The sequence below is a fragment of the Macrobrachium nipponense genome, chromosome 35, assembly GCF_015104395.2.
Source record: "Macrobrachium nipponense isolate FS-2020 chromosome 35, ASM1510439v2, whole genome shotgun sequence".
NCBI classification, from domain to species: domain Eukaryota; kingdom Metazoa; phylum Arthropoda; class Malacostraca; order Decapoda; family Palaemonidae; genus Macrobrachium; species Macrobrachium nipponense.
This window is the reverse complement of record NC_061096.1, coordinates 53888325-53954240: the sequence shown is the minus strand read 5'-3', so window position 1 is coordinate 53954240 and position 65916 is coordinate 53888325. Positions and strand designations below refer to the sequence as shown.

General features: G+C 37.7%; 2 protein-coding genes across 2 annotated transcripts in view; one reads left to right on the top strand and one right to left on the bottom strand.

Annotated features, from left to right (window-relative positions):
* Positions 1–10969: 10969 nt before the first annotated feature.
* Positions 10970–36903, bottom strand: LOC135208784 (probable imidazolonepropionase). The gene is made up of 10 exons (XM_064241306.1): positions 36809–36903; positions 34799–34956; positions 33071–33242; positions 16486–16621; positions 15235–15376; positions 13361–13442; positions 12973–13116; positions 12434–12652; positions 11994–12154; positions 10970–11231 (listed from the first exon to the last, which is right to left on the bottom strand). Exons 2-10 carry the CDS (start codon positions 34948–34950, stop codon positions 11141–11143), a joined length of 1299 nt encoding a protein of 432 aa, XP_064097376.1. The 5' UTR covers positions 34951–34956; positions 36809–36903; the 3' UTR covers positions 10970–11140.
* A 6331-nt stretch (positions 36904–43234) lies between these two features.
* Positions 43235–65916, top strand: part of LOC135208350 (uncharacterized) — a 34848-nt gene continuing 12166 nt past the window's right edge. Inside the window, exons 1-6 of the mRNA XM_064240453.1 lie at positions 43235–44319; positions 50241–51414; positions 54618–54814; positions 55391–55705; positions 56718–56834; positions 57401–57559. Coding sequence (XP_064096523.1) covers positions 43235–44319; positions 50241–51414; positions 54618–54814; positions 55391–55705; positions 56718–56834; positions 57401–57559 — 3047 coding nt within the window. The remainder of the gene's footprint in view (positions 44320–50240; positions 51415–54617; positions 54815–55390; positions 55706–56717; positions 56835–57400; positions 57560–65916) is intronic.

Sequence of the window (65916 nt, the reverse complement as noted above, 5' to 3'; positions counted from 1 at the left end):
TAAGTAATACCTACAGTGCACCACGTGAAGTTCACTGACGGCACTAACCTCCTACGGGGCGCTTTTGTTAACGAAAACTGTGAGTTATACATGTACAAGATCTCAAGAATGACAGTAGAAGGGAAATATGTTTAAGATGTGGTCATTGTGCATTTGGGGTTGTTAGGTTTATAGAAATAAGGAAGAATGTGTTAAGAATTCGCCAGACTATGAAGAGTTTCTGTAGCACACATTTTAAATGAATGGATCAATAAACGTAAATCTTATTCCTGACTGTATTCTGAGCGTTCATTTCTAATTTCAGACGCAACCATTAGTTCAACATCTGCCCTAATCTCTTAAAGTCACCTGTGAAAGCGCCACTTCAGATCTGCGCCAGGCAAAAAGGAATGGCTGACATTAACATACTGACACAGAAAAAAAATTAGACATATTTGGCGATCAACGGACCCAAACCCCTGTTGTTTGTGGGAATACTTGGCTGCCACTTTGGCATCGTACCGTACCCCGGTCTAAGTAGGTCACGTCATACCCTTCTTCTCACTTTGTTACTGAGGTAAATCCTGTGGGAACTGATATTTGTGAGATGATCGACTACATACCAGTCTTAAATTCTTAGTGCCAGACCACCCGAAGTCGTTACTTGAACTTGAGAGAGATGTTCTCAGTTTAGGGTCTCTGGTTTTCGCCAATAGAACATAATGAAAAGTTGGGCTTACTTCATTTTCTTTATCTGATTGCTTTGTCCCAATGATTTGCTAATAATGTCCTTAGCAGTTCTCTTCCTTTCAGTTTCTTTCTCTTTATCTTTGTTATCTCTTCTTTTTCCCCAATTCTGTATACTCTTTAGTATACTTAGCAACAGCAACCGATACTCCTTGTTGAGTAGGTTCTATGGTAAAGAGCTAGAATCATGCAAAAACTAAACAGAAATCTTGCATTTATATTTCTTCCTATTGATAATTGTATTCTACAATTCCAAAGTCCAGAGAAACCTTACATATTTCCATATAGGAATAATGTCAGTTTTTTCTTCTTTTCATTAAGTCGTCAAATTTTCATCTGACAGAAATAGACCACAAACACACACAAAAGATAAACATAACAGATACTAAATTATTGATACTTCATTAACTTGAATTTAGAAGCTGGTGCAGAAAACTTCCACGACATCATCTGTTTAGTGCATTCACACAAAAGGACCAATGACTGTTTTGAATCCTTCAACTTACACCGTCATTGGCTTTTATCTCATATACATTCTCAAACTTCTTGGAAGTAGGTTTTCTTATCCATTATCTCCTTCACAGCATTTGCTCAGCACTCTTTGCCTGTTTTTCTCTTTTCCTGCCTCCTAATACTTCTGAATTATTAACTTTTCGACTGCCTATCATCCTAGTTCTTTCCTTATTTCTAAACCGTCTCCTAACCTTTACAGCTATACTTTCATTTACGACTACCTTGTACCACTGTTATTATATATTAAGTTCTAATAATTTCAGTTTTATCATTCTCCTTTTATAAGTCTTCCTGATACTCCAAGTGTTACAATTCTTCAGTTCCACAACTTTCAGCTGCCCTAGACGCAATCACTCTTTGTTCGTTTTGCATGCACTGGCCTCTCAACTTTGTATAAGTGCCATAACATCCTCTCCTTAATACAAATCAGCCATCATAAATTTCACGTATTTGACACCCTATCCATACACATTCGGAACAACAGCACTTGACATTTTATTCATACCCTGTTATCTTGCAATATCATCGCAGGGTTTAGGGAGTGAAAAGCATGGTTAACATCGACTTCGAGAGAAGGCTTATCTGTCATTTAAGGGGCTTTTTTCCCCACCAGATGCCCTACAAAATCATTTACTGACCATCTCCTTAAGGTACTATATGTCTACAACTCAGACCGTTTGTACTTCTTAGACAGTATTATAGTGGTTGCCGTCAATAAATAAACTGGCCGGTGTATCTATCAGCAACTGGTCTAAAGAGAGGGAGAGAAGTTTATCTGCTATTTCAGGAGGTATTTCCTCCTCAAAGAATGTAGTATATCCCAGCACCTGGTGCTCTTCTGCTTTGGAATATGATGCAATAGAATCTCAACCTGCTGGCATTTCCGAGGGCTGCAACATCCGTGAAATACCACTTACTGCTACTTTGGTAGTAGTCATTGTTGATGTTTCTGATATTAAGCCGACTTTTTTTTTTAGCCAGTACGGGCTCTGCTCATAGAGCAGCCCATAAAGCAGTCGTCAACTGACCAGATTATATAAAGAATAGTCCTCCTCTAGGCAACTGACCAACTGATATATATATAATAGTCCTCTTTCTCTAAGTCAACTGAGTAAGTAGACTGTATATAGCATATATATCCTCCTTATCCGAGGTGCTTTATACTGCCGCCTTGAAAAGCCCAAACTCAAAAGTAAAATGAAAGCTTCAGAATTTGCATCCGCCAAAAAGCATCATAATAAAAATTGCCCCTCCGAGCCGTGTTCACACCTTCAGTGTGTGATGCATCCATCTCGCTGTCTCTCATATCCACACTTGCCAGACCCGCCCTCTCTCCCAAACACACACACCTGGTACAGTAATTTTTAGTCGAAACGTGTAACAGCAAGACATGCTTTACAGGTATAGGTTTAGACACTGTTCCTTTTTCGTTTCTTTACAGCCTCGTTAGGATCATGCTAAAACATCAAAATCCCTTTCATAAGAGAAAGAGATACAGAAACATAATACGCTCTTCATTAGCTTCAACATATACAGTGTAATTGTACACGTATAAGAAAATCACGTCTATTATCAGCAGTTTCCTCTTCCCGTGGTAAGTTCTGGAACATATATTAATGGTAAAGAGTGAGGAATTCTCTCTCTCTCTCTCTCTCTCTCTCTCTCTCTCTCTCTCTCTCTCTCTCTCTCTATTATATATATATATATATATATAATATATATATATATCTATATATCATATATAGTATGTATGTGTGTGTGTGTGTATGAATATAATAAAGAAAATAATTTTATATTTTGGGAGGAAATCTATGTAGGGGGAATACTGACAGAATCATTTACTTCAGCGAGAAGTTTCATAAGAATCTGTGATATCTTAAAAAAGAATGTTGGAAAATTCACAAAAACTATACTTCCTGCGTCATGAAGATAATTTTACGAAAGAAACTCATCGAAATGCTTAAAAGAGAGCATATCCTTCTCACTATAAACAAACACCACGGATCATTTTCCCAGCCACGATTATTGGCGCCTCACATAAAACAAAAGTATGAAGCAAAAATAGCTAACCAGAACGAACCAAAAGGGCATGATAATAAGAACAACACCGACTTTCATTTGGAGAATTGCTAGAAATATGCTAGCAGCGAAAACAAAGGTTTTCTGTAAGAAAAAAGGAAACGGGAAACCTCGTTTATATCTTTATCACAATCATGCAATCCTTACCATTACCGACAAGGAATACAAATATTGTTGGGAAAGAGAGAGAGAGAGAGAGAGAGAGAGAGAGAATAATTTTTCCAATCAATAAATAAAATGTCCTTTGGCATCGCTCCAGGCGCTTGTGGTTCTAGAGGTAACCGGGTATGTTGAGGTTCAGAGGTCTTGCAATGATGAAATTAGCCGTGTTGTTGTGGGTGTGCCCAGTAAAAGCCAGCTCCAGTATGTGTATGTGTGGGAGAGAGGGAGGAGATGAGGGGTTGGGGAGGGAGGAAGACGACCGCAAGAACCCGAGGCAGCGCTCTGTCCGGTTTGATTTTGTTTTATTGAGATTCGCTCTATGCAAACTGGTTCGCAGCGCCTCGTTGTTGCACTGACCGGGAGGCAGGGAAGGATGTGGTTGCTAGAGACAGTAGATCCCCTGAAGGAATCTTTAGATAACGGTCCTCGAATCTTGGTGATGGGCCATTGTTTCCCTTTCCCAAAGGACGCTCTGTTCTCGTTTGCCTTTGTGTGCTATTGCCCCAATATGGTCTAGGACTCTAGGTATACACCTAGACCGTGGCTCCAATATGGTCATCGCCGTTCATTAGACAATTTTATTAGATGTTGAAGAATTTCTTGGTACGGAAGCACAGATGGGTCATTGCTTTGTACTGTATATCAATAAGCATTCTTGGTTCAGGCGACAGTTAGATGAAAGCCTTCTTTTTAACCTACAGAAAGCTTTAACCGTTCTTTATCCTGTAACTCCGAGGTGTAACTGCACAGGGACCAAACGATACGATATATTAGCTGGAGGGTACTTCTGTATTCTTCAAATTAGTTAAGGCCAAAACTACTTTCTAAACTGAAGCTGGTTAAACGATTCAGTAAACACACGAAAGAGTTCACATGCGACTGACAGGAAAGGAATATTAAACAGATTGCTCGTCGAGTGACTTAATACCGTAGATAAAAAGTAGAGGTCTACTTTATTCGTAAGAAGGCCAATACCGAAAGTGTTTCTATCCCTTTGTCTTGTTAATAAACTTCCGGCAAGGGGTATTTGCGGCTTGGCATTTGGGAGTAAAGAATAGTTACTTGTGAATTAGTGACAAAGCTCTCTTGAACAGCCACGTGCTAAAATCTTGGCACTTAGCCTTCACGGTGGAAGGTGGGATGATTATAATTCTAAGTTCAACACCTGAATTTGCCAGGAATATGAACGACAGCGTCGAAATGAACTTATATCGCTCTTCATTGCTGAATAATATCTATATATATATATATATATATATAGATATATATATATATATATATATATATATATATAGGTAGCTGTCGTCTCTGCTCAAACCCTTACAGAATATGGGTTCGAATCTCAGCAGGAGCAGATCCACTTATCATTTACAATTGTATATTCTGCATGTGAACTGAACTGAATTTTATATTAAAGAGCATTTGTGGCTTAATAATACAGCATGTTAAACGTACACACACACACACACACACACACACACACACATATATAATATATATATATATACATATATATATATATATATATATATATATATATATATATATATATATATATATATATACCAAGTATGTTGCGGTATAATGCACGGTTACCGTCGGTGAAGAGAAGAGCATGCGTGCGGTTGGTAACCTTATTACAAAAATGTCCCAGAGAATTCACTTTGTAAGTAGATAAAGAACAACAAATATTTCAGGAAATTGGTCTAATTCTCTTCGCTCAGCCCTGCATTGATATTGGGACTCCTGGTTATGAAAGACTGTTACCTACTTGACCGTGGGAAGTTGGAACAGTGATATGTCACGTAAGCATACACACACATGAGTATGCATATCCGGTTCATATCATAATTAGCTAGTTATTAAGGTGTTATTAAAACTGGTTCACTTTGGATATTTGTAGTGAAGTCTTACGAACAATCCGAGACCGATGCTTTTTTCAGGGGCCTTTAAATATATTGCGAAGGGGACCTTGGCTTTATGTATAGATGTCAACATCATATGAGCATCTGCATACATGCGTTTGGCAGTTTGGATTTAAAATGAAACAGTAGCATTCTTCGTGTGATCTATAACTGTATTCCTTTTTGTCTCGTCAAAAGTATGGATGATTTACAAAGGTCTTGCAAGAGCAGTAGTACTTTACTATGGGAGGATACCCGTAATTAGTTGACCCAATGCAGATGCAGCGTCGAATGGACGATCCTTCTTATGCGATTAATATTCAGGTGGTGGTAAGCAAGACGATGCCGAGGGTCTATGTCCCGCTGGCTTGGCAACAGCCTGGTCTTCTCTGGATGGTCGTAGGGAGGATGAAGAATTTTGGCTTCACTGTAAGGAAAGGGTTCTGCTGTAGGATTGCTTCCTTGAATGAAAGTAGATTAACTTTCATCTTGTATGGGGGCAGCTATGGGCGTGGCGGTAACGTTTCCGAATGGCTCCTTCCTGAAAGGGACTTTATAGGCAATGATAGACTCGTGTGCCTCATCCTGATGTTATTTCTTTTGATAGAAAATCATTTCTCGATATAATGTGGTTCGGATCCCACAATAAGCTGTAGGTCCCGTTGCTAGGTAACCAATTGGTTCCTAGCCACGTAAAAATATCTACTCCTTCTGGCCAGCCGTAGGATAGCTGTTAATCAGCTCAGTGGTCTGGTAAAACTAAGGTATACTTAACTCATCCTGATGTATTGAGAGAGTGGGGATCTTCGAAATATTCTAAAAACAAATCCAGGCACAGAGAGTAAATTGGATGACTATTGGTAACAATTTAAGTACTACTTTTTACGTTTTCATTAAACGCAGTCTGTGTCTGTAAGTCAGTAGGTGATGTCGGGAGAAGTAAGCTACAAGACTTTTATCAGGCTTTGCTAGATAAAAGTTAGGCACACAGATAAAGAGAAATAGGTCATAGTACTCTTCCTTTGTGCCTGTACATTGACTGACGTGTATGCTTTTTTTTCATTATTGACTACAGAACGTTCCATTTATTCAAAGAGATGATAGACATAGTCATAAATAAAACCATTTGTGTAACATGTCCACCATTGTACTGACTGCCATTATTTTTTTTATAAGAATTTTTCATGCTTATTGAGTATTCATGGTTTTTTTTAGCTCTTTGGCTATAGCTGTTTTGTTCTGTTTCGAGATTTTTTACTGGTTTTATGTTCCAAGTTATGGAGTAATGACTAACAAGTGTATATAGGATTGCAATCTTATGAAACTGTTTGTACTTTGTGAGCAAAATCTTTCTCTTGGCTTATAGCCTGAGTTCGAACAAGACCTTTGCTTATTCTTGGTGATCATCCTCATTTTATTTTTTAGTTATTTTATTCAGACTGGTTGCTTTCCTCTCATTTTAAAATACAACCTGCTTTTAATTTGCTTTGAGAACTAATTTTTGCAATTCCTGCTTATTTGTGCTTTTCAGTTTACTTTCCTTTCAATTTTTGTCGCTTTAAGTTAGAAACTGCAAGTTTTGTTGATTAAAAAAATGAATTCCTTTGTGTGTTTTATCCTCTTAAGTCGTCCTCATTAGGATTATTGGCATAATTGTTGGCTAGCCAGTCTTGTCCAGTGCTCCTAGACAGGGAATTTCAGCTCTAGCTGCTGAATATTTGTTTGTTTGTGACTCCCTCACCTTTTCCCTTCATGCTGTCTTATTGTGAAACCTCGTAGTTCAGTGGTGTTTTCAGTGAAAGCTTCTTATGTAATTTTTACCTGGTCTGTTTGACTAAAATTCTATTCCCCCTCACCCCCAACCCCCCACCACCCTCTCTCTCTCTCTCTCTCTCTCTGCTTTGCATTCATCTACAACACATTACGCAATGCCTTTGAATGTGATCCTTCGCTGCAACCTTGCACGCCTATTAAGAAGTCGGATAGACTCCTCTCCATTTAAGCCACAAAATGATGCGAGCGCCTGGCCACACGTGTGTCTTATCCAGCAGACCTACTTATTCGTCCTTCTGGAAGGTCGCACCCCATACGTACTAACAAAATTCCAGCCAGCGACAGGTCTCGTATCGAGATGAGTCAACGGAAAGCATTGAGATTTAGTTGCCATAGGGAATCAAGGCAGAAGAACTATCTCCATCCATTTCTGAGTCATAATAATAAAGGAATAAATTCAGAAGATGAATCGTATTCGTATGGAACAAGCCTACAGGGGCCATTGACTTGAAATTCAAGATTCCAAAGGATATGGTATTCATTTGAAAGAAGTAGCAGAAGGCAAAAGGAAATACAGAAAGAAGAGATGAGTTGATGTGTCATATTTTCTTTTAAGTCTTGATTTTTATTATAAAAATACTTACGGACTCCGTATACCTCTTAAGTTTATACTATAGAAAGTACTTATTGATTTAATTTAATTTTTGGATTACGTATATTATTGAGAATACTTTTGGATTCACGTAAGCTACGCCTTAATTTATATCATGAAAAATTCTTATAAATTTGTATGTAGTACTTGCGCATACAGAGGCATAGAGGGACATCCATTTCATACGGCAGAGATAACGACACGCAGACAATGAATCGTACCCTCCTTCACTGGGACAAAGGACATCTCGCTGAAACATCCCTGGGACACGAACGTCCCCCGCCCTCACACATTGTGCAGAAAAACAGCTAAATATACCCGCGATTTGTTTTCACCACTGTCTTGCCTAATCTCAGGAGAACCAACAGATCACGGGGGAAAAAGAAAAGATATAAAAATGCATACCCAACAGAGTGGGTATGAAAAAAGCTATAACAGAAACGTGTGTGTGGGAACCCTTAAGTCTCAATTGATGACACATGATCAAGTTCGTACCCGGACGTGTGGAGTGTGTATGTTTTTAATCAAGATTTTCTCTTTGCAGATTGGACGTTAATAATATATATATATATATATATATATATATATATATATATATATATATATATACATATATATATATATATATATATATATATATATATATATATATATATATATATATTGGATTATTATTTTGCAACATATAACTCTATTTCTTGCCCAATCATACACACGCACACACACACAAATATATATATATATATATATATATATATAATATATATATATATATATATATATATATATATATCTGTGTGTGTGTATGATTGGTCAAGAAATAGAGTTATATGTTGCAAAATAATAATCAAATGTGAATGAAATTATATGTTGGAAAATTCATATGAAGTATGAAACCCTTGGCAGACCATTAATGCTAAAAATAAATGAATGCAATTCAAGAGTCAGTCAAGCAGTAATCTTAAACGTTACGTTAACCCTCATAATCAATATTCTTCCAAAAATACACTTCAAGAGTCAGTCAAGCAATAATCTTAACGTAACTTCAACCCTTATAATCAATATTCTTCTAAAAATTTCGCAGAATTAATTGACCCCTTCTCAACCTGACTGTGTTTCGTTAGTGCTCGATATAAAAAGCTTGACTTTTTCTGTGGCTGTATACTACAATAAACACTGATATTTCACTCTTGATCTTTCCTATGAATACAGTTTTCGGAAATAGTCTTTTGCACATCAGATACAGTATATAACAGTGTCATGAATTGGAGAATGTGTTTTATGACAGCACTGAATCAGAAATCAGTCTTAAGAAACGTTGCGCTTAAAATTCTACAGATGGTAAAACCTTTCGCCAAAAAAAAACACAAAAAAACTATCTTAAATATGTGAGAGGTGGAACCTTTCTAATTGTATGAAATATTTTTGCTAATTCCTTTTCGAGTCTCCTACTGATTTTCATTCTACATCGTGTTCCATATCTATCATGTGTCGCGTCATCCACAAATTCGATCGAAATTTTTCAAGACTAAAAGTAGACTCAACGTACCGTACTTTCTCTTTCGTACGGAATTAGTAGTATTTAGTACTGTCTAAATCAAGGTCTAGACCTTGGTCTAAATACTCAACATTCTGCACTCGAAACTTACTTTTCACTTTGACGTAAGAGAGACGAAAAAAACTAATAAGTACAATCGGTGTTGACCGCGAAAAGTAGGTCTAACTTCGACAAAGTGTCGCGAAAAGTCTAACTTGAGTTTAGGATGAATTATTGGCGGGTTTAGTGATCGCCTTCATCAAGGGAATGTGTGAAGATATTCTACTTTTTTTTGTTTTTCACTAAACATGGGATACACTATGCAACGGAAGTGAAAGGGAGAGATAGGGTTTCTTCTCTGCAGTCCTGCCCGTTTTGGGAAGCATCGGCATTTAATGGTGGTGGAAGGCGGGGAAGTGGTACTTAAGCCTCTGAAGATTTGCCATTATCATCATCATTATTATAACAGCGACAATAGATAGTTTCTTGCAAACATTCGGTATCAGTTCAATAAACTGTAATGGAAAAATTAATGGAAATGCGAGGAATAATGACTTTATCATAGTTTGCCATATCTATAAAGTTTTCTTTGTACGCAAATTGCTAAGTTAACATTGAAAATGGACAAGAGAGGGACACTTCAAGTGAAATGAGTAAGCTGAAGCAACGCATTGAAAATAAAAAAAAGAATAATAATAATAATAACAATAATAATAAAAATAAAATACTGGGAAAATTGTTACAAGGGTTGCTTAATAGTATGACCCCTATTAAAGTATGTTCGAAACCAACAATAATTTGTAATAGCAACGATGCTGTAAATCATAATGTCAACAGAAATGTTGGTAAAATTTACCACCAAAGCCTTAACATGATTCTAAAATAATCATTGACTAGTAAAAACAGTCTATAGATAAAAACAAATTATATATCTAAGGATAAAAAAAATCATGAAAAGTGACGATATTAAAAATAGGTAGTCAATGCGCCGATGTTTCTTCGGCACAATCGAGTTTTCTTTACAGCGTATGTAACTCTGCCATGAAACTTTCAGCCGCAAACCTATAAAACTTTCAGCCAAGGCTTGGTGGTGGCCTGTGTTGTTGGGACCTATAGCAGTGCCAGGCGCACTATCATGGCTAAACTTAACCGTAAATAAAATCAAAACTACTGAGGCTAGAGGGCTGCAATTTGGTATGTTTGAAGATTGGAGGGTGGATGACCAACATACCAATTTGCAGCCCTCTAGCCTTAGTAGTTTTTAAGAACTGAGGGCGGACAGAAAAAGTGCGGACAGACAGACAAACACATCTCAAGTTTTCTTTTACAGAAAACTAATAATGGCTATGAAAACTCAAGTCACCTCCAACGCATACAACACATACCTTTAGCGGGTAAAAACATTCATGAAAGATTTTTGATTTGACAGTATGCATTTTGGACTAAGAAAAATAAGAAGAAAAAAGGAAAATAATGTGTGTATGTGTGTGTGTGTGCAGGTAGTCGAATCTATCAGTGAAATAAATAATTTACTTCATTTCTCTTCTTATTAGCCTCTCTACAAGAATTAACAAGGTATGATAAAGCAGGGAATTTTCCATTAAATAAAATGAAATTTTCAACGAATTTTTATCATTTATTTGATTCATATTTAATTCATTACTAATAAGCAAGTTTTAAAGGACAAATTAGCTATATTATTGACATTGAAAGTTTTTAAAATTAATTTTTAAAAATTATTTTTAATTTTGATTTCACACATCCTTGTTCCACATTTTTTATCATTATAAAATATCACTTTCTACTGTGGGACAATTTTCCGTTTTTGATGACGCAAGATATCACGTGGTCCGTTCCACCAAACTGATACACTAAGTGCTCCCATCTGGAAATAAGAAAAGGTGATCTGAGCATTATTGATAATCTTGATATTCAGAAATTAATCATAAAATCGATATTGTTCATATAACTTCAAATTTTTCGCTTCAGATGAATTTTATTCTACAAATATTTACTGTCTGTATGGTCTAGTTCCACCATGAAATGAGTCTCAGCCGCCACCAACTACGCAGGTACAACTGAATGTTAGAGGCGGCTTTAAGAGATAAAATTGAATATTGAAAAGTATTGAATTAGATTCTGAAGTAATTCTTGATTGTCACTGAAATTATCTATTGATAAAGTACCTTCTACATTGAGGACTATAGATTAGTCTATGTAAAGCCTAGGGGGTAGGAGAGTATCTTCATTTTAGAGAGATATTTAAGTGTAAATGTGAAAGGAACACGCGTCTTTTGTAAATACAGCTCTTCAATTTTACTAAAGTAATAATTTTTGGGTAATCTGAAGTCCTTATTCAGAGAGAAAACATCAGAGAAGTGTAGATCCAAACGCTATTTGAAACGACATTCACCTGAACACATATTCCTTGAGACATTCTCGGAACTCAACCTTTTCAAATCCAGGCTCCATCTCCTCAAAAACTCTGGCAGACAATTTCGTATGCGTCGCTTCCCTAACATGATAGTTATTCAAAGGAGTACCAGATACTTCTCTGGGATTCTTATCTAAAGAAGCTTTAAAAACCATTGTAAAGTTCTAACCTTGGCGCATAAAAAAGCTTTAAAAACCATTGTAAAGTTCTAACCTTGGCGCATCAACAATGACCAAGTCAGCTACTTTGCCAGGTTCTATGGACCCGTGCATATGAGCTTTCCTGAGGGAGTGGGCAGCGTGAAGGGTAGACGCTGTCAAAGCCTCGTTCAGTGACATCTTCATGGTGACACACGCCAGATGCATTACCAATGGCTGTAAAAGATAACTTTACGTTATTGTCCTTACGGTGTGAATTTGATTAAAAAAAACAAAGAAATCCCTTCTGCATTGTTGTAATGCAAGCTTGCATTGTTTCTCAGTAAATTACAAAATGGTGATATTATAATATCCCTAAGGAACGACGGTAATCTTGTTAACTGCACTAACCATCTGCCCATTATTGCCCTATAAATTTATTACATGATGGCATTGAAACATTCCAAAACTCGCCTCCTAAGTCACGATAATTCAGCGCGAAGGTAAGAGACTCACCATTGATAAACAGAAAGCATTAGGATTGAAGTCAGTGCCAAGGGCAACGGGCACTCCAGCCTCTATCATGGCACGGGCGGGAGGGGGCGTGAGGCGCAGAATGTACGCCGTCGTCGGCAGGAGGACACCAACAGATCCTGCCTTAGCCATTGCTGCTATTCCCTCTTCGGATATTTCTTCCAGGTGACTCATAGCTTCGGCCCCTAAAGATGCCCCCATCTGGAGCAAAGGAATATGTCAGTAATGTTTAGTTTTGTGAAGACCGAAAAGGAATATTTGTAATGCATAGTTTTGTGAAGATGATTTTACATATTTTCCATCCACTTTTGTGCCTTAAATAATCCAAGCCAGGAGTTACAACGATTATGCCTTTGCTTGAACATAATCTATTTTTTAGCTACAGGACGAAGCAGATTACCATCAAACTTTCATGAACTACACAGTGGAGTAAAAAAAAAAAATACAACGTCTCTGGAGAAACAGTTATTATTTAAGGCAGTATTTTTTTTTTTTTTTTTTTTTTCAAATCTCAGCCTTACCTCAGCACTCTTCAGTGGATGCAGTTCCTCTGCATGGAAGTTCAAAAGGAGCCCATCTTTTCTGCCAGCTTCCAGTATCCTTCTGGTCTGGTTCACGTCGAAGACGTTGTGCTCGCAGAAGACGTCGATACTGTCAACTTGAAGCTTCAAAGAACCATACATATTATAAACATAATGAGAATGAAGACGTCGATGCTATCAACTTGAAGCTTAAAAATACACATAAACATAATGGGACTGAATTGTAGAAAAGATACAACTTAAGAACTTCAACAGTTGAGAAAAAATGTAATAAAAAATTTAGTTTTTCGGTGGTTTCATTTTGCTACTGTCATGTCACCAGTATGTTACACTTCCTTATTTTAACTAAAGATATTGGTTGGTTTACCTCTCCAGACTCTCTGGCCCTTTTCAGGGCGGGTAGTTGTTCCTCCACAACACAACGTGTAGCTTCTTCAGCAGTCAGGCCCCTAAATCATTGGAAGAGAAAAAATTGAATTTTAGAATCCCAGAAGCACCCTGACAACTCTTTACTATTGTTTGAAAGAAAATATTCTCCAAGGAAGAAATCAGCCAAGTTTGTCCCTAAATGTGAATGACTAAACTATTTTAAATTATCAGAATAATTAAATCAAGTGAATTTATCTCGATTCATAGACAATCCATGAAGCGCTTTTGCTGGATTTTGGCGCAGTTTCTTTCGTGAGGTATAGGGTTGTAGCAACACAGGAAGCGTTGCAGTGACTTAATTGGCACACTGTAATACTCGAATCCCTAACATGATCTCAGTTTGCACTCCCAAAGTTCGGGGAAGAGTGAGTAAAAAGGCGACAATAAACCTCCATACTGTTTCATAGTTTCCCATTTAATGTTACCGCCTGTTTGTTGTATTACATCTTCATTTGATATGAATATGCTTTCATCTCCGATACTGAGTGATTCTGTCTTTTACCATTCGGGAAATGTGATCATTTCCTCACTCTGTGACTTAGTTTTTCCCAGAGCAAAGTCTTTGGTGCTCTTTTCTCAGTTCACTTTTGAATATACTGACTTCCTGTGTTAGGAGAGCCATGCCTGTTTTGCCAAGTTCGCCTGTTATCATGCTGAATGATGTTTTTGCGGTGATTCCATGTAGGTTAGAAAGCTTCACCATCCTTTTCAATGGATGGGAGGTCTTCATTAATTCACAGCATTCTCCAGTTTTCGAGAGATATTGAGTCTATAGCTTCTTTGATCAGGGGATCCAGGCCTGCCTTTCAAAAATTATTTTTGTTTGCTACTTAAAATATGGAGGTCGCCTAACCACTTGATTTACACGGTCTCTTGCAAGTTTGTGAGGTACTCATGTACGTTTTTTTTTTTTTTTTTTTTTTTGGGGGGGGGGGGGGGGGGGGGGCGGGGATTGGTAGTGGGGATGGCTGGGGGCTTGTCAATCCGCACCGAATCATATGCTTAGCTATCCAACACTACGTTAGCAGATAGCCATGTTTTGGGAATCTCTAGGTAGACAGAAACGTTCTACTTTAGTGAGGCAGCTTAAGAAATCATCCTCAATTGTTTCGTGGCTTATGCAGCATAATCGTCCCAAAATTAATTGTCTCAAATTGATAAGAAAATCGGCAGCGTTTGTCAAAACATGTCACCTTTCTGGGGTTTGTGATTTGCATTTTAATTATAAGTAATTATGATGCCAGAAACTACACATTTCTTGATTTATCTTGTAAGGAAGAAGAATATCTGATGCTGGATAGTGTTGTGTAAGGTACCATGCGTATTGAAAAAAATAGATAAATAAATAAAAAGACCTGAAATCTTCCTTAAAATTGCCACAGTATATCTATAAACCATTCTAAGTGTTATTAAGAATATTTGTGGTTGTCATTCAAAAGAAATATGTCAGAGACTAAACTCTTTATGAAAGTTTTTGCTCTAACGCTTACCCAAACTCAGGCATTAAATATAAATTCCTGTTAAAAAAAAGTCACCATTACACTATGAAAAACAGAGCTCCTCAGTGGCGTGATCGGTATGGTCTTGACCTGCCACCTCGGTGGCCGCGAGTTCGATTCTCGGCCATTCCATTAGGGGTCAGAGATGTGTATTTCTGGTGATAGAAGTTCACCCTCGACGTGGTTCGGAAGTCACAAAAAGCTGTTGGTCTCGTTACTGAATAACCACTGGTTCCATGCAACGTAAAAACACCATAAAAACAAACAAACAAAACAACTATGAAAAACAGTTATGGAAAGCCAAACACTTTACCTAGGGACGGAGTGAGCGCCACAAAAAGTGGAGGATACAGTGATGGGCACAAAAGAGCGAGCCTTTTCCAGGACACGGAGCATCTTCAGTTCTGTCTCTACGTCGAGACCGTATCCGCTCTTACATTCGACCAGGGTCGTGCCTGAAAACAGGTAATAGGAAAACTTGAAACATCTTTCCTGTGAGCAAATTTGTGTTACAAATCAATGACAGCCACCCCACCGCCACACACACAACTATATATTTCTATATTTATATACAATTATATATGTATATATATATATATATATATATATATATATATATATATATATATATATATATATATATAATCAATATCGAACTACTTTTACCTTGAAAATAACGTAAACCCAACAGGAATCATATCATGACCAAGATTTCAACCGATTCCATTTCAGGTTGCCCTTATGGTGAAGGTGGATTGGTTCATTGTCACTGTACCCCCAACCCATGAAAGTATAGTTCGAATACTGGTCAGACTTGAAAAACTTTTCAGATATATTATTTTTTGAAAAAAAGCTATTCTAAAGGTGGAGTGAATTCGAGATGTAATGGTAGAATCATATTGTAACTGTCAATCAAGTAGGCGTTCATGCTGGTCAGGGTCATTGAATGTCTATTCAAATATTTTGGTTTGTGAGTCAGTCCGCACTTAAGCTCTTCATGAATATGATACGTTTTCCTAGTTTTATTTCAAAGACTAATATTATTTTTCATATTTTTGTGTTACATTATGTATGTGAGCGTTAATGCAAATTCACTTTGTTTCGGCTATTATTGTTCATTAAATGGTTTGTTATTTATATGGTATATCTAATCCTGCATATTGATAAGATTCACTTTCTTCCCATGATTAAGTTTTTCAGTGATACATTTTTTTAAGCCTTTAGGTGAACAGTACCACAAGGTATCCTCTAACTACTCTTTGGATCTATACTCCTTTTTTTCCATCTTTCCATCCGCCTGTGGTGTTTGTGCATGGTAACACTGCATCCAGAGCTTTAAATAATATCCTATTTCGAATATTAACGGTGTAATTCACATACAGTAAATTATTAAAACACTTTTCAGTTGCAAATGTACACCCAGATATCCTTTTATTTACCTAAAATTTACACATAGCGAATTATTTAAAGCCCGGGACGCAGTGTTACCATGCGCGACCACCACAGGCGGATGGACAGACGGAAAAAAACAGAGTATAGTAAAGATTAACTCTTGGAAAATTACCTGAAGAGACCATCCTCTTGAGCCGGGGAACCAGGAGTTCGAGCAGTTCTTCCTCGGAGGCCTCTCTGGTCTTCGTGACGGTGAAATTAATTCCTCCTCCAGCTTGGTGAACCTCCATGTAGGTGGCCCCTGCCAACTGGTGAGGAATCGAGGAGGCTGGATTACTTGTGATCCGAAGGAAGCAAGTGTTTTATCAGTTCATTTTGCATTCTTGTTCACGCATATCGTCACGGATTTTAAATGCTATTCATCAAACAGATGCACTCACACACCGCACGCACACACACACACACACACACGCACATATATAAATGTATAAATATATCTATATCTCTATGTACTGTCACGCACAATAGTTCGTTCCCTCCGCTGATCCAGAGTGAACACGAATCCGCGACCATGAATATGAAACCCCGAAGCAGTTCAAAGTTGAAGAAGCAACTAATTAAGCACCCAACAGATGTCGCACCGCCAGGCCAAGGAAGGAGGAGTGGGCAGCAGGTATTTTTCTTGAGCATAGAGTAAAGTATCCATAATCTATTAACGTCAATTAAGAGAGTGGTCGTAAACATTTTGTTGTTGACGACACTGGGTTTGAGTGTAAAATGTGCATTTAAGGAAATATGCGAAATAAATATGAGACTAAAAGTGCTTAGGAACTCAGTATTTATGAGACAGCATTCCCTATAGATTATTAAATCTTATATACTGACATGACTGTCCACGAGATCGATACAAAACTTTCACCAACAGTGTTAACGGTGGTGTTCTGTAAGCAGCAAGCCACCTCTTTATATATATATATATAATATATATATATATATATATATATATATATATATATATATATATATATATATATATAGAACATCTATATCAGCAAATTAGCAAAATTTTCAGTTCACTTACTTTATTGAGGTAGCAACCATACACACAGATACATGTCTATATACTTATACAATTCATGATTGGGCCAACCTCCATAGAGAAGGCGGGCGATGTGGGGAATAACACTAAAAAATTACGGCTATATATAATTTTCTTTATTTACTAAATGTTAGTAACTAAAACAACATGAAATATTAGGATACTTTCACCAATATAACAGGTTCATATTTGGTGGAAAAGAGAAAGACAGAACCACAGAATAACAAGACAAAGATAAGTGGAGAGAAAGCGAAAGAGAGAGGGAGAGAGAGATAACTTATCAAGTTCTTTTCTAGATTATGGTGTGAAAAAGCCTCGTGTTCTTATTTTCTTCCTAGCACCAGGTCATTTGCAAAATATCAGTTATCATCAATTTTACTATATTTCTTTCGTAAGGATATTTTCATCCTTTTTTTCAAGATGCATTGTAATAGAAAATAACTTAACTCAATTTCTGTGTTTCAAGAAGCTAAGTAGTTTTCTAGTGCCGATGTAGTTATAGCTAATTCTAATGTGTAAAAGAGTTAATATGTTATTGTAGGAATTTAACTTTTCTCTCCCTGACCATTTCCTGTCTTAGGGACGGTTAGGAACCACTAGCTTCTACCTTTGCATTGGCGAGTTAAGTTGCCTAGTATATGGCCATTCGTAGGCTGTAGCTTTTAGCTCCACTAATTCTATCAGGGCTTATTTCTTCTACCTTTTGGACCCCCTTTTAATATTCCAGGCTTAGTTTCTTAACTGCTGTGCTCTTACTCTGTCTCAACTTTATTACCTTAATCTGTTTTCCTTCTTTTCTTGGAATGAAGCGCGTTTTGTAATTCCCTTTATTTCGAAATAACAAAATAAAACTAGTGATATTTGCAAAGCCTTCTATATTCAAAATTTAAGGCTTATTTCAGTTTGACTAAATGTTAAACTAAAAAACCATCACATTTTTCCAACAATGTGGCAGATAACTTTGAATCAATATCACCTTTTTTTTAAATTTAATTTTGAGATACTATAAATATTACTTTTCACTTTAAACCTTTGAAATATGCATGATCTTCCAAAACATTAGCCTTAACTAGTAATCAAGTAAAAGGAACATAACTAAAAACACGTGAACTAGTGTCAATATTTTGTCATTATTATTAGTATGATAATATACAATGAGTAGGATGTCCAACCTCCATCTGCATCTGTGACCTCACACAGACGATCAGGTATGGAATCTACAGTTTATATTATGTAACAGAAGTGTGGGTTATGTATTTGATTTCCCTGGAACGTGTTTTACGCAGATATTTTTTTTTCTTTATCAAGCACGCTTCTGCAATACATTTTCTTAACCTTACATGTCATGTCGTGTTCATTGTTGTATTTATTATTTGACGACATTATGGACTCTGTAATTGTTTTTAAATTGCAACAGTTTCTTCGTTACACATCTTTGAGAGGTACAGTATTTAATTGTTGTCATTATGATCCGTATTAAACAGTATTATTTACATTTGTGTTCTAAGGATGCGTTCACACCAAATGCGTCGCCTTTTATAGAAATAGGGATGTTAGGATTTTCTACTTTATTTCTATATTGGATTTCAATTTACGAATCAAGTTATGCTCTAATAAAATTGTACTCCCTTATATCTGATTTTCACTTTTATATAGGACAAAATTTAGTATAATGAAATTTCGTTTTACCTTTTCTTTGTATGCATAAGATATAAATTTAAAATCTTAAAACTTACCTATAGTTTTTGAAAATCATTATGGTTGAGTAGTTGATTATTATATATAATATATATTATTTCTCTTGATGTCTTGGCTAATTCATCTAGAATTATATCTTTTAGTTATTTTGTTAAATTCAATCAAAATAAAACGTAGCTTAGAAAAATGGTCATTTTTTGCTCAGTTCCAATTGCCCGCCTGTAGTTAGTATTGTTTTTCTTGTAGACAAAAAGGTTAATAAAGGAAAATCCCTAAATATATTTTAATAGATAAGACGATAAGAGACCAAACAAAAAAAGATACGTACTGCAAAAAGATCCCGCACGAGAAAAAAAAGAGAGAGAGAGAGGAGAGAGAGAAGAGAGAGGAGAGAGAGCGAGAGGGAGAGAGAGATTGAGAGAGAGAGAGAGAGAGAGAGAGAGAGAGAGAGAGAAATATTGCAGCAATTTATAACACCTAGAAACAGGGCATGATTAAAATCTTTCAGAATGTTTCCTTCTATATTTTGATAAATCGAAATGTCTCTTGTGAAATATCGAAAATCAAGGAAAAAGCGAGAGATATAGAGGAGAGTATATGAACTGGGTATTCCAGTTTGAAGAAAATGTGGCCTTACCTGGCCTTGGCAGCAGCTGTTGTGTGACGTTACTGATGATGGAGGTGAACAGCCAAAGGAAATGGAATTGAACGAGAGAATTTCAGCCTTGCGAGACCCCCATCCAGCACCAGAGAGAGTAGCAGGTGAACTTGGACAGGATAATTTTTCAGCTGCAACAGAGGCTTGACTAAAATGATCCAGATAACTCAGGAGGTGTTGCAACAAGAGGCCTGGCAAGAAAGGACCCACTTATTCGAAGGTGAGACGTTGTTTCTGAAGGAGGACGATCAAGTGAAGATGGAAAAACAGCAGCTGGAAGACAAGATTCTCAAGACACAAGAAAATCAGCGGTTGATGGATTACACAAAGGAAATTGGGCAGAGAAACGATGCCCTATGTGAGAGGATAAGGGAACCGACAGTGCAATTGCCAGAGGCAAACTGCCAGGTTGAGAGGCAAGAGAAACTGCTACGACAGAAGGAGAAGGACCTGCAGATATAGACCGAAGAAGCGGCGGGGATGGCGAGGCTCGTCCATGAACGAAAAGACGCGACCGAAAAGCGCTAATCCGACAGGAAAGACGCCGAGGTCAGGTTCCAGCTCCTGCAGAAGGAAGTGGAAGACCTCACGAAGGAAACGTATGGACTCCATTGTGAAGTTTAGTTTGCGAAACTGAAGAGAAACGAGCTGAGGTGCCTTCTAGACGAAGGAAATCATCGCTTCATGTGGCTGGATAGGAAGACCGGCGTCCAGGGCGAACGGAACGACCAGTTGGAAGATGAGGTTCGACAGCTGCGAGGAGCGAAGGAGAAATTGGTTTGCCAGCTCAAGAACCTCCAGGGGAATTACAGATGCCTGGAAAAGGACAAGTGGAAAATGAAGGAGCAGCTGTCCATCTTCAAGGAATGGCGCGACCAAGTCTAAGCTGGCCTTGCGAAGAGGGATCAGATGTAAAAAATTTGAGGAGAATGTTTGTTGTACGGAAAGTTTTTTTTTTTTATTTAAACCAATAAAGTTTATTTACAAACTGCGATTTTCATTTACACAATAATTTTTTGCAGAAAATTTTGTTATTTACATAATTCGAGTTTAACTCGAATTTAAAGGACTTCTTTCATAAATCCATCTGTTACAATTGATTTTAGTTTGCAATGGATTTTAGGAGTGAACTGCAATACTTGATTTTATCTTTGAGAAAACTAAAGGTTTGTATTTCATGAAATTTTGAACTCTACTATATGGAAGGTTTGATGTTTATATGTAATAAGTTTGCTTTGTTAATCGTTGAAGAAAATGAAAGTTAGAAGGAAATAAGTATAAAATGTTTTGTAAGAGTTTTATTGATTCGTGAAAGGGAAAGGAAAATGAGAGGATAGGTGGAGTGCCAGGATTCGAAGCAGAGGATACAGAGAAGATTCGTGGGGTGCCAGGAAAAGCAGCGGCTTCAGAGAAGATTAGTGGAGTGTCAGGAGAAGCAAAAAATTGAGAGAAGATTGGTGGAGAGCCAGGAGAAGCAGAGGATTCAGAGAAGATTGGTGGAGAGCCAGGAGAAGCAGAGGATTCAGAGAAGATTGGTGGGGTGGCAGGAGAAACAAAGGATTCAGAGAAGATTGGTGGAGTGCCAGGAGAAGCAGCGGATTCAGAGAAGATTGTTAGGGTGGCAGGAGAAGCAAAAGATTCAGAGAAGATTGGTGGAGTGCCAGGAGAGGCAGAGGATTCAGAGAAGATTCAGGGAGCGTCAGAAGAAGAAGCAGAGAATTCAGAGAAGATTTGTGGAGTGCCAGGATAAGAAGCAGAGAATTGAGAGAAGCCCCTGGAGAACTGAAAGGATTCAGTGGCATATTCTGGTTCTAAGGTTAAGGAGAAGTGTTATTCTCCTTAGGGACGGGCGGGGCCCGCCAGGCGTCCCGGGACGGGCGGGCGGGGCCCTGCCCAGGCGTCCCGGGGACGGGCGGGCGGGCGGCCCGCAGGCGTCCAGGACGGGCGTCACGGGACGCCTGGGCGGCGCGGGCGAGGCCCGCAAGGCGTCCGGGACGGGCGGGCGGCGGCCCGCCAGGCGTCCCGGGACGGGCGGGCGCGGTCCCGCCAGGCGTCCCGGGACGGGCGGCTAGGCCCGCCAGGCGTCCCGGGACGGGCGGGCTAGGCCCGCCAGGCGTCCTGGGACGGGGGGGCGGGCGGCCCGCCAGGCAGTCCCGGGGACCGGGCGGGCGAGGCCCCGCAAGGCGTCCCGGGACGAGCGGGCGCGGCCCGCCAGGCGTCCCGGGACGGGCGGGCGGGCGCGGCCCCCCAGGCGTCCCAAGACGGGCGGGCGCTGCCCGGCCAGGCGTCCCGGGACGGGGCGGGCGCGGCCGCCAGGCGTCCCGGGACGGGCGGGCGGGGGCCCGCCAGGCGTCCTGGGGACGGGCGGGCGGGGCCCGCCAGGCGTCCCGGACGGGCGGCGCGGCCCGCCAGCGTCCCGGGACGGTCGGGCGCGACGGCCAGGCGTCCCGGGACGGCGGGCGAGGTCCGCCAGGCATCCCGGGACGGGCGGGTGCGGCCCGCCAGGCGTCCCGGGACGGGCGGGCGCGGCGGGCCCGCCAGGCGCTCCCGGGACGGGCGGGCGAGGCCCGCAAGGCGTCCCGGGACGGGCGGGCGCGGCCCGCCATGCGTCCCGGGACGGGTGGCGGGCGCGGCCCGCCAGGCGTCACGGGACGCCTGGCGGGCGCAGGCGAGGCCGCAAGGCGTCCCGGGACGGGCGGGCGCGGCCCGCCAGGCGCCCCAGTCCTGGGACACCTGGAGGGCCTCTCCCGCCCGTCCCAGGACACGTGGCGGGCCTTGCCCACCCGTCCTATGACACCTGGCGGGCGTCGTCTGCCCGTCCTGGTACACCTGGTGGCCCTCACCCGCCCGTCCTGGAACATCTGGCGGGCCGCGCCCGCCCTGTCCCGGGACACCTGGCGGGCCTCGCCCACCCGTCCCGTGACAACTGGCGGGCTGTGCCCGCCTGTCCCGGTGTGGAGGGACGGGCGTGCGAGTACCGCCAGGTGTGGAGGTATGGCGGGCGAGTACTGCCAGGTGTTGAAGGACGAGCGGGCGCGGCCCGCCAGGTGTCTTGGGGCGGGCGTGTGCGGCCCACTAGGTGTTCCAGGACTGGCGGGCGAGACCCGTCTTGTGTCCCGGTACAGGCGGGCAAGTGCCTCCTGGTGTCCTGGGATGGGTGGGCGTGCGTTGACTGGTGGGGGAGGCCCGCCACGGGTCTCAGGAAGGGGCAGGTGAGGCCCCCAGGTGTCTTGGGACTGCAGGTGGGTGTTGCCCGTCCCGCATCTGTGGACCATGTGGGTGAGGCCCGCAAGGTGTTCCGGGAATGGGTGGCGATCCCCGGCAGAAGTTCTGGGATGGGCAGGCGAGGCCTGCTGTCCTAGGACACTTTTCTGGCCTTGCCCACCCATCCCAGGACACCTGGCGGGCCTCGCCTGCCTGTCCTTTGACACTTGGTTGGCTTCGGCCGTCAGTCCTTGGATACCTGGAGGGCCTCACCCCTGTCTCTGGAATTTGCGAGCGAGGCTTGGCAGGTGTCATGGTTTTGTCCTGGGATGGGTGGGTGAGTCACGCCAGGTGTCTGGGGAACGGGCAATCCCCGCCAGAAGTCCCTGGACGGTCGGGGAAGGCCTGTAATTGGTCCACTTAATGCGACACATTTTGTGTGAATGCACCCTTGTTGTTTGGTATTACACTTATAAAAGTAACTACTTTTAAGGTTACTCTTTTTCTCTCTCTTGCTAGGCGTCCTAGGATGCACGGGTGAGACCCGCCAGGCATCCTTGTATGAGCGGGTGAGGCCTGCCAGGTGTCCTGGGATGGGCGGGACAGGCCCGGCAGATGTCCCGGGACGGGCGGGCAAGGCCCGCCAGTTTTCCCAGGGCGGGCTGGCGAGGCCTGCAATTGGTCGACTCGACTCAACGCATTTGTTGTGAACGCGCCCTTGTTGTTTGTTATTAAACTTATAAAAGTAACTATTTTTAGGTTTCTCTCTCTCTCTTTCTCTCTCCATTTTCTTTACTTTACATCTAAATTGCCAGTATAAGATAGAGATAAACAGAAAATATATCATTAATGAGTTATACGTAGGGGTACCACTTCCAGTCAAGGATTCCACAGTTCCCCCCAATCCTCCCCATCCTCTTTAGCAATGTGACACTCATTACAGCGATTCCACGGTGGATGCGTCTGTCCAGATCGCTGCAGGTTATTCCGAGACTTACTGTCAATTAAGGCAACGAGGTAGGTTCTCAAGCAAACTATCTAACTCCTGTTATAAAACGATAATCATCCTGTGCTCTCTAGCTAGTGAGAACATCCGGTCTTGCGACATATTTGCTGGATTGATAACTATAACAATATAGTGGTTATTTATTGATGATGGTGTAATACACCGCTCTAAAGCATAGTGAGAGGAAGAAATGTTTTGGTACTATGGCACACAATAGTTTGTTCCCTCCGCTGATCCAGAGCGAACACGAATCCGCGACTATGAAACCCCGAAGCAGTTGAACAAATAACTAATTAAACACCCAACAGATGTCGCACCGTCAGGCCAAGGAAAGAGGAGTGGGAAGCAGGTATTTTTCATGAACAAAGAGTAAAGTCTCTATAATCTAATATCGTTATTAAGGTAGTGGGCGTAATGTTTTTGCTGTTACGATGCTGGGTTTGCGTGTAAAATATGCAATTAAGGAAATATGCGAAAAGATATAAGATAAAAGTGCTTAGGAAGTCAGTATTCATGATAATTTTTAATATTTTCCATAGATTATCGTATCTTATCAACAGACATGACTGTTCACAAGATCGATACATAACTTTCACCAACAGTGTTAACGGTGGTGGTCTGTAATCTGCAAACTACCTATAATATATATATATATCTATATATATTACTATATATATATATATAATATATATATATATAGATATATAATATATATATATATACATTATATATATCATATATATACATATATATATACATATATATATATATATATATCAATATATAATCATATATACATATATATATTATATATATATATATATATAATATATATTATTATAGTATATATACATATTATATTAGTAATATTATTATATTGCTACTTTCAAAATGCATGTTTCCCCTCTTTGAAATGTTATGTAGAATTTTGCAACATTTTTTCAGATTCCTAGATAGCTTAGAATAGGATGTTTTAAAATGTGTGTTCAGATTTCGAAGCTATGAATGTTTAACTTTTATGTCAACACTGTGAGATTAGAGGTCTGCTAGATCCGTTTGCTTTCCTAAATCTGTCAACGCATGTAATAGCGAGAGAATTGAGTCTTGCTTTGTCATCAAAACATGTCAATCTTAATTGTCGCTCAGCCTCCGTTTCGATCTAGTAGAGTACGTCTTTCTTTTTTTTAAGAGACTGGACTCGTACGCGTATGTTTTGATCAAAACCACGTGCATGTTACACATTTCGTTATGAAGATTGCGTCAGATTTCAAAGCTACTGGAAGCATTCGTGACAAGAACGTTTTGTATCATATCTGCCCTGTCCAGTTTTCGCAAGGGAAGAAGATTTTATTAGATCATAGAACCTCGAGGCGGTTAGATCGCTCTCTCTCTCTCTCTCTCTCTCTCTCTCGACATCATTGAGATTATATTAACGTAACGTAAATTGGTCACTCGTAACTTGTGAGAATTTCATATTTGATATTTCTTAGAGTTTACTTAGTGTTATTTAGTTTCTTTTGTGGAATCTGAACAAACATTGTTTTGTAACGGCGCCTGGCTTTTGTGAAATTGTGTAAGACAAGACTGCAGCAGAGAAAGAAGTTGGTATACCAAAAAGGTAAAGTGTGTTATATTTTTATTAGTTGCAACTAATAACGGATAGGAATTGTGTTTAACTAATAACGGATAGGAAGTGTGGTTAACTAATAACTAAAAGTTAAGGGGAAAAGTGTTTGGTTAACTAATAACTAATAACGGTTCGGTAATAACTAATAACTAATAATTGATAGGAACTGTGGTTAACTAATAACAGGTGGTTATGAAGGTTTGGTAAAAACTGTTGGTTACAGTGTTTTGAGTGAAAAAGATTTACACTTTTACACATTGCGTATTTTTGTGTTTGTGATTGTTTCACTGTTTGTGCACTCGTTCATTTTCTTTTTGAAGTGTGTCTTTTTATTTTATATTTTCATTTACATTCACAATTTAATTGACTTAGTTATTTTCATTGCTTAATCATTGCACATTTGATTAAATTTAACATTTGTGAATTAATTTGCATTTACTTAGAATTCTTTTCAAGTTTTATTATTGTTTAGCACTTGTGAATTAATTTCAAATTTTCAATTATTGCCCAACACTTTTGAGTTTCAATTGAATTAATTTTCTTGAATTTTGTGATAAATTAATTTTGATTTAATTTTACTTAATTTGATTCAAGAAATAATTAAACTTTACTTTGTTTTCAAGTAACAGTAATTTTCCCTGATATTGTGAATTTCACTTATAAATTTTGAATTTAATAATAAATTTTTGTATTTAAAATTTTTATAAGTATTTTATTTTTATCCCAGTATATTTTCATTTGATTATATTGATGATAGGTAGAAACATAGAGTGGTAATTGATTTGCTTTCCTTCAATTTACTTGAAGTGACTTAGAACCAGGGAAGTACTTAGACTTCTGCAATCAGGGAAATACTTAAACTTTTAAAGTTGTTGATGGAGTGATGCCCTTTGATCAATTTAATTACTTACAAGATTACCTCACACCTGTTTTGATGAACTTAGTCTGATTTTCTACAATACTGGTAAGTGTTAAGGGATCACTGTTGCCTTTAGAGTATTCAGTCGTTGAAATGTGTTATGAGGGTTCAGGTGTCTGGCTTTTGTGAGGTAACATTAAATGAATGGTAAGTGTAGTAACCAGATACTTGGCACTTCGTAACAATATATATATATATATATATATATATATATATATATATATATATATATATATATATATATATATATATATATATATGAGGTAGTTTGCAGATTACAGACCACCTCCGTTTAACACTGTTGGTGAAAGATATGTATCGATCTTGTGAACAGTCGTGTCTGTTGATAAGATACGATAATCTATAGGAAATATTAAAAATAATCATGAATACTGACTTCCTAAGCACTTTTATCTTATATCTTTTCGCATATTTCCTTAATTGCATATTTTACACGCAAACCCAGCATCGTAACAACAAAAACATTACGCCCACTACCTTAATAACGATATTAGATTATAGAGACTTTACTCTTTGTTCATGTTCTATATATATATATATATATATATATATATATATATATATATATATATAATATATATATACACATACATACATATGAGATGGCCTGCTGATTACAGAACACCACCGTTGGTGAAAGCTTTGTATCGATCTTGTGGACAGTCGCGTCTGTTGATAGGATACGATAATCTAATGGAAATACTAATTCTGAATACTGACTTCCTAAGCATTTTATTCTCATATATTTCGCATATTTCTATAGCTGCACATTTCACAATCAAACCCAGTATCTATAGCAGCAAATTAGCAAAATTTTCAGTTCACTTGCAAATTACTGCTATACCGTATGTGATTTTCTTGAAATACTAACACATTATGAAATATTAAGATGTTTTCACCAATGTAACAAGTTCGTATTTAGTAGAAAGATAGAAAGACAGAAGCAGAGAAAATATATTAATAATAGGACAGAGATAAAAAAAATTATGAGAGAGAGAGAGAGAGAGAGAGAGAGAGAGAGAGAGAGAGAGAGAGAGAGAGAGAGAGACTTTCAAGTTCTTTTCTGGTTTAATACCATGGTGAACAAGCCTCATCTTATTAGTTTCGTTTTATCACCAGGGCAATCGTAAAATATTTTTCCTAATGATATCTTCTTCATTGTTTTCACGATACATTGTAATAGAAAATAAATCAACTCAGATTCTGTTTCAAAGAGCAAAGTAGTTTTGCAGTGCCGATGTAGTTATAGCTAATGGTAATGTGTAAACGAATTAATTATCGCTGACAATTTTGATTGGCATATTTTGAAAGCTATTGCCAGCGAATATGGTATTGTAGGAATTTAACTTCTCTCTTTAGGAAAGTCAACTCTACTGCAGTGGTCCCTCCCTTCCCTGACTAGTTCTTGTGTTGGGGAGGGTTTGGAACCAATATCTGCTACCTTGGCATTGGTGAGTTAGGTTGTGTATTATATGACCGATCTTAGGCTGCAGCTTTTAGCTCAACTAATTTTATCAGGGTCTATTTCTTCTACTTTTTGGATCGTTTTTCAATATTCCAGCCTGTGCAACCTTCTCATGCAAAGGAAAAGAAGGTCTTATAGCTGTTTTAAGGTTTATATATGCTAGCCAGCCAAAGATCAACCTGTGTTAACACTGAACAACATCCATTCAAATAATACTAGTATGCTATGATCACAATTGAAAGGAGTGAATAATGGTAAAGAATTCTGTAAATATGACGTTACGTTTCCTGATGTCGATGTCAGGCTCTGTTCTACAACATTTTCAGGGTATCAAGTGGCTTTAGTCAGTAGCAGTAGATGGTAGGGTGGGGAACAAGTCACTGTCAAATTTTGTGCGTGTCCCAAGTCACTTTCTATCAAAGGTTTAGCTCTTACCACAGGTATGGGTAGCGTTATCCTTAAACCTTTGTATATGCTATTCTGTTAGTTTAAAAAAGTGTCCACACCATAATATTGTTTGTGGATTAGTAGTTTCCATGACCATGGCATTCTACATTAAGAATAATTAGAATTGGACAGGTAAAAGACTATTCAATTCACAGCGCATTTTCGTTGCTGGAACCTCACACTGCCAAAAAACTGTCAAACATAATGAAAAAAATATTCGTAGTTACGTTAATTTGGCAACCAATTACCCGGAAACTCTCTCTCTCTCTCTCTCTCTCTCTCTCTCTCTCTCTCTCTCTCTCTCTTATAAACTTTTTTGTCTCTATCTCTGTGCTATTATTGATATTTTTGCTGTGCTTCTTTCTTTCTAGCTTTTATTGAATATGAATTTGTTACATTGGTGAAAGTATCTGCATCTTATATTTTGCGTTAGTATTTTTAAAAAAATTAGCTACATATAGTCATAATTTGTAAAACTTGAGTATATCTTAGTTGTACCAGACCACTGAACTGATAAGCAGCACTCCTAGGGCTGGCCCGAAGGATTAGTTATTTTTAGGTGGCTAGGAACCAACTGGGCAGCTAGCAACGGGACTTACAGCTTCTTGTGGGATCAGAACCACATTATATCGAAAAATGGATTTCTATCACCAGAAATAAATTCCTCTAATTCCGCGATGGCCAAGCCGATAATCGAACTTCGGACCACCGAATTGGTGGCCGAGTGCGAAAACCACTCGTCCAACGAGGAACTACCCCCATAATTTGTAAGTTTCCAAAAACTGGCATCGGGTGTTATCGCCCAAATCGCTTGCCTTCTCTATGGGTATTGGCCCAATCATGCAAAATGTATTACTACATGTAATGATAGCTAAGAGAATGTCAGTTAGGAACAGCGTTAATATAAAAGAGAGGGAGAAACAAGACAGTGCGAGAGAGAGAGAGAGAGAGAGAGAGAGAGAGAGAGAGAGAGAGGGAGAGAGAGAGAGAGAGAGAATTAGTCACAGGAAGAGTCTCCAACAGCAGCCGTAACACGCACAAAGTTTTAATCAAAGCGCTCCTATAAAAATCTTCACTTATGACCTGACCTCTACACTCTTGCCGGAAACTCGACAGTTCCGGTGACGTCATAAGTTCTACCCACAACGGGAGGAATTAAGTCAATCCATCACACCTAAAGGACGGCGTTAGATAATCTACAACCAATATGAATGGCCAACAGGAGGGCCAAAAAGCATATCCCCGCCTATTCTAGGCGGGACATTCTCCTTTGTAGAATCTTCGAGAAGCCCAGCAGCGAAGGAGAGCACCAGTTGGAAAAAGAAAGGGCTGCCGCACAGCTCTGACGAAAGTAGGTCAGCTACCCAAAGCCAGAGCAGTTGCTGTTAACATAACTTCAAATTGATTTGTAGTTTTCATTGTTGAACTTGTATCTGTGACTGTATCATTCTAGTGTGAATGAAGGGAAGAAGCTTGCACTGCATCTCATTTAAAGACTCCTGAGAAACTCAAACAAATAATATATAATATATCTATATATATGCATATATATATATATATATGATATATATATATATATATATATATATATATTATATATGAATGTCTTTTTACGGTAATACAACAGTATAATATGAAGATAAACGGCCCGTAAAACACTATTTCAACGTTGTAACCATATATTTCGAGCACTTCCTTCTGTGCTCCTGATCACTGGTAAAATATGGACATAGGATGTCTTACAGGAGTATATATACACAAACATATGTAGTGTTGCAGTAAATCTCTGTTGGTGACCCAGGAAGAGTGGAAATTAAACTATTCCATGGTGATTTCTGGCCTCATTAACTCCCGTCTGGCGACTCGTCCAGTAGTCGGATGTTCTTGGACACCTGCTATAGGAGCGGCCTAAGGATTAGTTTGTCGATGTCATCCGATTTCCAGTGTCCTCCTGACAGGTTCATATTGTTGGTTTGATTGATGATAGCAGATTCCAGCATTTTCCTTTTGTACGGACAGGTACTTTTGAAAATCAGCTCCGCCCCACTCCAGTTCATTGTATGGCCTTTGTCCCTAATATGTAGGAAAATCCCCCGAGTTCTCTGTTGCATATCGCACTGATCTTTTGTGTTCTGCTAAACTTTGCGAGATGGATCTACCGGTTTCTCCAACGTAAATCTCATTACAATTGCTACACGTATCTTGTAAACCCCGGCTTCTCCTTCTCTTTTATTTAGGTATACGTTAATGAGCGAACTCCCGATGGATTTGGGATAATGGAAAATAAAAGGATTATTAGACCTAAGGTATTCTGTGGCTTTTTTAATGCTTTCATCGTATGGAATTTTCAATTCATTGCTAAAGTCTATTTGTCTATTGGGAGTGGGACCTCTATAGTATATTGTATTCGCTTTATTTATAGCCTTCTCGATAATGTATGGTAGGTAAAGCAGTTGCATTAGGTGTTGGCGGATCGTGTTGAATTCTTTATCTACGTACCCATTTGAAATCATTCTAAGCCCCTCGAGGAATAGGTTGCACCCGACCATGGTATTTACGGATACATCGTGATAACTTAGGAAATGAATATATGAAACAACGAAAAGTGGGTTTCCTGTGTTCAGTGAATGCATATCTATTCTGCTCTCTTATGATTAGTAGGTCCAGGAACGGCAATTTCCCGTCCTTTTCCCATTATGTTTTAAATTTTAGAGTCAGAACCAGCGAATTTAGTTGATTGAAAAATGCATTTAAATCTCCCCAGCTATCATCCCAGTAAGTAAAAATATCATCTACGTATCTATGACAGACCATGTTGCGTGGTTTGATAGAGGACAAAATTTCTGTTTCGAAATATTCCATGTGTAGTTTTGCTAGAAGGGGGAATAGGGGACTGCCCATGCTACAACCTATGTTTATAAAAATTACCATTGAAAGAGAACACCTTGTTAGTTACACAGGGGTTGATTAGTTTTATCGTTTTATCAATACTAAGAGGACGAGTCGCGAGACGGGAGTTAATGAGGCCAAAAATCACCAGGGAATAGTTTAATTTCCACCTTACCTGTGTCACCAACAGATTCTTACTGCCTCACCTAATTATGTTTTTGTATATATAATCTTGTAAGACATCCTATGTCCATATTTTACTAGTGATCAGGAGCACAGAAGGAAGTACTCGAAATATGTGGTTGCAACACACGCACACACACAAATATATATATATATATATATATATATATATATATTATATATATATATACATTATATATATATATATAGTATATATATATATATATATATATATATATATATATATACATAATCAGTGTGTTTGCTACCTCAATAACGTAAGTCGTAAGTGAACTGAAAATTTTGCTAATTTGCTGCTAGAGATGTTAGTTTTTTTTTTATAAGGGGTGTCTTGCAGATTACAGAGCAACACCAATAACACTGTTGGTGAACGATTTGTATCGATCTTGTGAACAGTCATGTCTGTTGATAAGATACGATAATCTATAGGAAATATATATAAAAAAAACATGATTACTGACTTCCTAAGAGCTTTTATCTTGTTTATTTCACATATTTCCTTAACTGCACATTTTACACTCAAACCCAGTATCGTCAACAACAAAAACTTCACGCTCACCACCTTAATTAACGATATTAGATTACGGAGACTTTACTCTTTGTTCAAGAAAAATACCTGCTTCCCACTCCTCCTTCCTTAGTCTGACGGTGCGACATCTGTTGTGTGCTTAATTAGTTACTTGTTCAACTGCTTCGGGGTTTCATAGTCGCGGATTCGTGTTCGCTCTGAATCAGCGGAGGGAACAACTTTAGTGCGCCATAGTACGTATGCACGTATGTATCTGTACATGTATTTATTTATATATATATATTTTAAATTTAAATATATATATATATATATATATATATATATTTATATGATTGTGTGTTTGTGTGGTGTGGTGTGTGTGGGTGGTGTGTGTGTGTATATTAATACATATGATAAATATATTATATATGATATATATATATATATATTATATATATATATTTTATGTTTATTATTATTATTTATAATAATATATATATATATATATATATATTATATATATATATATATATATATAATATATATATAATATATATATAATATATATATATATATATATATATATATATAGAGAGAGAGAGAGAGAGAGAGAGAGAGAGAGAGAGAGAGAGAGAGAGAGAGAGAGAGAGAGAGAGAATTTCGATAATTCAAAATTGAATTAAAAAGTTATAGTATTTTGCATTTTAAAACTGTAAAATGATGAAAAGTGTATATTCTTGCCACATGGAAAATATATTACAACTACTGAACCAATTGCGTAATAAAAGTTGAATTAACAGGTTAAATTAAGAAGAACTTTTCCTCATTGTATTTTTCCAGGATACATTAAATGTCCTAAATGCAGTGCCCTATTCTTTTAATTATTAATAATCAGAACCGACTCCTTATATCATCAGTCAGGAAGGAAAAGTTGTTTTCAGTTTTTTTTGTACAGGAAGGTAATCTTACATAAACAAAAATCAGTCTTATTAGCATACAAACTTCCACTCACCTTCATAGAAAACTCGTGAACTCGGTCTCCCGCCCATACTGGGTGGGTGTGGCCGTCAACGAGGCCTGGAACGACCGACTGTCCCTTCGCGTCAATGATAGTATCCCATTTAGTACCTGGAAATTGCCTAGCGACTTCTGAATCCATTCCAACTGCTGCAACCAGCCCATTTCTGTTGAGGAAATGAAACCTGGAATATCCTGCTCTTGATATTTTGGTTCCAGTAAGAGTTACCATTTCTTGACCAGGAACACAGCAGACATTTTATTTTTCTTTTAATGCATAAAACGAGACAAGAGGAATATAAAGTGTAAAAGTAATATGCTCTGAAATAAAAAGAAGCTATCGGTGATTTGATATCTGGATGATTTTCTCGAAGAATCAAGAACAGAACAGAAGGGAGCAATTGAATAGGGCTAAAAAACCTCAAGCACTTACGTATATATCAAGGCATAGAATTAAAATGCCGACAAGGTATCTATTCCATTTCCAATCAAATCACTGGGAGAGGATTGTTTACCATTGATTCCATCGTGAGATGATCCACCATAAGAAATTCAAAATCCTTTGCTAGGTGCTCCTTGGTAATAGAGCACAGTGCTTGTGTATCTCAAGCCTCTTCTACTTCTCAGAGTAGCTTTGTCTAGATGGCGAACCCATGGTGGTCTTTAGTCAGAAACAGCTACAATTATATATATTCCTTGGCTTTCCATTTTAATTTACATAAGACTAGCTGGCCAACCTGGCGCTGCCCGGGAAAACTGAATAGCAACCGACAAACTCTCTCTCTCTCTCTCTCTCTCTCTCTCTCCTCTCTCTCTCTCTCTCTCCCTTGCCTGTTGAGATAGTTGCTTCAGTTACGTTGCTCAGCATTTTTGATATTTTTTATTTTACTACTTCTCGCTCCCACCCCCCCACCCCTTCCTATTGGGGCTGAACCTGGACTTGAAGGGCATCAGGTAAATAAGAGTTACATTCTGGGGGTGGGGGTTAGAAGTAATTCCTTTTTAGGGGATTATATATTTTTTTTAAGAAAATCTAATTGGCGTATGTTCGAACCCTGTACCAAATTTCATACTGATCTATTCACTGGTATAGACTTTTCACTTGGAACAAACAGACGCCTTTTCCCATTTATATAATAGATATCAAATTAACTAAGACGACAAAATGACGGAAATTTCAGTAAAGCAAAACAAGAAAGAATATTTCTCGCTGATTCAAAATAACAGTGAAATTCCAAGGAATATTTCTGACTTTTGATGGGATAGAAGATCTGAAAATGATTTTTATACTAAGGATTTAAGAAAAAAAAGATTATCATGTAAGTGCTTTTCACATGGTTAGTAACCCATCTTTCTATGTAGCGTCCCTTCGGCCCCTAGCTACAACTACTTTCATTCCTTTTACTGTACCTCCGTTCATGTTCTTTCTTCAATCCTACTGTCCACCCTCTCCTAACAATTGTTTCATAGTGCAGCTGAGAGGTTTTCCTCCTGTTACACATTTGAAACCTTTTACTGTCAATTTCCGTTTCGGCGCTGAGTGGCCTCAGTTGCCCCAGTGCTTGGCAAAGAAAAAAAAAAGTAGCCCACATGCACAGTATAATGAAAAGTGACAATACTGTCAACTTCCCCCGATAATCCAAATCCCACTGCCAGTAAGAAAATGAAAAATCCAATATTTTGTATACGTTATTCATTTTATCAAGAGACTAGCAATACTCACTTGTCAACCGCTATAGAGACGCCTTCAGTTGCAGATGCGTGAAGAATGGCCAGATCGGCCATATTTCCTTTCAATTTGACCTTTTCCTTTTTGTTGGACACCTGGACGACTTGTGACGCTCCCCTGATTAACAAACCCATCGCTGACGACATTCTCCCCTGTAAGGTAAAAGTAAAGTATTTTTTAGACCTGCTTTTACATAGCAGCGGATATTACTCGCACATCTCTTCAATTGATGTATTCACGTGACAAATGTTCCTGAGGAAACTTATAAGGTTTGACTCAGTAATTGAAAATAGCCTGTTTTTCATAATTTTACTGTAGCTACTGAACATCAGCTTACTGTAAAGGTATTTTTTTACGGTCATCATACAAAAGACTCAGAAATTTCCTGCTCTCTCTCTCTCTCCTCTCTCTCTCTCTCCTCTCTCTCTCTCTCATGTGCTCATTCCTTCCAATAACAGTTATGAATAATTTCAGACTCCAAATAGACGAGACGTATGGCTCGACATGGTAATCCCTACCTCCCGATGGGAAGGACCAATCACCAGGTAATACGTGAGTTAATTACTGTGTCTGTTTGTCTGTATGTTTGTCCATTTTATAGAGTTCCTTCCACTTCCCTCAGTCTCTCATTTACAATCACTATAAATTTATAGATGTGTGACAAAAAAAAAAAACCACTTCATAGATCAGGTATTCCAAAGAAACATCTAATTTAAGATTTAATAATTTTTTCCTCGTCGTTTTCACTATTTCATCACGGTCTCTCTTTCTGTTATTCATCGAAACTACACAGTTATGTGTCAATGTCAACAGAATCATCATCATTAACAACAACTTTAAGAACTTTCCACGGACAATGATACATTGTTAAGGTGAACAAGCGAGTAAGAATAGGGACTTAGATCATTAACATGGAATCATCAGCGTGTTGACTTACATGTGAGTTTATTTGTTAGTTTGAAAGTATCATGAAAATGAAAAGAACAATTTATGTACCGATAAAAAGAAAAAAAAAATATTGCTCATAAACAAAGCTCTAGTTCCTGCGCTCCATTCCATACAAATAGAGGAGAATTGAAGGAGAGAAAGCCAAAATCGACGTGTAACTTAGGCCTACGTGAGTCTTGGGCCTACGAACCATTGTTGTGGTAGGACTCCATCTATACACCTTATCTGTTAGGGACCCAAACGACAGCTGACCCTGATAAATATTGTGGAAGAGGCTTTCTTTCTGAATACGAATCAAGGTGAACAGAAACGCAATATTATGCCAGATTACAAAGCTCAGGGCATATTTAAAGAAATATGGAACATCGTTCGAACCTGTAACAATAAATTACTTTTGGTCGCTTGGTATAATATATACAGCCAAGGACTGCTTTAAGCAGCAAAGATTAAGAGAGAGAAACTCGCCTTGAATTTTTTACGACGGCGAGTGATAAAAAACTAGTTCAAATATCATCAACAGTCTTCCTAATAAGATTGAAGGTTAAACAGACTAATACTACAGTCCATTCAGTTAGAAGGGCACTTCTCGACTATCAGATGCATGAGCATTTCACATCTTCATTTATGGCTATCTGTGTGTAATTGTATAATTATGTTACAAGGTTTATGTTGGTTGCAATCCTTTAGGGAGAGAGAGAGAGAGAGAGAGAGAGAGAGAGAGAGAGAGAGAGAGAGAGAGAGAGAGAGAGAAACTATTCATTAACAACTAAAATTAAGCGCCATACTTAGTTACTGACAATGTTCAATCGGTTGCTATAACACTTACAGAAGATCAATGATATTTTTCATAAGAAAACTAATTTTAGCACAGAAGAATAAAGCATCACCATTTGCCAAGGGATTGAATTTCAACAGACTCAATGTGTACTTTTTGAAAGGCACTCCATTGAACTGATGATTCGATTCGGAGTGATGAATAACATCCTGTTCGTGAGAACCATTTGTGTATGAAAACGCTTGACGCGTAAATATACAAGACTGGGGATGAATACTGACCTCTCGGTACACTGTCCGGTGTTTACAAGGACACAGGCAAGACACAACTGTCTCCAACCGAAGGATGAGTTTAATCAAGGCCACAAAGCAGTAGTGCAGCCTCCCGTATCGCCTCAGATAACAGCCAATCACGGATAAGAAGCTAGATCCACGCCTACCTAATCCACCAATGATAGACGAAGAATCTCTCTAACCCCCTACCCCCCACATATGGCTAAGGGAATCTGATAAAGACGAAAAGAGAAAAGAGAATAATTTTGTATGCGATGGTTATCTTTATACAGGCAGAAGGGTGACGGTCAGTGTTACAAATGAAGAAGGAAACTGACAACTCTGGGAGTTGTCAGTTTTCATTTTTTAAAAGATTTCTTCATATTGTCAGAACATAGTCAGAAGATAATATGAAAAGATTTATATATACCTAATTCACATATACTCTGAAGGGATTATAGAAAGTCCTTTGTTTTCATGAAGAAAGGTACAAAAATATGACATGCATTAAGTTGTAAATAAAAAACTGGCCATTCCAGTTTTCAATATCTATACAATAATGGTTTTTATGTCAATTCAATTATCATTATTGGAGAAACAAATCCAGTTATGTAAATGTACATATATTACATTCAAAAATACAAGGACAGTTTTCGGTAACAGATTCCCGAAAACTATCCTTGTGTTTTCAAATTTAATAAATTCCAGTTTTCAGTATATATACAATAATATTTTTTTTACCTCAATTTAATCATGATTTTTATATTATCATTATTGGAGAAACAAATCCACAGTTATGTAAATGTACATATATTCAATTTAAAAATACAAGGACAGTTTTCGGGACCAGATTCCCGAAAACTATCCTTGTATTTTTAAATTGAATATATGTACATTTACATAACTATGGATTTGTTTCTCCATTGGTAGACTCATGCTACTTTGAGTATTTTTTATTTGTCATTATTCTTAAAAGAAACGAAAAAGCTAACACACTAACTCTGATAATAATCAGCAGCGGTGGGTGGAAAGAAAATGAATACGGTACGAATTTCCAAAAGATACCTATTATCTTGGTCAAATATTAGACATTTTAGATTCCAACAGATTTTAAGATCCAAGAATTGAAAGCAGGTTTTGGTAGATCGTGTTGACGTGCGCACATGCGTACACGATCTGTCTGTCTGTCTGTCTGTCTCTTTCGAGAGAGAGAGAGAGAGAGAGAGAGAGTCTACACTCGGAAAGACAATTCACCCTGAAGATTAATTCTACACAGAGCTCGAAATGTTAACCACCAGCTGAGCATATTACCTAGGCCTCAATAAGATGCTTAATTATTTTCTACGTCAGATTTTTTTAGTTTCCACCAAACGATAATCTTTCCTATAGATTTTTCTTCTGTGTCCTGTTTCTCATTTTCATCTTTGTATTTCTTAAATTCCTTGAAGAACGTGATCATATCGTCAGTACAGGCTTTAGACAAAACCGCGTTCACATAATGGGGTAATTTTCTTGTAAATGGTCTGTCATTCCGAAGACATATCTACACAAAAGACTTTTTTTAACATTTATTTAAGTCTCCTATAGTAGATTCACATCAACCGTGCATTTGATGTCTAAGCCAGTCCCTTTCCACGCTCCTGATTGGCTGTTGATAAGCCAGTCACAGGAATGGAAACTCTCAGTCTCTCTCGAGAGAGTTCATATAGTTATGATCTATGTTCCACCTCTCCTGAGGAACACGTCTTTCAAAAGTGTCCCACAGGAGAGGTGGAACATATGTACTGCCTATGTGAACTCTCGAGAGAGACTGAGAGTTTCCAGCCCTGTGATTGGCTTATCAACAGCCTATCAGGAGCGTGGAAAGGGACTGGCTTAGACATCAAATACAAGGTTGATGTGAATCTACTATAGGAGACTTAAATAAATGTTAAAAAAGTCTTTTGTGTAGATATGTCTTCGGAATGACAGACCATTTACAAGAAAATTACCCCATTATGTGAACGCGGTTTTAAGTAAAGCCTGTACTGACGATATGATCACGTTCTTCAAGGAATTTAAGGAATGCAAAGATGAAAATGAGAAACAGGACACAGAAGAAAAATCTATAGAAAAGATTATTGTTTGGTGGAAACTGAAAAACTCCAACATAGAAATTAAGCATCTTATTTTATTAATTTTGACAGATTTTATTAATTATTTTATTTATATTATTAATTTTTACTTTCATGCCTTGGCCTTCAATCCAACGGATGTAAACGTCAGTTTACGTAAGAGAGAACTTTGGAAAAGTTAACATTTGAAGTGACACTTACTTGTGTCTGGAGAAAGAAAAGTGGGGTGTGGTACACATTCTTTATTGACGAACTTTAATATTCAAGTGATGTCATAATTATGGTCTCCTTATTTCAGATGGATTCGAAGTTACCCATGGGGGTATTCGCTGACTGGTTTGACTATTACTTAAATATGATTTGATAGGAATATGATGGTTTAACGTTTCTTTTGAGTCAGAGTTAATTAAATTAGTTTTATTCCATTTTAATGTTAGCTAATTTTGGGAAATAAAAAGTACATTTTTGTAGCCACGGGAGTTTATCTTTGCCTAGCTTGGACTTTCAGCCAGCTCCCAAGAGGGAACGCAACGGAACACGGTAGGTTAAGTTGCCAGTTAGACGTTTTGTCTCATTTTGTTTAAACGAGTGTCATTTGACCTCCTAAAAAATATATATATCCCCATATATATATATATATATATATATATATATATATATATATATATATATATATATATATACATCGAGCTACAATGTCCTTTAATATCTAATTTCCTTTAATATCTAATTTGCTCTACCTCGGAATTAATATATTTTCATATATGCTTAACCGAAGGGGAATTTTTTACACGAAAATAGATTTGCCTGGTCCCAGGCGCGAACCTAAGAAGCCATTCAAATCCAGGACGTCAGTGGAAGCTTTTACCTACCCCACCATCGCGAGAGGCATAAGTTTATGTCGTCTCTCACCCTCAAATACCTTTCGCGCTCAGGTAATTCGTTGGTTTTGGAGACATCAACCCTCCTCGACTCCGGTAGCGTTGTAGTACTTATGACAGCACGTAGCCATATAGAAGTCATATCACATTACCGTGATTCATATACATACATCGAACTACAATGTCCTCTAATATCTAATTCGCTCTACCTCGGAGTTAATATATTTTCATATATGCTTAACCCAAGAGGAATTTTTTTACACGATAATAGATTTGCCTGGTCCCAGGCGCAAGCCTAAGAAGCCATTCAAATCCAGGACGTCAGTGGAAGCTTTTACCTACCTCACCATCGCGAGAGGCATAAGTTTATGTCGTCTCTCACCCTCAAATACTTTTCGCGCTCAGGTAATTCGTTGGTTTTGGAGGCAACATCAACCCTCCTCGACTCCGGTAGCATTGTAGTACTTATGACAGCACGTAGCCATATATAAGTCATATCACATTACCGTTATTCATATACATACATCAAGCTACAATGTCCTTTAATGTCTAATTCGCTCTACCTCGGAATTATTATATTTTCATATATGCTTTACCGAAGGGGAATTTTTTACACGATAATAGATTTGCCTGGTCCCAGGCGCGAACCTAAGAAGCCATTCAAATCCAGGACATTCAGTGGAAGCTTTTACCTACCTCACCACCGCGAGAGGCATAAGTTTATGTCGTCTTTCACCCTCAAATACCTTTCGCGCTCAGGTAATTCGTTGGTTTTGGAGACAACATCAACCCTCCTCGACTCCGGTAGTGTTGTAGTACTTATGACAGCACTTAGCCATATATAAGTCATATCACATTACCGTGATTCATATACATACATCGAGCTACAATGTCCTTTAATATCTAATTCGCTCTACCTCGGAATCGATATATTTTCATATATGCTTAACCGAAGGGGAATTTTTTACACGATAATAGATTTGCCTGGTCCCAGGCGCAAACCTAAGAAGCTATTCAAATCCAGGACGTCAGTGGAAGCTTTTACCTACCCCACCACCGCGAGAGGCATAAGTTTATGTCGTCTCTCACCCTCAAATACCTTTCGCGCTCAGGTAATGCGTTGGTTTTGGAGACAACATCAACCCTCCTCGACTCCGATAGCGTTGTAGTACTTATGATAGCACGTAGCTATATAACGTGATTCATATATATACATCGAGCTACAATGTCCTTTAATATCTAATTCGCTCTACCTCGGAATTAATATATTATCTATTATAGTGTAAAAAATTCCCCTTCGGTTAAGCATATATGAAAATATATTAATTCCGAGGTAGAGCGAATTAGATATTAAAGGACGTAGCTCGATGTATGTATATGAATCACGGTAATGTGATATGACTTATGTATATATATATATATATATCTATATATATATATATTATATATATATATATATATATATATATATATATATAATATGTGTGTGTGTGTGTGTGTGTCAGAGAGAGAGAGAGGAGAGAACGAACTAATGTACTATATTGGTACGTCATAAAAACCAAGTAACCCACTAAAAATGCAATAGAACTAGCAGTAAATTGCCATGACTTACTACAGCCCATTACGTGAAGATAGCTATTCCATCACTTAGCAGTCCATGTGTCAAGAAAAATGAGATATCTCGTGAACATTGCCGAATCAATATTCATTTCTTTGTCTAGGCTACAAAAGAAGAAAAACGAGCGAAGATAAATGTCCAGTATAAATATGAGGCCTTCAGCGTACAAAATATGTGTTATTAAGTGATAACAATTCTTGACAAACGAATGCTTATCTAACAGTGGTAGGGTAGTCTTTAACCGTATGTATATATTTCTGGAATGAATGGAGTTTTACTCCATTTGATGGATGTTATAGAGCTTTACAGGCCAGAATTCCTCGTACGATTTTCCTGTTCAATTTATCTAAGTCATTTTAAAAGGCTATATAAATGATGCTATTGGAGCATAAATTTTGCAATAGTGTCGCTGACATGAGAATCATCTCTCTCTCTCTCTCTCTCTCTCTCTCTCTCTCTCTCTCTCTCTCTCTCTCGGTTTTTATTCTTTGGTCCATCTCGATTCCATAATGGAGCAATTTTAGCTACAAAGGGATCATTATCCTTTCTGTTTCACCGTTCTTACAAACCTATAAATGGTGTTTGTTCAGGTGCTCGTTCCCAGCCCCGGAACTGTTCATTAGCATCTCACATCCATTCAGCTGTCAATCAACAACTCGTCAAGATAACTCTATGGGCGAAAGGATTATTTATGCAATTACCGCGGGCAGCTTCTTTGGTCGCAGTGTTTAAATTAAAAAAAATGCTCCAATCCGGTGGTCCGAAGTTCGAATCCCGGCTTGGCCAACGCGGAATCAGAGGAATTTATTTCTGGTGATAGAAATTCATTTCTCGATATAGAGTGGTTCGGATCCCACAGTAAGCTGTAGGTCCCGTTGCTAGGTGACCAATTGGATCCTAGCCACGTAAAAATATCTAATCCTTCGGGCCAGCCCTAGGAGAGCTGTTAATCAGCTCAGTGGTCTGGAAAAACTAAGATATACTTAACTTTTCAAACAAATGGTTTTTAAGAATTTTTCATGGCCATCTGGACTATTGCCAAAATCATGTACTAATTCACGGCTTGCTTGAGTGTCTCCAAGATCATGTATTAATTCAGGGTTTGCAGTCTCAGTATTTGAAGGTTTATTTTTGTTTTCTTTCCCATGAGGATTAAAAAAATTCTTCATCGTTTTGGTAATTACCTAAGACTACTGATGTTCAAGTTTTGTTATATTTACAGTTTTCATGATATATAAGATGATATTAAAACCACATTACGAAACGTGAATAAACTTTACTAAATGTCGAACCATAATGATTCGTCATCATAAAAGACGTGTATAAAAAAAACTGAAGTTCTCTGAATGTTCTGGAATGACCTTTAAGTAAAAAAATTACTTCGATTTTTTTCCCTATAACAAATTCTTTAGCAATACAACACCATCAAGTTACGTGAGTAGGGTGAGTAGGCGATCAGGCATGCGCAAACGCAGCCATAGGATACTCTTACTCGTACCCGAGTAATTCTTCAGTAGTTACCAAACAAACGGCTCTGTAACTTCAGAAAGAAAACCACTCCTCTGGCACGTCGTTGTATGGGGGTCACTCACATAAAATTTCAGTGATTCTGACATCAAAGCAGGTCTCTCAAGTATTGCCTGTTGTTACAATGGACGGTCATCGCTCTAACCATACAAAGAAAAGGGACAAGAACTGGAATAAATGTTTAAATGGGAAACAGATATGGAGAGGCCTTATTTTCGTATCGTGTTCTGTCGTTTTAGTTCTTCATATATTCAATGCTTTCCGTGAGCTGCTGGCATATCCTACATATTCAACGATGAGGGTCATTGATGAAAAGCCTATTCCGGCGATGGCGATCACAGTCTGCCCAATGCCGCCTTGGAGCATTGCCAAAATGGTTCAAGCTGGGCTGGACACTTCATGCGGCACGCTGTATGCATGTAGCCACACCACTCTCTATACTCTGCAAGGATACATTCAGCCCTCTCAGCCGTTCATTTGGAATGAAGTGAAAGCTGATGTCGAAGAGTTTATCGAAAAAGTTTCCTGGGCAGGAAAAGTCGCCCACAAGGCTCAATGGGTAGGAAACAGTCTAGCATCAATGCCATGTTACTCTTGGCTTCCAGAAAAGGAGTTTCACAATACAGAAGTAGACATTGCCAGGCTGAACTTCACGGAAAAGTTCGTTCGTGATTGTCGTAATTACAAGTTCCTAAGCTGTGAGGACTTTCAACTGGACTGTGGTATGAATTGCACAGTGAGACTACAACAGTACCAGAGAGATGCTGGAGATCAGAGATTCTTCATCATGGTACATGCTTCGGATGAGAAGCCATTGCCTGGGATGCTTCAACCTGCTATATCTACTTCTTATAGAAACAAGCTAACACTTTATGTGGATTACGAAGACACGATGCTTCAAAATACACCGAAGAAGCCTTGTACGTCTCCTTTGTCTCATTCTAAGTGCTTTCTTAGTTGCTATCTCCAGAATTCCGTGACCACTGCAAACTGCAGCATCGACTTGAAAGCTGATAAGGTCATTTGCCCTGACTTGAATGCATGGAGATTGTTACGTGCCAAAGAGATAGAGGCGCTCAATGGTAATCTGAATTGGTGGCAGAGTTGCAGTCACTGCGACCGGCCATGTCAGGTGAAAGTTTATTACGTTTCTGCGGCTGAGGAAAATGGCGATTCTCACATTAACGTGAGGATGGCAGCGATGAGGCACAAGCACACAGCGGAAACAAGAGCCTATACTCTGCCCAACTTCTTGGCCGATGTAGGAGGGGGATTTGGTCTGTGGCTGGGCACGTGCGGCTTATCTATAACTATGGCTGCGCTTAATCTCTTCTGCAGATACTTAAGACTGCAAAATCTCGGTTGCTCGGAACAACAAGGGTATGTTACTGATCATTCTGGCTTGTTTGAGTGCAACATAGTCTCAAGAGTTTTTTTTCTTTTCTTTTACAAACTGATGTCATGATTTTCAAAAAGAGTACATTATTACTAACGGTGACTAGTTCGAGACTTTGCATTTACTATTACTCGTATTCCTATATATTGAAACAGGAGAAATTCCGTGTGGCTTTTTTTAAGCAAATCTAAAAATATAAAGTCAAGTGCTTTCATCTGCGATTTTATGGCATCTTTTTATAACAGATAAATAAAAGTAAAGCGTGTTTGCATTGCCTCAACGGAAAACTTTTAGAAAAGTAAAACTAATTCCAACAAGTTCAGACTTTTCATGAGAACTGCAATGAAATAATAGATAAAATAACAAAGTTATCTAATAAATTAGTTAAGTTTATGTCCAGCAGGGTAATTAGAAAATTAACAAAGATCTCGCGAGAAGAAGAATTTGCACATGACCTCCAAAACACTTGACCAAAACCCGTCTCTTTATTAAGCCACTGCCCATTCCTTTATTCCTCCTCGCTTCGAACCCGTTTTCTAAGACGCTATCTGGCAAATTCACTGGCACCTCTCAAGTGCCTTCATCCCAGTCAAATTGTTTTCGTTTTTAGTTTAACAGTACTTCATTCCACATTCTCTTTATAAGCCATTCTTTCTTCAGTCATGTATCACACACTACTCATGATATCTATGAAGTAGATGTCTGATTTTCAAGTACTCATGTAACAGAAACGCACCTTTGTGCAATTAAGTGAGGAAATTCCTTGTAATCGACAAGATTTATCGTTGTGTAGACACAGAAGCGATAAACGGATGTAACTGACTTTGTATAATATAGGATAACTGTTTTGGTTATAATTAATTTGGTTAATAAAAAAAATTGTCATTGCTTTAAGACGAACATTATTATTATTATTATTATTATTATTATTATTATTATTATTATTATTATTATTATTATTATTATTATTATTATTATTATTGGTTGCAGGTCCACAATAATATAGCATGTGCGTATATGGTCTTTAATGGATATTAAAAGCTTTCGAACCTCGTGCTACAGGTTCATCTCGGCAACCATTGTCATCATTTTCGACACGGAAAACTGTGCCCATTATTATTATTATTATTATTATTATTTTGTGTGTGTGTGTGTGTGTGTGTGTGTTCTATCACAGTCCTCCAATTCGACTGGGTGGTATTTATAGTGTGGGGTTCCGGGTTGTATCCTGCCTCCTTAGGAGTCCATCACTTTTCTTACTATGTCGCCGTTTCTAGGATCACACTCTTCTGCATGAGTCCTGGAGCTACTTCAGCCTCTAGTTTTTCTAGATTCCTTTTCAGGGATCTTGGGATCGTGCCTAGTGCTCCTATGATTATGGGTACGATTTCCACTGGCATATTCCATATCCTTCTTATTTCTATTTTCAGATCTTGATACTTATCCATTTTTTCCCTCTCTTTCTCTTCAACTCTGGTGTCCCATGGTGTTGCGACATCAATGAGTGATACTTTCTTCTTGACTTTGTCAATCAACGTCACGTCTGGCCTGTTTGCACGTATCACCCTATCCGTTCTGATACCATAGTCCCAGAGGATCTTTGCGTGATCGTTTTCTATCACTCCCTCAGGTTGGTGCTCGTACCACTTATTACTGCAAGGTAGCTGATGTTTCTTGCACAGGCTCCAGTGGAGGGCTTTTGCCACTGAATCATGCCTATTTTTGTACTGGTTCTGTGCAAGTGCCGGGCATTCGCTTGCTATGTGGTTTATGATTTCATTTTTCGTATTGCACTTCCTACATATGGGGGAGATGTTATTTCCGTCTATCGTTCTTTGAACATATCTGGTTCTTAGGGCCTGATCTTGTGCCGCTGTTATTATTCCTTCAGTTTCCTTCTTTAGCTCTCCCCTCTGTAGCCAATGCCATGTGTCATCGCTGGCTAGTTCTTTAGTCTGTCGCATGTATTGTCCATGCATTGGTTTATTGTGCCAGTCCTCTGTTCTGTCTGTCATTCTCCTGTCTCTGTATATTTCTGGGTCTTTGTCTACTTTTATTAGTCCTTCTTCCCATGCACTCTTTAGCCACTCGTCTTCACTGGTTTTCAGATATTGTCCCAGTGCTCTGTTCTCGATGTTGACGCAGTCCTCTATACTTAGTAGTCCTCTCCCTCCTTCCTTTCGTGTTATGTATAGTCTGTCCGTATTTGCTCTTTGGTGTAGTGCTTTGTGTATTGCCATATGTTTCCTGGTTTTCTGATCTATGCTGCGGAGTTCTGGCTTCGTCCATTCCACTATTCCTGCGCTGTATCTGATTACTGGCACTGCCCATGTGTTTATGGCTTTTATCTCCGGCGTTGAGTTTTGACTTGAGTATCGCCTAGTCTCTGCATATATTCTTTCCTGATCGTGTCCTTCATCTCTTGGTGTTTTATATTATTATTATTATTATCATTATTATTATTATTATTATTATTATTATTTTTTTTTTTTTTTTGTTTTTTGTTTTTGTTTATCACAGTCCTCCAATTCGACTGGGTGGTATTTATAGTGTGGGGTTCCGGGTTGCATCCTGCCTCCTTAGGAGTCCATCACTTTTCTTACTATGTGCGCCGTTTCTAGGATCGCACTCTTCTGCATGAGTCCTGGAGCTACTTCAGCCTCTAGTTTTTCCAGATTCCTTTTCAGGGATCTTAGGATCGTGCCTAGTGTTCCTATGATTATGGGTACAATTTCCACTGGCATTTCCCATATCCTTCTTATTTCTATTTTCAGGTCTTGATACTCATCCATTTTTGCCCTTTCTTTCTCTTCATCTCTGGTGTCCCATGGTATCGCGACATCAATGAGTGATACCTTCTTCTTGATTTTGTCAATCAACGTCACGTCTGATCTATTTGCACGTATCACCCTATCTGTTCTGATACCATAGTCCCAGAAGATCTTTGCCTGATCGTTATTATTATTATTATATTCTAAGCCGTTTGGCAGCAATGAAGGGTGATTTTACTGCTATAAAGACGTCTGAATTTTTATTCAAACTCATCTAAGAAGCTGTTAAATCACACGCTATGAGAAACTTGAATTGTGTCATAAAAAAAAACTGGGCAAGAATTCAGCCGACTGTTTTCCGGGTTCATCTCCAGTGCCGAGGCATTAATGCCCTTGACAATCTACTTTTAAATTCTAATTCATCCTTGCATCGAAACAGGGACTTGAAATTGTATGTCTCTAATTATCAATTCAATATAATTCTCCAAGACACCCATGTACCTGTAGATTTTAGAATTTCTTATCAATCATATACTCTTACGCATCATCGGCATTGTTACTTCTCAGCCAAAATTCAGTTTCAAATATCATTTGCCAATTTTCTCAGAAACTTCACACAGTCATGAATACACATATCTTATGATACACCTTAGATTATCATTATTCCTTTGAAGATTGGTATGCTTTCACAATTTTAATGGCCATTTAACCTTACATTTCTCATATATTTCTGTTTGTGACATTTATTTCCATTGCTGTGATTTTGAAAATGTCTATATATATTTCACTTCTCCATCGAAACTAGGGAAGCTGGTGATTAATGTACGAGAGAATCACCTAAAAAATTGGTCAAACTTACTTTTATTCAGTAGATAAAAACTAATCATGTGGAACAAGCCCACCACAGAGGACCACTGACTCGAGATTCAAAACTTCCAAAGAATATGGTGTTCATTTGGAAAAAGTAAGAGGAAGCAACGGGAAATGCAGGAAGAAGAGATACCACCTATTAAAAACGAAAAAGAATAACTTAATAAACCGATAAAGAATGTATCGAAATGCAAGAAGAATGATATGAAGGTAGTAATGCATTGCATTTTCACTTCAACTTCAGAAGTTCCAGTTGCACGACACCCTTTGAAGGGAGGCTGTCAATTCAATAATGAACGAAAAAAAAAACCATTGATGAGCATTAATTTTGAAATAATCAAAATGAAAACTAGAAGGGTCGATGTCCATATTAGTTATTAACCGCTTAAACGATATATTTATCCTTCAAATATTAAGAATAAGAATTATTCGTGAACAAGAACTTCAGTAAAGAGAAACGGTGATAAAAAACAGCATGGACTAAGAATTAGTTTGGTTTTAGTAAGAAAAGTTCATTTTGTGCCATTTGCTAGCGGACACACACACTGGTTTATATCTAATAGAAATTAGAAACAGGTACTGAAATCATGAAAAGAAGGAGTGGGACCAGTCAGCTGTAAGATATTCTGTTAATTTTACTCTTATGACACTGAATAACTTTAAGACGTTTTAGTACGACTGACGTTCCATCCTTTAGCAGCTTTCATATGATCATGTGAAATTTCATTCCTTTGCTGGATTTTTAAAAACTGCCATACGAGAGAGAATTAGATAAAAGAATTTGGTTAAACAATTCAGTAAGAACGACAACTGAAATAAAAGGACTTGATGAGCATTCATTTTGAAATAATAAAAATAAAAATTAAAAGGACTACAACTGACATGTTAAAATGTATTCTCTTTTCGTCAGACAAACCTACTGAAGGTCTTTGTACTTATTTTGCTTGTTTCTACGCCGATTCTTTCAAATCTTTTGCGTTCAACCTGTTACAATCCAAGTTTCCTCTACGGGTGAATCGCCTCTTCTTCCATCCTGCCGTTATCCGAAATTTTTATCCCAAATACTTACAAGTTTTTATTGCTGCCGTCCTCTCGCCATTCAGTATTCACTGCTCGATCTTCCTGGGCTCCTTTCACTCTCATAACCTTACTCTCGTTCCCATTTACTCTTATCTTTCATCTCTTTCAACCACTTCCTTTTAACATTAACAATTCCATGCACCATTCAAAACTAATGTTCTTACTCCACAACAAGTCAATCTCACGATTGCAAACTCTTTACACATGCGTAATTTCCATCAAGGAATCCGTACAGCTTTTCAATATATATATATATATATATATATATATATATATATATATATATATATATATATATATATATATATATATATATATATATACCTCCAAGTTTCCAATGAATCGATAAAGTATATGTCAATATATCAAAAGTTAAGTAATACGATAATTATTGTTGTTAAGAGGACGTGATATCATGTGTTTAATAAATATAAGTAATATTAATGGAATGTATTTCACAGTAAATGATTTCCAAAAGCGTTTACAATTAAAAGAAGTATCGATATACTCAGTGATTCATACTGCCATACTCTGGTGCGTGAACAAATAATATATAATAGTTAGCCCTTATACTAAAGATAGGCGTTTCATTCGAGTTTTCTTTCACAAACTCGATGGTACGCTAAGCTAAGTTAGAGAGCCCCTCTTTTAATGGCATTAAATAGTCTCTTCTTGTATAGCAGGATAAATGTTATCTTGAAACCTCAACAAAACTATTCCTTGGATGAGGTCTTTCTGAAAATGAAATAAAGAAACCTTGGAATCAAAGATACTTTTGCCGTAATTCTCACTGAAATATAAAGATAAAGACAATTATCCTAAATTAAATCATAGCGCAGGATGTAAAAAAAATTAAGCGGTTTTTCTCAACAGAAATCGTTTCGTCAGTTATATATTAAGGAAAAATGTTGGTAAATATTGCTAGTATGTATAATTGGCAATGAACCAACATATATTGTAGACATTATCACCTTATCTGAAGCTGACACTATACATTGCAAATGATTAGTACTAAAATATCGTTACATTATGGCGTATCACTGGTGATAATGTTGATTTTTTTAAGCGCACTGTTCAATTGTAGTTATAGATCTTGTAAGTCCAGATAGAATTCTGTAAAAGGTAAGTCATTGTATATAAATATTTAGATTGTAAAATTAATTGTTTAATACATTCTTTTTCAGGAAGAAGGTCACTGGAGCTGCACTTAAGACAGAGGTCTTAGGTAAGAAATCAGGGGATCAGACACATTTACCAGCACGCCCAGAAACCACAGGCAAATGTACTAGATCATGTAAAGCAAAATTTCATAGCTTTATTTTAGGGCTCTATCTGTTGTCAGCAAGGAAATGGACTTCAGTCATCCTTAATATAATCTTTTGGATTTGTTTCGTCATCCATGCTTATAGCACAGCCTCTTCTTACTTCAGTTACCCGACATCAACCAAAATCTCTTTGCAAAGAAACCCAGAAGATAATCCACGCATAACTGTGTGCAGTAAAATTCCATATTCCCTTTCAAGTATGGTAGAACTAGGTTTCAACTATTCAGAATCAGCTTGTAAAAGGCTGGCAGTGGGAAAGAATGCCTCATTAGCACTTATCTGTGAAATTGACAAGGTAATAGACCCATGGATTAAAGAATTTGATGGCCAGTCACCAGAGACTATTCTCAGTGATATCTGGAACGAGACTAAACTCCCTCTCTCCCTTCTGATAAATGATGAAGACTCACAATTAAGGGATAACACCTGGAAACCTTTGATGACTGACCAAAACGTTTGTTATCAGTCAACTGATATGATCGCAAGTACGTTATTGGAATTTCAGATTGAGAGTCAGTACAAAAACATGAATTGTTCTTACTTGTCTCCAGATATGACCTGCATGTGGGTGAGTTATCATGGCACAAAGATGAGTGCGTCACTAATGGTTACTTCAACCGACTACAACCCCATTCTAATATTGCCTGATAGTCCAGATTTGTGGGCTATCGATCCTGGCAAGAATTGCTACCGCCATCTTCCATGTCTGGAAGGTCTCGACATCGAATACACTTTTCGCCACTTACTGGACACTCCAGTGGATCCTTGTTCATCAGATCCGGAGTATAATCAAATGGACTGCATATATACCTGCATGTTGACACAGCTAGCTCGGGAGGAAGGTTGTGTCCCTCCTTACCTCCAAGACAATTCTTTACCAGAGTGCACCATACAGGACTTTCGTGAAGGAAAAATGGCCTTTGAACTTCAAGCCATGACTGAGGCGAGGGATATTTGTCGAGAAAAGTGTCCCACTCAGTGTAAAAGATCGTTCATGTCAGTTACACCCTACTTTGTTACGTCAGGGAAACAGGTAATATTTTCATAATTATTTGTATTATTACTTTTATTATCATATCGGAGGAACACGTGTGGTTAATTTACTGGGATTGAGGGGTTCAAGGGTATACCACTTGCAGAACAGTATGTCTAAGCTAATGCTGTGCAACACTTTCGGCTCTGCAGTAGTACTAACTATATGACAAGCTCATTTTACCGGAGAACTTGGCAGACTTTTCCGGAAATTTATATCAACACGAAGAACCGTTAATAAATAGCCATAGTAATAACCTAACTTGTTTCATAACTTACACAATGGTTTGCCATATTTTAATCTCATCGTATTGATTATTTTATTTTGCTTTGTATAACTCGCATTACTGCAATAGATAAAAATGCCCCTTTGGCTGCGAAAATTTTCATTTTATCAACATTTCTCGTAAATCGTTTCATGCTTCCCGGCAAGATCTAGTCTAAAGGGTAACTTTTACAGCCCGAATAACTGCTGCCATCTATGTAGTGAAATCAGAGATGCGAAACCAGTCGGCTGTTCAGTCTTCAGAGTTTCAGATTCAGAACTTCTTCAGTGACCAGGCGATGTTTGGCTGTCACTTGCGACCTTGAGGCGTGGGTTTTTCATGTTTACTTTTCAACAAATATATAAAATAATTTTTACCTTTAAACCATTTTATGTAATTTGTAGGATAATCATTTTGGTCAAACCATTAAGAAGGGAAATGTTTTTGGTTATTTATAATTTTCATAGGGACTTTGACTCTCTGCTACCGTTGAATATAGGATTATCTGTTCTCAATTATATAGATATTCTGAAATGATGAAGTTCTTTCAGGTACCCTTAGACTAACACATCCCTTTTTCAATTAAAGTTAGATTGTAGCTTATAGATTTAGTATTTGGCCAATTACCAGGATTTTGGCAATCGGTGTCTTAATTCCTAGAATATTTTCATGTCCGTATATTGTTTTGTAATGGATATATGTCTATAACTTTAATATAATTTAAGCTGGTAAAATGAGTATGTGCTGTACTAGTAGCTTGGTGGTAAATTGAGAACTGTATCGTAACTTCCTGTAGGGAGGTAACGCCGTCAGTGCACCTCGTGCGGTGCACTGTAGGCATTACTTAGCTTTCTTTGTAGCGTGCCATCGGCCCTTAGTTTCAACCCCTTTTACTGTGCCCCCTTTCATATTCTCTTCCATGTTACTTTCAACCCTCTCCTAACAATTGATTCATAGTGCGACTGCGAGGTTTTTCTCCTGTTACAGCTTTCAAGCCTCTTACTCTCAATTTCCGTTCCAGCCCTGAATGACCTCATTGGTCCCAGTGCTTGGCCTTTAGTCTAAATTCTATATTTAATTCATTTCAACTGTATCGTAACTTAGGGATTTTGTTTAGAAGTTGAATGAATACTGTAACATCTACTGTATTTTGGATGCAGTGTCATACTGTAGATTTCATTATTGAGTAGTATTAGCCTAATAAGAGAATTTTATATACATATAGCATTCTAAGGCTAGGCTTCTTATATTGAATAGCTGAAGCCTAATAGGGGAATTTTATATACAGGATTCTCGCCTAGGCTTCTTTATTGAGTAGGCAAAAAATACGGTAGCCCATTTGGTATTTGAGAGACCACCCTAGCCTAGACATCATCCTTCAGTTAGCCTTAAAAAGCACTGCAGCTCACTGGGGAATTTTAGATACAGCATGCTAGCCTAGGTTTCCTTTTTCAGCCGTAAAAAATACCGTAGCTTACTTGGGAATTTTAGATACAGCATCATAGCCTAAGCTTGTTTATTGAGTAGGCGAAAAAAAATATTGAAGCCTACAAGGAAGTTTAGATAAATTATCCTAATATAGGTTAGGTTAAGTAGTTGAAAAATTACAGTAGTCCTTTAGGGAAGTAACGATACGGTATCCTAGTCTAGGCTACCTTGTAGAGTAGTTGAAGCTTAACATGAAATTCTAGATTCAGCATTCTGGTCTAGGCTTCTATATTTTAGTAGTAAAAAAAGAGGTTGTAGCCTAAAAAATGTTGTATCCTATGAGGACTTCTTTATTGAGTAGTCACAGCCTACTTGGGGAATTTTAGATACGTCATCATAGCCTATGATTCTTTGCAGAGCCTACTAGAGAATTTTTGATTCAGCATCCCAGCGTAGGCTTTTATTATTGATTAGACCTAAATATTGGGATTATTTGTAGGCTATAATCACAAGAAATTAAAACGACGAACAAAAAAAAATGTGATATTTTGAGTATACTCAGTTTCAGCACTGCTTTTGATGCATCTGTGCATGAACTTAGTAATTTGCAATTCCTTTGGAATAACTGAAAAAGCGTCTGAGTATCAGAAATTGGGACAGAAAGAAACAGTGCACCGATCCGAAACTCATAATCATTTTATGAAACAACCTTGTAGGGGATAGTGCCAGCAGCTCACCTCACGTGGTACACTGTGGGCATTACTAATGGGTGTTTGCAAAGTCCGTTTAGTGCCTAGCTGCAACCTTTTATTTTACCTCCATTTCCTTTTCCGTTCTTCAGTCTTTCTGTCCAACGTCTTAACTGTTACTGCCCAGTGCAACTGTAGGATTTTCCCCCCAATTCCACCTTTAAATCCTTCTATTTAATTTCCCCTATTATCTAGAACTCATGATTTTGCCCTGCAGCCACTTCAGGTCCTTTTTCCCACCGTTTCAAGTGATAAATGGCTGACAGTGCCCCAGTAATAAACCAATCAGGCAATTAACTTCATGAAACACAGAAATAATTTTTTCGTCCGAAATTCCCTGCAACCATGAAATGAAAATTCTGGCATATATATGGTTATATCTGGAGAAGAGATAAGCCTTCCTTAATGTAGAGGTTAGAGAGTATTGCACATGGAACATTATACAACATTTAGCATTTTAATTTTGTTTTCTTGTAAACTGAGCATTTTGTGCGGTAGGGCCTCAGGAGCTAGATAGAACATTATTTTTTAACTTTTCCCAGTTTTGTTTAAACAAATTAGTGATTCATACATATCAAACAAAACGAGAGATCTCAGATTTGTTATTTAAAAAATATATTTTTCAATCACCATGTTATTTAAGGGTTAGACATGAGACAGAACTCTTTCACTTGGAATATTGTGAATTAATTATAAGAATATTAAAGTAACAAACGCAACATACAAGAGCTATACAGTGCTGTCTGCTTTCGTTCTTCCAGGGAAGTATCACGGTTCGCCATGACGTGTCACTCCACAAGCGTACGGAGGAAGAACTTGTGTGGCCTTTGAACAGAGCCATCTGCGAGATTGGGGGCGCCATGGGACTCTACTTGGGTCTGTCTTTCACGTCTGTCTTACAGTCCGTGACTATCCTGGTCATGACTTTAGCCTCAATGGCGCTTTCATTTGGAAGACGGTAAGTTATTGGAAGTTCACCAAATAAGAAATTGTTGAACGTAGTATAGAATCTGTGCTCAAATGGTACTTGAGCAATTTTGAATTTTTTTTTTGCTGAAAAGGAAATCAGTATTGGAATACAAGTAAATGTATCTTTTTATCATAACTGACAGAGTTTGATATCTGTCCCCAACTGATATTTTTTCTTTAAACCCTCTTATCTCTTGCAATACTTTCCTAGACTTATATTCTTCAGCATTGCTTTTGTGGTATTTTGTGAATAGTTGTGAATCTCAGCCTCATTTCCTTAAGGTTAAAGTGAGCTACTTTTGTCAATAGTTGTGAATCCCAGCCTCATTTCTTTAAGGTCAAGAGAGCTACTTTTTTAAATGGTTGTGAATCTAGGCCTCATTTCCATAGGGTCAAGGTAAGCTAATAACAACATATGAATCAAACTAAAATCCTAAGCACACGGAACAAGAGGGATTCACAACTACTAGAGTGTTTTTAATGCCTTATTTTTTAAATATTGCAGTTTTGCCAGAATTATTTAATAATAATGATATTCTTCTTCAACGCTGAATTTTTTTTCCAGAATTTCGAAGACAACGCGAGCTAAGGATGGAATGGCACCTAAACAGAGAGGTGGTGATTTTTATAATCCAAAACCACCACCGATAAACGTCATGGTTCCTGAAAAAGCAATGTATATTCCTCCAAAAACAATTTTCTCCAAGGACGAAGAAGTCTCCAGCTTTCCTTTCAGCGAAAAGGGCGCATACACTCTTAATGATAAAGTTAAACAAATTAACACTCGACCAAACCTTGATCAACGCGTCATTCCGTCAGCTTGGCTTGCGAATGAGATGTCTTCAACCCAGAAAACCTCATTTGCTGCCAGTGAAAATGGGTGAGCACTTCCGCAGTCAATTTTAATGTTTCCCTAAGAATGCTTATTGGTGATAATGTCCGCAAACTAGACAAGTAGACAATTATAGAATCCAAGAAAATCACCCGCTAAACAAAAGGATACACAAAAGTACAATTGTATGTCCTAAATTCAAAAAGTCATATAATTAGTGAAGGGGAAACCAAAACAAAAGAATAAAAAACATGCTGGCCTTTTGGGATGTACAAGGCTTATGCTGACCACTGTTTTAACAGTCTGTATATGTCCGTGTGTACTGTGTAACACCCTTGCTTATTTATAGAAAATCTCTGCTGCTATGTTCCAGTTTTCCCTCTTTAAAGACCTGGCAGCGATCTGCCACTGAGATGAGTAACTGCAAGGTGTATGATTTACTGTTTAGGTGCCAGGTGTATGGTTTACTGTTTAGGTCAACAGAGACAAAACTGATAACTTGGTAGGGATGGCACTAGTTCCCCATGCTCGGGATCGATCTTGGGATTTTCGTATAAAGTTAGTAAAGAGCTCAGTAATTAGGAATACTAGTCCAGACAATGATGTTAAGATGTCAATGTGGACTTACTAGAAAGGATAAAGTTTTAGGAACGAACAACATGTTAGAGTCACTCTCAAAATAGCACCAGTTTCAAACAAGGTGAGGGAAAGTAGACTGAGATGGTATGGACATATAAAGAGACGAGAGGAAGACCACGCGATAAGGAAGATGATGGAGATAGGACTACCAGGTGGGAGAAGGTTAGGTAGACCAAAATTGCGATGGATTGTCTGTGTGAGGAGAGATAGGAGGGAGTTGGGATTGAGCGAGGAGGATGCACTGGACCGAAGGAGATGGAAGAATGTGTTGAAGAACCATTACAGCGACCCCAAATAGGGGCAAGCTTGTAGAGAAAGAAGAAGTCCAGACAATGATATCTAAATTTATTTATTTATTTATTTTCTTTTTTCAGAAAATGACAATAATATCTAATTTTATTTATTTACTTTCTTTTTTCAGAAAATGGTGTCGAGATCACTTTTGGTGGATGATGGCAGCCATCCCTTGCGCTGTCATATTCTTTCCATTAGCAATTAATCAGTACCAGGCTTATTCTGCATTTCCTGTCTTCACTAGGTAAAGTGCCCAGAGGAGTTGGTAAATTGTGTTTGGTCGTTTTTCTTGTTAAGTGGACTGACTATCTTTGATAACCCTAATGGTTTGCACATTAGATTTTTTGGCTGTTTTTTATTCCTATGTACTTTTTTAACTACCCGCCCTTTCCTTTATTTTCAGTAGAAATGGTCTCCATATGTAGAAAAAAAAGCTTGATAAGACTCTTGCTTTGTTTTTCCTATCTGTGCACAGTAGAACGATTGCTACGATCGTTTTTTTTTCTTTTTTTTCATAAGACTAGGCAAAAGTACTCTTGGAGTTGATAATTATCCTGTATTTATTGTCATATTATTGACGTAATTATTCAAAATTCTTGGGTTTGCTTCCAGTTCGAATTTTATCTCATCACGCTTTTTGATTCGACGAAATGTAACATTAAATGTTTCCGGATTGGTTTTTTCTGTTTTTCAAATTCTACCTGTGAGACAATGACTATCATAATGATAAAAGATATGCAGTATTAGATAACATTTTCATCAACTTGCCGTTGACTTCTAAACCTTGAATAAGAAGGAGTTTTACTTCAGCTACGAAACTCGTTATTTGGAGGACGTGATATTTCCGAGTGTGACCTTCTGCCTGTGGCCGCCCTTCCATCCGCATCGTCTGGCTTCGGCAGGAGTGTTCTACAATTTCTCTCACCACTGCACCAAATTCTATGATTCAGAAGCCACTTTCAAATACAAGTAAGTATGTCTGTGGCAAGTCTCATACGCATTGTGTCCATGGAAGGCCTGAATCTATTATTTACATAATTTTCTACAAATTCCATCGCCGTAGGAGGGTAGGGCCATCAATGGACCTCATGCGGTACGGTGTAGACATGACTTAAGGTTCTTTGCAGCCCCTTTCACTGTATCTTCTTTCATATTCTCTTTCTTCCATCTTACTTCCGCCCTACCTCAAACTTTTAGTGTCAATATCCGTTTCAGCGCTGAATCAAGACCACCGAGATAGAAGGCCTGTTCGATGTTTTGTGACGTAAGCACTGACTACGCCGCCAGACGAAAGAAATGTAAACAAACCCTCACCAAAATCTATCATTTTTGGTCTGCCAGTTATTAATTTACTTATTTTCTCGTCTACACTAATTAGTGTACACCCAATAATACTTACTCGAAACACAAGTTATAAGATTAATATAAAATGCCGAACCAAAACAATTTGTTTAGTTACAATACAGTGGCTATCAAAGAATAAAAAGCAGTGCATAGGTTTATATAACTAAAATACATGGTTCTTTCTACTATATGTGAATGAAATAATTCTCTTTTACATACAGTCATTATTTTGGCATTTAAATTTTCTAACTTTCTCTTTGGCTACAGTAGTCATTTTCTTGAACAACAATTATTCAATAAAACGTTAGTAGAAACCCATATTGTCAATTTTTCTGTTTTTCTGTACTATAACCTTCATAACTTATTAGGCAGCTTATCTATTATTTACCCTTCGACATTTAAACGTTTAAATTCATGATTGTCGACCAAATGTAAAATTTTGATATTTGCATCCTGAATAAAAGGGGAGTGATTTTTTCCAATAATTAGTAAAGCTTGAACGATATATTCATTGGACAGTTGTAAAACTAAATGAACATTTTGTTTCTCAAAGGTGTAGGGAGATAATGCTTTTAATGATAGTTTATATGAATGTTCATTGAGTAAACATCTATATCATGAAGTTTTTCAAAGGGCTGAATGGTGCATGTCACCTATGTCACCATTCTTGGCGATCATCATAGAGCCTCATCTCATCAACTTCCCGCAAACTAGAGCCTCTCCTCTCTACTCCCCTCTCTTGTTTTGTAGCCATCTCATTTTTGGTCTTCCTACCGGTCTCCCTCCTTCCGGTGTCCATTCCAAAAACCTTATAGGATATCGCTCCTCCTCCATTCTTTTGGTGTGTCCAAACCATCTAAGCTGTCCTCTCTCCACAAAATCTAGTATCCCCTCCACTCCCAGTTCTCTTCTAATGTCTTCATTTCGTAGCCTATCTAGTCTTGTTACACCTTTTATGAGTCTTAGGGCTTTCATTTCAGCTGCTTGAAGTTGGCTTCTAGTTCTTGATGTTAATGTCCATGATTCATGGCCATAAGTCAATATTGGTCTTAAAATAGAGAGGTATATTATGGTTTTCACTTTGCGAGGTATATTTCTGTCTTTCATTAGTGGGTAGAGCAGAAACAGATTGTTACTGAATTTCTGTATTCGGGTAGTGATTTCCAGTTTTGAATCGTTTTGGTCATTAAACTCTACTCCTAAGTATTTGAAATTTCTACACTGTTTCAATGTCTGACCTTCTAATTCTACATCTACGTTACTTGGTGTTCGTGATAGGTGCATGATCTCTGTCTTATTCTTGTTGATCCGCATTCCATTAGCTGTTAAGATCACGTTCCAGTTGTTGACGTTTTCTTGGAGAGATTCTGCGCTGAGGGCTATCATTGCATGGTCATCTGCATACATAAGGTTGATGGTCATATCTGCAGCTTCATCCTCACCTAGTTCCCTGTCTTACTCCTGATTTTATTTCAAACCAGTCTTCATTCTCTTGATTTGTTTTTACTCTGGATCTGATGTTTTGATAGGTGTTATAAATTGCTCTTATAAGTTTCTCAGGGATTCCATAGTAAGGGTCTTTTAGGGCATCCCATATTTTCATTCTTGGTACTCTATCAAAAGCCTTTTCTAGATCTATAAAAGCAATATATCTATCCCTGTCCCATTCCCAGCTCTTCTCAAATATCATCTTGAGGGAGAAAATCATATCAGTTGTCCCTCTTCCTGGTCGAAAACCGTTTTGCCATTCACCCAGCTTTGGTTCAACATATCCTCTCAATCTAGTTTCAAGTATTCTTTCATATACTTTAAAAGCATGTGACATTAGGGATATTCCTCTATAATTGCTGCAATTTGTCTTGTCACCTTTCTTATAGATTGGGCATATTAGATCTCTTCTCCAGTCTTCAGGTGGCATTTGCCCATTCCAGAGTATGTCGATTAGCTCTAGTAGCCAGATGACTCCATCCTCCCCCATGTTTTTAAGGAGCTCTGCAGGTATTGTATCCATTCCAGGGGCCTTACCATTTCTCATCCTCTCGAGAGCATTTTTTAACTCCAGTGTTGTTATGTCAGGTTCTGCATCCCCAACCACATCAAATTCTACATGCTCTTCAAGGTCATTGTTTCCGTTGTTTAGTAGTGTTTCAAAATGATGTTTCCATCCTAATTCAATTTCTCGGATTCGGTTAAAATTGTCCCATCCATAGGGTCTTTGATTACATAAGTGGGTGGTTGGCTTCCCTTTCTATAGTTTTTGGCAGTGCTATATATGAGTTTTCTGGTACCTTGGAGATCATTTCCCAGATCTTCTCCTATTCTTTCCCATGTTTCTCTTTTTGTTTGAGCTTTTATTCTTTCCGTTTCTCTCGACGCTTCTTTATAGTTATTGTGATCTTCCAAATTCAAAGTTTTCATCCATTTTCTGAAGAGTTTCATTTTGTTTGCAACAGCGGCCTTTAGTGTGGGGGTCCACCAAGCAGTTTGTTTTTCCTCCTACCTCGAACTCTTTTCTTTTGCATTGTATTATTAGCAGCACCCACTCTAAAGTGTCATTTTTCATTTCTTTGGGTCATTGCTCTCCTGTGCATTTGTTTAGCTCTACTTATTTCGTTTTGATATCTAACTAAGCACTCCTCTTCTCTCATATTCTCTAAAATAAATCTTTCACTCACTTGGCTTTTAATTGGTTTGGGTTTTGTCATCTTTAATTTAATTAAGAGAAGCTGTGATCTGAATCGAATGACACAGAGGGGATGCTTTTTTTTTACAGTCTCTGACCATATTTTTGTTATTTGTTATTGCCATATCAATCATTGATTTTTCAATATATGCTCCTAAAGCCGAGTTCCATCGGTACCACGTCCACTTGTGGCTGTCTCTATGATTATAGAAAGAGTTCATAATGGACATCTGGTTTAGTATGCAAAAATCAATTATGTTTTCTCCTTCTCTATTTCTGTCTCCAATGCTAAATGCTCCTAATATGCTCTCTATGCCTGTCCTGTCTTGCCCAATATGTCCATTCATATCTCCAATTATTAATGTATTCTCTACATATGGGACAGAATCTTTTACTTCTTGTAGATGTCTGTAGAATTCTTCCTTTTCTTCTTGAGGGCGGCCCTGCTGTGGTGCATACACCTGATAATGCATAATGATCGAATTTCGTTTTCCAAATTATTGGCATCAAAGGAGAACTGAGGTAACTTCATTGTTTTATTTATAATTTTCTGGCTAAGCCAATTATTCCTGATATATTTTAACAATTTTACTGAAACATACACAAAAAAGGGGCATTTGTTACTCTGAAATGGGTGAGGATACACTATAGACAGCTGTGGAATCCTGGGAAAATAGGACACTGCTTTCCTAATGATAGCATTATGATGCTTAAATGCAAAACACTGTAAAAATGGTTCTTTTCTAAGCCTATAATTACTTTCTTCAGTGTACAGTGCAGAAAATCATCTTTTATGCTTTAATTGGGAATTTGTGCAACTTACTTGAATTTAGACCTTACCTGTTCAACAAAGTAAAATGCACCTGTTGTAGCTTCACTATAGCCAAAGGCTGAACCAACAATATTTTTGTCTTTATAATGAAAATATGGTATTAAGTACGTGAGTTTCATCCGCCATCAGTATCACTATTTTGTCATTGGGTAGTTATGATTTACATTTACTTTTGATGTACATAAGAAAATTTGAGTCCTTTTGTTATGATGTTGGGCTCACCTGCTTGAAAAAACACTCTCCTGATGGTACAGTAACTTTAAGGGGAACAACTATAGGTATAACAAAAACACAATATTACCAGCTCTGATGAATAATCAAATATATTCAGTCATTAACTAGAGCTAAAATTATTGCCAAAAATGAAAAAACTAGTTTTAAAACAGCAATGCAATATAGATATTGCAGTGTTAGAAATATATTCAGCAGCATCAGCTCTTTGGAGTTACTGTATATCTGCTTAATGATATTTGTATCATGAACCTCTGTAGGAATCTTGAGATCTCCTAAGTGACGTACTTCAGTGACATGAAAAATGCATGAGCTGTACAGTTAGGCTTAACTGTAGGTAGGGCATTGTGGCATAAGTATGGTATTTCACTAATCTGTACTGAAGTTTTACCTGTGGAAGAAGAAAGATGGTTTTTTAATATTTTTACCTGTATATATAAGCACTGAAACCTAGTAATGCAATGAGAATAGGTTAAGTTAAGTTGGTGAAATTTCAACTGTAGGTTCCTGTTTTGAACGTGTAACCCTTAGAATATTATGCCAGTCTACTTTCTTTCACCTTAACCCATCTAGGCCCAAAAGGTTTGTCCCATGCCTTTGACTATTGTCAATGGAAACTTGCCTATTTCCCACCACTACCTATACTGTACCTAAGTTGTGATGAACCTATAACTTGTGTCTGTGATAATGTAACTCTTGAGTACCTTGTCTAAGGTTCTATCACACAGTTAGGTATCATGTTTTCAAATTTTTTACCTGACACAGGGGCCTTGTCCCAATCATTGCAATAATGCTCTTTGCAACATACCTATGGGGTACAGCATGCTTTAAATTTCTTCTGTGCTTTTTATGCACTTGCAGTATGTAAGTTGGACACAGGCTACACTGGGTATTGGTTGGCATAGGCTACACGGGGTGTTGTTTGGTAGGTATAGGCTACACTGGGAGTTCTTTGATTTAGCTAGCCTATACCTATTCGACTCTGTTAAGCATTGGTTGCCATGAATTCCTACTAAAATTCAATGTAGGCTAAACCAATCTTTCTTTATATTGCACCTGACCTTGTTGCTCCCAACTTCTACCTAGAATGCAGACTGTATTTATATTGCAGTCGAAAGTCATCCAGAGAGAAAAGTCATATACTAGGTAGTACCTGTTGCAGTGAACTTATTGCTGAGTTTATCTGCTTACCACAGTAAGTTCGTCCAAAAAAGGACACTAGATGTATCCATGGCTCGCTACCTCGCTAAGTTTTATGTTCCAGTTCATACATAAAACAATGGAACCACGAAAACACCACGTGTCCAAGTGATGTAAGGGAAGGAAGATCGAGAGTCAGGAGTGAGTCGCCAGTCACTCGCCTCGGAGAGTCGGACCACCAGGGTCGACGTCATGACGTCACATCGAACAGGCCTTCTATCTTGGTGGTCTTGGCTGAATTATCTCATAGGTCCCATTACTGGGCCTTTGGCCGAAATTCTAACTTCAGTTCAATACAAACACGACATCTCTTTGGAAAAGAACTCTTTGAAATGGTTTCAGATTGAGTTTATCTCAAATAAACAAGTCTTTAACCCAATAACCGTTTGCTTTGGGAAGCAGCTTTGGTGCCCCCAGCTGTCAGCCAAGAGTGCGGGCAGCAAAAATTTCCGCTACCTAAACTGTCGGCAAAAAAGTAAAAAACACAACAAGTCAACTGCCCTCCCGGGGGCGCTATCTTTTGAGTGCAGGGGGCTTACATTAGCTTATTTTCAGTTTCCGTATCTTATTCCATATATTTTAACTCATATAAGTGTATTAACACACATACGGCTGTTCCCTTTAACCACTCTCACGTATTTATATGTTTGCTCTTTCCAGCCAAATAATAATAATAATAATAATAATAATAATAATAATAATAATAATAATAATAATAATAATAATAATAAGGAAGGAGGTCTTCTCTGAGGGCAGCAGCATTGAATATTATAGCAGTTTCAACCGCATTTAATTTATGTAGAATCTTCTCAATTCTTCTTATTATCTTTTTCTCAACTGTCTTAGGTTTATTCCCTCTGACGTGTCGACAGCGCACAGGCAGTCATCTATGAGAGTGTACAACAAAGTGAATCAAAATACTGTTTTACATGTATTTATAGCAGTCAGGGCGTGTACATTCGGTGGGTAGGTCGGTAAGCCGGGATTTTAATTGGTCGTTAGATAATGACGAACTCTGTCTCTGAGGCGTTGAGATCTTCTAGGTCCGTCCGGGCTTGTTGGCGTGGGTTGGCTGTTGGTTGGGGTACCTACCACCTGGGTGGCAGTTACTATAAGCCGTCCAGGTGACATGTCATCCGCTCGCTCTCTCTCTCTTTCTCTCTCCCCTTCTTCCTCTCTCTTTCTCTCTCTGCTTGTTCCTCTCTCTCTCTCTCTCTCTCTCTCTCAGATAGAAAAAATAGGAATCAAAGTGGAACCGCGATATATGGGAGAGACATAAAACAAGGAAAAATATATGAGAAATATAGTAACTCAGAATGTGAATTAATAGCAGTAGAATTTGAATCTGAAAAATTGATGGACATAGTAATATATATACTCCCTAATACTAAAGGGTTTGACTCAATAATAGAAAAATTAGATGATATATGCAGAAATCACAAACACTGGACTATTCTCTTAACCAGAGACTTTAACTTTCCTTTCCTAGATGGGAAAGAACGAATAGGAGATTGTGGTTGTGTATATATATATATAATATATATATATATATATATATATATATATATATATATATCGAGCTACAATGTCCTTTAATATCTAATTCGCTCTACCTCGGAATTAATATATTTTCATATATGCTTAACCGAAGGGGAATTTTTTCTCGATAATAGATTTACCTGTACTTGGGCGCGAACGCAGGTACATTATAAATCCAGGAGCGTCAGTGGAAGCTATAACCACTCAACCACCGCGAGAGGCGGTAATGTGATATGACTTATATATATATATATATATATATATATAATATATAATATATATATATATATATATATATTATATATATATATATATAGATATTATATATATATATATTATAATATTATATACTACATATACCATATATATATATATATATATATATATATATATATTTATATAAGAATCTATATATATATATATATATATTATAATTATATATATATATACATACATATATATATAATATATATATATATTATTATATATATAATATATATATATATTATATATATATATAATAAAGAGAGTAATAGTAGTGCAGAAGATAAGAGGGAATTCGAAAAGCTATTAGATATGCTACTAGAATACAACATTCAACAAATAAATCACCTGCCAACAAGAAAGGAAAATACTTTAGACCTAGTATTTGTGAACGAGGTGAATTATGTTAAAGAAATAATAGTTTGTAATGGGAGTATTTCAGACCACAATGTCATAGAATTAACAGTCCATTCCAAAGCAAGTGAAAACAGAGATAAAAAAGTGGGAAGGATATGGAAAATACAATTTCTACAGTAAGAATATAAAATGGTCAGAAATATCAGAAATATGTATATGAAGAATTAAACAAAGATTGGGATAACATATTCATAAGTGATGTTATACAGGTAAATACGGATATATTAGAGAAAATATTAGAGAAAATAGCGGATAAATATATACCGAAGAAGGAAAGTAAACATCAGTCATGCATACCAAGAGACAGAAAGATCTTGTTCCAGAAAATCAGAAAGAGGAAAAAAGGCCTTGCAAAAGAAAAGAATGCATGGATAGGAAATGCAGAGCAAAAGGTTATACAATCAAAAGAAAATGAAAAACGGGACTTGGAAGAAAAAACCCTAGTAAATATCAAGCAAAACCCCAGACTGTTGTACTCATATGCGAAAAAAATGAATAAAAGAAGAATAGACATAGACCCTCTTAAGAAATGAAGGGAGATTAACGAATGAAAAAAAGGAAATATGCAACATATTAGCAGAAAGATATGAGAGAATTTACCCCTAGAATTGATAATGATACAGAAATAAGGGATGAAAATAGTGAATATTTATCAGACATAGATATTAATGAAGCCAATATTGTGCAGGCTATTAATGAAATTAAAAATGGATCAGCAGCTGGCCCAGATGGTGTCCCTGCTATTTTGTTAAAGAAAGTAGTTCATTCTATCGCAAAGCTGCTTGCAATATCATTAAGGCAAAGTGTACATACAGG

Bases quoted from the DNA above. Each gene is read 5' to 3' on its own strand.
- LOC135208784 (XM_064241306.1), bottom strand. From the start codon at position 34,950: ATGTCGTCAGCGATGGGTTTGTTAATCAGGGGAGCGTCACAAGTCGTC. The intron at 16,622-33,070 runs GTGAGTGGAAGT...ATTCCTCACCAG, and splicing joins TTCACGAGTTTTCTATGAAG to TTGGCAGGGGCCACCTACAT. The intron at 15,377-16,485 runs GTAATTTTCCAA...ACCTGTTTTCAG, and splicing joins CAAGAGGATGGTCTCTTCAG to GCACGACCCTGGTCGAATGT.